This window comes from Gymnodraco acuticeps, unplaced genomic scaffold (assembly GCF_902827175.1).
Source record: "Gymnodraco acuticeps unplaced genomic scaffold, fGymAcu1.1, whole genome shotgun sequence".
Lineage (NCBI taxonomy): Eukaryota > Metazoa > Chordata > Actinopteri > Perciformes > Bathydraconidae > Gymnodraco > Gymnodraco acuticeps.
Genome location: NW_022989877.1, coordinates 1 through 72089, shown reverse-complemented (window position 1 = coordinate 72089; position 72089 = coordinate 1). Strand labels below are relative to the sequence as shown.

Sequence of the window (72089 nt, the reverse complement as noted above, 5' to 3'; positions counted from 1 at the left end):
GAAGCCTCTGGATAGACCTGGTAAGCCCAAACGTGTAGTTCGGGTGAGCTGGGAACGTCTGGAGGAGGCCCAAGTTCAGGAGGCCTTCAACTCACACCTCCGGCGGAGCTTTTCGGGCATTCCTGTGGAGGTTGGGGACATTGAACCAGAGTGGTCGCTGTTCAAAGTCTCTATTACCGAAGCCGCGGCGAGGAGCTGTGGTCTCAAGGTCCTAGGTGCCTCAAGGGGCGGTAACCCTCGAACCTCCTGGTGGACACCGGTGGTCAGGGAAGCCGTCCGACTGAAGAAGGAGGCCTTCAGGGATTTGTTATCCCGGGAGACTCCCGAGGCAGTTGCAAGGTACCGACAGGCCCGAAGGGCAGCAGCCTCATCCGTGGCCGAGGCAAAGCAGCGGGTGTGGGAGAAGACATGGAGAAGGACTTTCGGGCGGCACCAAAGTTGTTCTGGAAAACTGTCCGACACCTCAGGAGGGGGAATCAGGGAACCATCCAAGCTGTGTACAGTAAGGATGGGACGTTGTTGACCTCAACTGATGAGTAGTATTAGGGCGTTGGAAGGAACACTTTGAGGAACTCCTGAACCCGACAACTCCGCCCTCTATGTTAGAGGCAGAGCTGGAGTATGACGGGGGATCAACACCAATCTCCCGGGGGGAGGTCACTGAGGTCGTCAAACAACTCTACAGTGGCAAAGCCCCGGGGGTGGATGAGATCCGCCCGGAAATGCTGAAGGCTCTGGGTGTTGAGGGACTGTCATGGTTGACACGTATCATCAACGTTGCGTGGAAGTCGGAAACCGTACCGAAGGAGTGGCAGACCGGGGTGGTGGTTCCCCTTTTTAAAAAGGGGGATCAGAGGGTGTGTGCCAATTACAGAGGCATCACACTACTCAGCCTCCCCGGGAAAGTTTACTCTAAGGTACTCGAAAGGAGGGTCAGGCCGATTGTCGAACCTCAGATTGAGGAGGAACAATGCGGATTCCGTCCTGGTCGTGGAACGACGGATCAGCTTTTTACTCTCGCAAGGATCCTGGAGGGGGCCTGGGAGTACGCTTATCCGGTCTACATGTGTTTTGTAGACTTGGAGAAGGCGTATGACCGAGTTCCCAGGGAGTTACTGTGGGAGGTGCTGCGGGAGTATGGGGTGAGGGGGTCTCTACTCAGGGCCATCCAATCTCTGTACTCCCAAAGCGAGAGCTGTGTCCGGGTCCTCGGCAGTAAGTCGGACCCATTTCCGGTGAGTGTTGGCCTCCGCCAGGGCTGCGCTTTGTCACCAATCCTGTTTGTAATATACATGGATCGGATTTCGAGGCGTAGTCATGGGGGAGGGGGTCTGCAGTTCGGTGGACTAAGGATTGCACCACTGCTTTTTGCAGATGATGTGGTTCTAATGGCTTCATCGGTCTGCGACCTTCAGCACTCACTGGATCGGTTCGCAACCGAGTGTGAAGCGGCTGGGATGAGGATCAGCACCTCCAAATCTGAGGCCATGGTTCTCAGCAGGAAACCGATGGACTGTCCACTTCAAGTAGGGAATGAGTCCTTACCCCAAGTGAAGGAGTTCAAGTATCTCGGGGTCTTGTTCTCGAGTGAGGGAACAATGGAGCGTGAGATGGTCGCTTTACCGCACCGTTGTGACGAAAAGGGAGCTGAGCCAGAAGGCAAAGCTCTCTGTCTACCGGGCCATTTTCGTTCCTACCCTCACCTATGGTCATGAAGGATGGGTCATGACCGAAAGAACGAGATCGCGGATACAAGCGGCCGAGATGGGTTTTTCTCCGCAGGGTGGCTGGTGTCTCCCTTAGGGATAAGGTGAGAAGTTCGGTCATCAGAGAGGGACTCGGAGTTGAGCCGCTCCTCCTTCGCGTCGACTTTACAACATCAGGAAGATACGTCCCCAGCTGACTCAGAAAGCGACTCAGGTTCTGGTACAGGCTCTCGTCATCTCACGCCTAGACTACTGCAACTCCCTCCTGGCTGGTCTACCTGCATGTGCCATCCGACCTCTGCAGCTCATCCAGAATGCAGCGGCTCGTCTGGTCTTCAACCTTCCTAAATTCTCCCACACCACTCCGCTCCTCCGCTCCCTTCACTGGCTTCCGGTAACTGCTAGAATCCACTTCAAGACACTGGTACTTGCTTACCATGCTGCGAATGGATCTGGCCCTTCCTACATCCAGGACATGGTTAAACCGTACACCCCAGCGCGTGCACTACGCTCTGCATCAGCCAAACGACTCGTTGCGCCCTTGCTGCGAGGGGGACCCAAGTTCCCATCGGCGAAAACACGTGGGTTTGCTGTCCTGGCTCCAAGATGGTGGAATGAGCTCCCCATTGACATCAGGACGGCAGATAGCTTGCACATCTTCCGGCGCAAACTGAAAACTCATCTCTTTCGACTCCACTTCGAGCGTTAGAACTATTAACGAAGCACTTTTATACTAATAAAGGACTGGCTTACCTAAAGCCAGTGGAGTAGCACTTGAAATGTTTGGCTCTATGAAACCTGATGTACTTATATGATTCTGTTTTCTTCAAGGTTGTGTCTTCCTGGTCGAATGTACTTATTGTAAGTCGCTTTGGATAAAAGCGTCAGCTAAATGCAATGTAATGTAATGTAATGTAATGGATGTAGGCAGGTGAGACAGGTGGGATGGAGGCAGGTGAGACAGGTGGGATGGAGACAGGTGAGACAGGTGGGATGGAGACAGGTTGGACAGGTGTGATGGAGGCAGGTGAGACAGGTGGGATGGGCTTTGGATAAAAGCGTCAGCTAAATGCAATGTAATGTAATGTAATGAAAGGAGCCAGTTGAGGTGGTTCGGGCACCTAGTTAGGATGCCACCTGGGCGCCTCCCTAGGGAGGTGTTCCAGGCACGTCCAGCTGGGAAGAGACCAAGGGGTAGACCTAGGACCAGGTGGAGGGATTATATCTCTTCGCTGGCCTGGGAGCGCCTTGGGATCCCCCAGTCAAAGCTGGTTGATGTCGCCAGGGAAAAGAAAGTTTGGGGCTCTCTGCTGGAACTGCTACCCCCGCGACCCGACCACGGATAAGCGGGAGAAGATGGATGGATGGATGGATGGAAGTAGTTTCTTAGTGAATGTCCTGTACTGGTCTTAAAATCTCATAACATCAGCTTTTAATGTTCCTCTTGGATGTTCTTCTTGACCCTCAGAGAAGGAGAAAATGTCCTGTCTTTCAGGCATGTCCTTTCCTAACAAAAATGACAGGAAACATAAAACATATTATTGCAGAACAAGTGTGTTATTTATGAAAGTGGTGTGTTTGTGTATTTAGGGGCTGTAGATATAATTATTTTGTAATTGTAATGTTTTTTTTTTTATTTCAACAATGAGCTACAAAGACAATCAGATTATGAATGAACAGTATGAAGTTCATCAACATTGAAATATATGTTATTATCAAAATAATATTGAACTGTTATCAAAACGTAGTGCAACTGTAGAAGCTTGCTCTGTTGTCTCACTGAAAGAATAACTTTTACCACGTTTTTTCAGACAATATTGAGAGATAAATAGTAGCAGTTCTCACTATGTGTTAAATATCTTTGCCTTCAATACATTAAATTAGAAAGCTGACAAAGTCATATTGCTTGTTAACAATAACATCTAAATGTAACTTTTTGCATGGATAAAACCCTCAACTTAACTGATGTGTAGGTGATCTAGCATTTAGTATTGTTTAATGGAATATATATCAGTGTATTCAAGTCAATACTTCATTCATTTAAACCAATATCTTTCTTGATTCTTTGTACAGTATGAAAAAAAGAGTCTTTGTACCTGTGCTGAAGTTCACTGCTGTGAGGAGTCCAGTTCTGTCTCTCACTCTCTGGTCCAGCCTGTCTGCATCACCTGGACACCTTAAACAAACAGATATATATATATATATATATATATATATATATATATATATATATATATATATATATGTAAAGTACCATGTGTACAAACCAGTGCTGGAATTGGGCCGGTACTCACCGGTACGCAGTACCGGCACTTCTGGTTCTGACCCATGGAGTACCGGCACTTCTTTCTCAGTACCGGCATGCTGGCGGTACTCCGGTACTCCGGTACTCATGCACCGTGCCAGTACTCAACACTCTCCCGCCGTTCTTATTATACATCCATATATATATATACAGCCGCCCGGTACTCAGTAGATGCGTCATGAGGTGCCGAACGGACATTCTCATCGCTCTAACCGCTGGAGTTTCACAGCGGCTGTCAGCTGTTTACTCCTGTCATTCAAACAGAACGTGCTGGAGAGGGGGCGGGGCTTATCTTCTCCATGTAAATACTGTGGTGGAAACGACTATGTCAAAATTAACCTATTTGACCGTGATTTAATAGTAATACACGTTTCAAAAATAATAATAATAATAATGCCGAAGTAACAACATACTGAAAACTGTTAGTAAAACCATGTTTTAATGCTTTACAATTTACATACCTATGCACGTGTGTTGTGTTTATGCAGTGCAACTCCCACCCAGTGGGTGGCTATGTAGAGTGATAGAACAGAGCAGGCACGCCCCCGAGAGAAGGAAAGCAAGTCACGTCACAAATTAGCATTTCTAAAATGTTAGCGTGGATTAATAAAAGTGCAAAAAGACAGCGGTTGTCGCCGGAAGAAACTTCAAATACAGAGAATGCTGTGCCTGTGTTGGAAATTGTGTCTGATGGGGAGCTTTCTTTGGTTGATCCTCCTGCTCCAAGTTCTAGTGCATTAGCATTAGCACTAGCTCCGCCGCCTCCTCCAGAGCCTCTAACGTTAGCTGTTGCTGGCTCAACTGCCACCACCAACACCGGGCAAAGCGATGCACCTGACTGCTGGACAACGGACCAGGTGCAATATTTTTGCAAGACCAATGCATGGCTCCTTCTTAAAGATAAGAAGCTAGGATGTCGGATATGCAGAGATGTCAAATCTTTGGGAATACACACTGGACAAGGACTGAAACTGTCAACTGAATGGGGTGAGTGTGCAGTGTCTCATTTCGGTGTTGACAAGGGCAAACAACAAGCTAGCCTGAGAAAAAAAATCAAAGAACATAAAGAATCACAAGCCCATGTAAAAGCTGCTGACATCCTTACATCTGCTTCACGTGAAACTATTCAACATCAAGTGCAGTCTATGCATACATCTGAATTAGACACCACTATCAGAGTTTTTCGAACGGCATATAAAATTGGCAAACATAGCCGGCCATTTACAGACATGCCAATTGATTTGAATGTACAGAAACTGAATGGGCTGAACGTGGGGCAGGGTTTTGCACTCCAATAAAACCTGTGGCGAAATCATCGACCACATAGCTCATGAGCTGAAGAAAAAAATGGCAAAAGACATTACAGAAAACCAAAGAAAACTCTGTGTTTTGGTCGATGAATCTACCACTATTAGTGGTAAAACGGTGCTTGTTGTGTGTCTACGCTCAGCATTAGCTGATGCTGAGCCCGAAACGTTTTTTTGGGAGCTGATCGAGTTGGATGGAACAATGGCTGATGACATCACAAAGGCGTTAATGGAGTGTCTTGGAAGAGATTTTAACGAGGACTTTTTAGGTCAGTGTTTCGTTTCTTTTGCATGTGATGGGGCTTCAGTCATGCTAGGGAAGAGAACAGGCGTTGCTACCCAGTTGTGTAGTAAATTCCCAAGCCTGTTTGTGTGGCACTGCTCCAATCATCGTCTAGAGCTGGCAGTTGGGGATGTGGTCAAGGAGGTCTCAGGGCTCAATCATTTCCAGATCTTTTTTGACAAACTCTATTCCTTGTTCCATGCCTCCCCCAAAAATCAGAGGCAGTTAGCGCAGTGTGCGCAAGCAGTCGGACAGCGTCTCCTGGTGATAGGGCGTGTTTTGTCCATCCGCTGGGTGGCTTCAAGTGAAAGGAGCGTCAGAGCAGTCTGGGAAAACTACCGAGTGCTTCATGATCACTTCACAAATGCTGCAAACGACACGAGCAGGGATTCCAGAGACAGAGCAAAGTACAAGGGCCTGGATGATGTGCTCACATCTGCAACGTTTGTCAGCAATCTGGGACTGATGTACGATGCGCTCACAGAGCTCAGCGACCTCTCTCGGCAACTCCAAAAAAGAGAGATGACACTGCCTACAGCAGATAGGCTCTTAACTCGAGAAATACGAGTTTTGAATCCATGGTCACCATGCCTGGCCCACACATGACTACAGTTCATACAGCTCTAGCTGAGAAGTCCTTCAAGGGTGTTGCCCTGCGTGAGAATGGCAGGCTTGTACAGATTCATGCAGGTCAGTTTTTCCGCAGTATGGAGACACAGAATGACTTCCACAACCTCCTCTCATGTCAGCACAAGAGAAATCCCATTACATGGCCGGGAGGCCCGGGACAATCAGCTAATCCAGGACATGAAAGTTATCCATCCTGGAAGTTGGCCTGAAGAGGAGTTAGACGTACAGTATGGGGACGTAGAGGTGCTACGTTTGTGCGAAGTGCTGAAAGTGGACAGAAGAGAGACTGTTCAGGGCTTTCGCGAATACAAGGAAACCAGGGCATCCCGTATACCTGCTGCCATGGAGCCTCTACTGAAAGAAGTCCGAACCATCGCTGTCTCCACTAGTGAGTGTGAGCGGGCATTCAGCTGCATGAACGATATCCTTACTGCAAAAAGGAATGCTCTCTCTGTCAGCCGACTGTCCAGCCTGGTTTTCATTAAATGTAATGGACCATCACTAGGACAGTTCAATCCGGAACAGTATGTGAGGTCCTGGCTGGCAAAGGGAAGGAGAAGTGCTGATGAAAGAGCCTGTCCAGCTCCAGCCCCTGATACTGATGTCCCCATGGCCTTCTGGAGCCTTTTCTAACAATGTGAAGTATATTGCAAAGCAGCTCACCCAGTGAGAAGACTTTTGGCATAATGTGCCGATTTGTACAGATCCTGGAGATAGAAGGACTTCAGACCAACCAGGGAGTTATCTGATCAGCTTGGTGTTCAATGTAACTCTTTACCATGGCTCAGACTTTGTTACTTGCAGTTACAGTTTCTCATTTTAGATTGTGCAAATTTTGCATTTGTTTTTACATGTTCTTTGTTCATGCTCTTTATCATTTTTCTGAGTTGGAAAGTTAGATTGCATCATAGTTTACTTTATACATATTTGTATTCTTCAGTGGTGAAGTATATTGCAAAGCAGCTCAGCCATGTGAGAAGACTTTTGGCACTTTTTCGTTTTCGTTTTCTGAGTTGGAAAGTTAGATTGCATTCAAAATGTACAGAAATACTTAATTTTGTTAAAGCTTTTTATAAAAAATGCTTCTGACCAGAGCTTTGTTTCCTTGTCATTAATGTTGAACACCACCAGAGGGGCTCTCATCTGAAAGGTCTCTGCTTCATGTGTCTTCAGCAGAAGATCTAGACTTTGATTGCTATATTTTCAGTTAATATTGACCTTACTGAGCTTTAGCCATATCCGCTGCCTATCATAAAAAATGTTAAGTACAGTGAACCTTTCTAAAATATACAGTAGTAAAGAGACAAACCCACCAGCATTATAGTAGCCAAATTCTTGTTTGTGGGCTGTATATATAAAATTGACTTGAAAAAGTTGCTGATTTTAGAGTACTGGCACCTTTTTCATTCCAATTCAAGCACTGGGTATTTGCGGTCTACAATGACAGAGAAGAGACTGTCAGTTTGGCTGTACTCAGCATTGAACCAAAACGCACTACAGCTGTTGATCTTAATACGTTTGTGAGGCGTTTTGCTGAACAAAATAGTAATCGCCGCATTCAGCTGTAATAGACATGCCAACTTGATGCTCTGCTCACGGATGACTCGATGAGAATAACAAACTGTTAAGATGATGACCTTGTATGCGTGTATATATTTGTTTTTCTTTGAGGGGGTCTGCCACCAAAAAACAGTTTTAAGTCCTGAGAAAGTAAAATAAGACGGTGTGTAAAACTACACTGCCCAGCCAACAGAAAGTAACCACTTTGATTTAACTAGGCCAGTAGGTAAGGACCTTCCACTGGATAATAACTGCAGCGATGTTTTAGCTGAATACACGTTTTTTAACCCTAACTGATGCAGTTAGTCACTTCTTTAATGTTTGTTCTTTCTGATGTAAAGTCAAGGTTGTAACTGTATATCAATAATGATATAATTACTTGTTTTTCAAATTTGAAGGAGGGTGAGCAAGCATCTTGATGAACATTCATCATTAACTCCTCCAAAAAATATAGTTTATTCAATAATAAATGAATATGTGAATTATAACAGTTCTTCACTATATCTGTAAAGCGTCTTTGAGCACCTGTAAAAACACTAACAATTAAATCTATTATTATTATTATTATTATTTATTAACAGTGATTGACAGCTGATAGGAATAATATGATTGTTAATAGTATCATATTCATTCAGACAAACATCAATGAGACAGTTAATTAATGTACTTATTGCAGCAGTCTGCATAGATTTGGTACCCCTACTGGTCTAAGAGTGAAACAAACTCATTCAGTTATTGTTCAGTTAAAATTCATTAAATTACGTCTGCCACCTTGTAAGGCTTTACTGATGTGCCACAATAATATCACCTATGTGATTGAGTTAAAATATTAATATTGTGGCTTTCCAAGTTAACATTGATTGTAGGGGTGTAACGGTTCACAAACATTTCGGTTCGGTACATACCTCAGTTTTTAGGTCACGGTTCGGTTCGGTACGTTTTCGGTATAGCAGAAAAAATTATCACAAAACATTAAATATTTTTTTTAAATTATTATTAAACTGTGACTAATGTATTCAAATAAATACAAAATATAGTAAAATAAACATTAAGGTGCAGCATTTCGATGAACTGAAATAATCTGTATTTGAACTGTACTAGTACCTAAGCAGCCAGCTTGACATTAGGACTTGCTTGTCATTGTATTTTCATGTTGTTTAAAGAAAGATTAACTTGTCCACATTGCTTGCTGAAAGGGCAGATCTGCTGGCAATAACAATGTCTCCTGCTGTGGATAACACCCTCTCTAGGGACAGTGGCAGCAGATACAGCCAGGTAGCGCTTTGCTAACATGGCAACATAAGGATATGTGGCGTTTGTAATAGCTTTGGCTCGATCTGAACTCTTTGCGAGTGGTGGAGGCTTAAATGCTAGTGGGAGTTGGGTTTGCACTTCAGTCTTTTTTCTTTTGGTACCGGTGATATTCACATTCGGGTGATGCCTTTTCAAATGAGTGTGATGTATTGCCAGCCGCGTAACCAATGTTAGTTGAACAATGCCGACAAACAGCTTTGGTTCGGTCCACCTGTCTTTGTCCTTCATCCTTGTACGTAACTGCGAAATCAAAATGTTCCCAAACCGGAGACTTCAATGATGCTGGAGGATTTTCAGCTCAACTTTATCTGCGTTCGCCATTTCGACAGTTCCTCAAATTACTGACTACATTTGAACGCATCCCTGTGACCAGCTCTCATAGTATGCCTCTCGTCCAATGAAATGACTTGGTCGCTCTATGATATAGATTACTTCCAGAAAGTTGTTCATGTTCTCAATTGTTTACGTTTAACGCTATATTCGTTCGGTACACACGTGTACCGAACCGAAGGGCCCGTACCGAATAATTTCAGTACGGGTACGTGTACCGTTACACCCCTAATTGATTGATATGATTGCGATTTAAATCAGCATATACTTCTGTCAGGGGATGCCACCCCTCAAAATCTCCTGCCACCCTCTTGCCACCCCATGAATATTTGTCTAGATCCGCCCCTGGGTGCAGATGAGAGGGAACTGTCCAGAATGACACCAAGATGTTGTGTTTGAGTTCTTGATAAGCCATTAAAACAGTAAAATACGTGTCTCCTGTTCACCAAAACATACCCATCTGTTATGGAAAAAGAAAGTGTTCTAAAAGTAATCTGAATACGTTAAAGTAGACCCGATTCCAACGTTTAAGACACGTAACTGTAACTGTATTCTGATTACTTTCAGAGCATGTATTCAGTATTTAGTAACTGATTACAGAACACTCAATACCCCCCCGGTCTACAACTTCAAAATTCGATAGTGTCTATTGGATACATTTTGGCCATTGGACAAATGTAGTTGGTGATCCCTGGTATACATGAACAACTGCAGTAAATATAAAAAGAATAGACACTGTGTCAGGTGTGATCCATGTGGGGGGATGGGCACATAAGAGCGGGACATTTGTCAAATTGTTCTGTGTGTGTGTTTGTGAGTGCCAGGTGTGATTCACATGGGGGGATTGGGCACATAAGGGGGCATGCCCGGCGCCGTGGGAGGGCCAGGGAGGGCCAGACCCTCCCATTTGACATTCCTGCCCTCCCCCAATAAACACGTTTTTTATTATTAATAAAAATTAAAAAAAATATATATTTTATTTTTTTAATTATAAATAAACTGTGAACTTTTATGCTACGATGTATGTGATGTCAGAAAAAAAAAAAAATCGCAGGCTACGTCAAATAAATGCATTTGTGTGATTTGTGATTCGTCCCCATTTAGACCAATCACAGCGTCACACTCTGCCGCCTATTCTGGATTTGTTTATTGTGCATTCTGTAGACTCCCATTTCTGTTTGCATTACAAAATGGACATCAGAAATTGGCTCCGAAGGTCTAAGGATTTATTAAAACGAAATAGCGATGAAAGAACTGCAGCCGATGCAGCTGCTGGCGACCCTGCTCCTGCCGTTGCAGCAGCACGCCTTAATGTCACAAGCTTGACCTCGGCAAACCCCGGGGCTGAGTTAGCGATGATCTTGGGGTTAATAAACCCAAGCAGGTGAAACTGAATCGTTATCCAGGGAGATTGTTTTCAGGAAAGAAGCGCACTTTTGCCGCTGCATGGTACACAACAGACCATGGCTTGAATATTCGTTAAAAGCAGACGCAGCCTTTTGTTTCCCCTGTAGACAGTTTAAAGTGAATACGTCTTCATCTGATGCGGCTTTTACTGTCAGAGGTTTTTGCGACTGGAAACACGCATTACAGACTGATAAAGGACTGCTAAGGCATGCCGCATCAAAAGAACACATTTCATGTGAGAGTGTGTGGAGAGAGAGACAGATACGCAAGGAAACAAATAAGGAAATGAGTACTTTGGTGCATATCAGCTGGCACGGAGCCGTTATTACGTGTCAGCTGTCGTTTATATTATAGCTTTTTTAGCTGTCAACCTTGCTCGTGATTTACCAGTGTTTGTGCTGCCACGCACACAATGTTTCAAAGTGGTTGCTATGTTGCCCTTTATTTGTGTAGGTTTGCGATAAGTGTGCGTCTTTACGCAATGCTGTTGGCCTTGCTGTTTGATATATATTGTGCCGCAGGCCCGCAGCACGTGACGGTTTTGTGTGCCCTCCCATGAAAATCATAGGCCCTCCCTTTAGATTTGTTCTGGCGCCGGGTCTGTAAGGGGGGGAACACATCTAGAGTGTGTGTGTGTGTGTGTGTGTGTGTGTGTTTTATCTGATCCGGATGGTTACTAATTCATTTTCTTTATGGCGGTCAAGATGACCGGGAACACCATGGGTGTTACAAAGTTGACTAAATCATCCAAAAACTCAATGAAAGTGGTGATCAGCAATTGTATATGTTCAAATGTCTACTGTGAAGGATATCATAAAGCCTTAATGCAATCGAATGTAAAACAAAAAAGTTATGATTGATGAAAGTAGTAAATCGGTCAGATTTGACCCGAAGACAACAGGAGGGTTAAATACATTACAATCAGGTAACCATTTTGAATATGAATACATAATCTATCACTGTCAATCCAGATGTTGCACACTGTATAGTAAATATAAATGTATACATGTGTAACAATTGACATACTTCCTATCTCTTGTTTAACTTGATCTGTCCATATTTCTTTTCCTCCGTATGATGACAATAGTTTATGTATATTCTGAGCAATCAAACAGGAACAAAAGGAAGTCCAATTCCTTATATTTGTTCACATAATTTGCTAACAATATGTTTTATAAATGTCTAGCAGAAGGGGCTTGAACTCACATTGTATTGTGCAACACTGTTTTCAAAATAACCATAAACCTTAAATCTGACACTTTTAACATTTGTTCTAGCTCAAACCTTTAAGAGAACATGAACTTTGACATTACCTGCCCACTGCCCAAATGTCCTCACATCCACTCGCCAAAACTCTGACAAAACAAACTGTCTGAATCCACAGCAACATCTCCAGGACAGTTTCAGCAGGTAGAAAACAGAAGTAAATCCTCCAACGATGGTCAGCACGTCAGAGAGCGACATTTTGAAGCAGAGCAACAGGATTCCCTTTGAAGGGCAACATGTTAAAAGGTGGTTTTATTTGATGATTTTATTGTAGAGGAAATGAGAACACCCTGTACTCCTCGAACTCTGCTCCACCCCCACTGTGTGCTGCGCTCAGACACTGTGGGATCATGCTTTAAAGGTCACTTATTATGCAAAATCCACTTTTTCATGTCTCTTCTACATCAACATGTATCCCCTCTGTGGAAAGAGATTCTGGAAGTTTCAGGAACAAAGATTCTCTCTCTTTTTGTCCTGATCCATATATTTAAAAACCTGTCTGAAAATGAGCTGATTTTGAGATGATGAGATTTTGGCCACTTTATGATGTCATAACGATTTTTTGGGTTGTGTAACTATTAGCCAATCACCAACCAAGCTAACCCCCCACCTTATCACCTGAATCTCCTCCTAGAGCACCATTGTGTTCTTTTTAACCAGATATCTCTCAGAGGGGCGTGGGGAGTGGCTCCTTAGCTTCATCTAAAGTAACAGACAGAGAATCAGCACTTTTGGAACGGGGGGATTATGGGATGCTGCAATGATCTGTTTGGTGTTTGGAGCCAAACACTTCAGAGACATGTTCTGTATATATCAGAGCAGAGACCTATAATATATTGATGAAAAACATTATAGTAGGGGACATTTAAATCATCTAATTTGGCAATGTTGCCATTCTGATATAATTAGAAGAAAAAAATGTCAGTTTAGGTCAGAAGTGGGAGAAGTACTCAGATATTGTACTTAAATAAAAGTACCAGAGTAAAAGTCCTGCATTCAAAATGTTACTCAAGTACAGTACAGATTTATTATCATTACTTAATTTAGTATTCAGATGTGCCATATCATTATTACCTTTTAATGTTTTCTCCTTTTTCCAGATGCATAACATTAAGTTAATGGGGATGTTTTAACCCTCCTGTTGTCTTCGGGTCAAATCTGACCGATTTGCTACTTTCATCAATCATAACTTTTTTTGTTTTAGATTCGATTGCATTAAGGCTTCATGATATCCTTCACAGTAGACATTTGAACATATACAATTACTGATCACCACTTTCATTGCATTTTGGATGATTTAGTCAACTTTGTAACACCCATGGTGTTCCCGGTCCCCACACCTGGAATCACACCTGGCACACTAAACCCTCCTCATCAACACTCTGATGCGCAGTCAGATCCGCTGATTGGTTCACTGATGATATAGGCGCCCAATCCAGAGCCTCTGGCTAGACCCGCCCAAAGGGAGGCTCGTCCTCTCTAGCCCCATTTCAGTCCCAAAGCCAGGGCTATTATCTGTATTTTAACAGACTTATCTTTTAAATTGAGGTGTATTTATTGTTCTCTTCAAAGTTTATTTTTCACTGAAATTGTAGGGAGGATGGTCCTCCCTTTCCGTTCTCTGGGTTTTTGGCATTTATTTGAGTGTTTGCACATTTGAGAGGCTTGAGGGACAACTGGAATCCTTTTTCCTTTTCTTTATTTCAACTTTTCAAGGACACATTAGGATTATTTCAGGTTGAAAACCTTTAAAAAATATGGACAAAATAAATCAATTACAGCATTTTGCTTTGCAATTTAATATGTTATAACCTAAATTAATCAGTAACCAAGTATTTTACTCAAATTCAATGTATTTAATAGTTAAATAAGTACTTTAATTGACCTGGTTCCCCCCAATTTGCCATATGTGACCCGCTCTATCGAAATCAGTCGAAAGTCGCAACGGCTCATTTCAAAATAAACGTGGATTTGCGTAAACAACTAGTTTTTCGGGGTTCGGGTGTTTTGTTTGATTTTAAATAAACAAAGTCTTGGCTTTCAGAATATGACATTTTTATTTCCAAAATCACACGATAAATACATGTTTGAAGCTTGTAAAGGGAAGATGACAGCTCTCCCTCGCCACTCTGCTCTTCCACAGCGCCGCTTCCCCTCCCTCCGCTGACATTATGAATGTAAGCGGATATTTCGGGACAGAATTTATTTTACCGGACAAATTTGAAACTTACCGGTCATGTTTCAATAATAATAATAAGAATGGTGTAGCAACGTTTCCGTTAGCAGGTAATCACCGGACTATGACCGGATATGCTGATGTTTAAAACTCAGTTAATGGGGCTCATTTTTATATTGCTTCAGTTTATAATCGTTACAGATCGAAAAGTTCAGATTCATTTTTCAATAAATGATTCCACAAACAACAAACAACATAATTATTACATTCAAACAAACTACTTGTAGATGAAGTACATTATTCAAAAGTTTACATTAACTTTGAATAATAACACGGGAGAAACGAATGCTCTCTTTTCCCCTCTCTCTCCCTCTCTCTCCTGACAGCCCGTCAGTTTCTCAAGCAGCTCGCTAAACAGTGGGCGGGGCTTCAGGTCTCTGTCAGACTCAGCAGCTGATCTGATCTCTCACTCGGGTCCGGTTATACTTCACTCGCGTTTATGTCCATATCGATCAGATCCAGCTCTCCTGATCGGCCTTTATAGAGAGCACCGATCAAACTATTAAGAGTGAATATCGGCCGATAATGACCGGCGGCCGATCAATCAGTGGCTTTTATGTTGTAAAAAAAAAAAAAATCTCAAAATAATATTTTATTAGTGATTCTCAAAATTACGGGCCAAATATTATTGCTGGCGGGCCAACAATGGCCCGCGGGCTGCCTGTTGCCGACCCATGCAATACATGTTCAGTGTCTATTCTTTGTATATTTAGTTGTTCATGTATACCAGTAGTCTGATACAATATGTACAGTTTGAAAGGGTGTTAAATGAAATTTGGTGATGATTAATGGTTTTTGCGTTAATGTAATAGGAGTTCAAACAGCACCGGTCAAATTTTACCGCGAACACCAAAGTAAGGGGGGGGGGGGGGGGGGGGGGGGGGGTGGAAACGAACACCACAGGAGGGTTAAAAGATGAGTGTCTATCTCATGCACTGAGAAAACTGAAACGTGACTTTAATTATTTGTTTCAACAAGTTTCACATAACTGTTTTAGGTTAGTTGAAAGCAATAATATTACGTTTAAATAAAATCATATTAGGTTTAACTTAATATTGTTGCTTTTAACTAACCTATTACAGTTATATATTTAATTCACGTCAACGTTGATTGTATTTTGTTAATCTGTTTAATCTTATTTTTCTATACTTGCTTGTAAACCGCTTTGAGCACCAGGAAAGCGTTATATAAATAACATGTATTATTTATTTCAGGCAGCAGATCGACCACCAGAGGGCGCTGCAACTCAACAACCCACAGCTGGAGTAGGATGTGAAACAGTGGTCAACTATTTGGATATCTGCTCATGTGAGTTAATGAGCAAATGTAATTATGCATTAGTTAGACATGATCAAAATATATAATACAGGTAAAAGTCCTGTTTTCAAAATTACACCCAAGTAAAAATAATTATAATATCCTGCTTTATATTTTGTCACTGTAGATTTGTAATTCAACATGTATATGTTCTACTTTTGTATGTATTGCTATTTTATTGCTATTTAGATGTTGACATTTTTAAATGTGTATTTCTTGTCTTTTAATTGTATTGTACAATGCCATGTTTTGTATGCTGCTGCAACACAAACTTGGGATCAATAAAGTACTTCTTATCTTATCTTAAATCTTAAATACAAAAGTAAGCAGAATATACTTAAAAAAGTAAAAGCACTAATTTCGCAGAATCCTATATTTTATTTATTACATTGATGCATTAAGGAATGAATCACATTTCTTTGTTTATTTGAATTATTTAAAAGTGCTGGGTAGCTCAATCTATAATAATATATCATAACGTTTTAGTTGATCATCTACATCTGTGCATAATGTGAAAAGTACCTGAGTTTCCTATTGAAGTACTCAAGCTAATTCCTCCACTGTTCTGGGTAATTATTGGGTCAAATGTACAGATACATCTCTGTCGCTGATCTTTTTAATGCTCTGGTTATTTATTCCTATAGTCTCCTCTTTACAAACCTTACTTTTTGGGGGGGTTTGGGGGAACACATATAAAACAAATACACATCCTATATCTTCATCCTGCAAAAAAGAGCCATACGAGTTATACATAAAACTACGTATGGATAATCAACAAATACATTATTTATTCAACTAAAAACACCTCAGAGAAGACCTGGTTGACTATAAAACTATTCAAATGATGTTCAAAGCCGTAAATCAACAATTACCTCATAATATCCAGGGACTTTTCACACGGAGAGAAAACATACACATGTTGAGAGGAAACTGCATTTTCAAAAAACCACCCGTACGAACAAATTCAAAACTTCATTGCATCTCATCAAAAGGTCTGTGGAATAACTGTAATTATGCACTGAAATATTGTGCAAGTTTATCTAAACTGAAACTATTATTTAGAAGCCAAATCCTGAATGGTTATGAGCAGGACCTTTAAAATCATATTTGTTCTTTCAGTCAGACAACTCACGTGTTTCTTTAACATGTGTATTAGAAGCAGCATATAGTTGAGTTTGGCGTCTAGGCTCGGGCCTCATCACTCCACAGATATACATAGCACGATGAGTGATGATTAAATAAATAACCCCCGAGCCTACAGGTGGAAGCTGGGGTGGAAGCTGGGGTGAAGCCGGGGGGAAGCTGGAGTGGAAGCTGGGGTGGAAGCTGGGTGGAAGCTGGGGTGAAGCTGGGGTGGGAAGCTGGGGTGGAAGCTGGGTGGAAGCTGGGGTGGAAGCTGGGGTGGGGGGGGGAGAATGGGTGGAAGAGGGGGTGGAGAGGGGTGGAAGCTGGGGTGGTATTGTGGTGGAAGCTGGGGTGGAAGCTGGGGTGGAAGCTGGGTGGAGCTGGGGTGGAGCTGGGTGGAAACTGGGGGGTGGTGGTGGAAGCTGGGGTGGAAGCTGGGGTGGTGGTGGGGTGGAAGCTGGGGTGGAAACTGGGGGTGGAAGCTGGGGTGGAAGCTGGGGTGGAAGCTGTGGGTGGAAGCTGGGGTGGAAGCTGGGGTGGAAGCTGGGGTGGAAGCTGGGGTGGAAACTGGGGTGGAAGCTGGGGTGGAAGCTGGGGTGGAAGTGGGGTGGAAACTGAGGTGGAAGCTGGGGTGGAAGTGGGGTGGTGGGTGGGTGGAAGCTGGGGGAAGCTGGGGTGGAAGCTGGGGTGGAAGCTGGGGTGGAAGGGGTGGAAACTGGGGTGGAAGCTGGGGTGGAAGCTGGGGTGGAAGCTGGGGTGGAAGCTGGGTGGAAGCTGGGGTGGAAGCTGGGGGTGGAAACTGGGGTGGAAGCTGGGGTGGAAGCTGGGGTGAGGAAGCTGGGGTGGAAGCTGGGGTGGAAAACTGGGGGTGGAAGCTGGGGTGGAAGCTGGGGTGGAAAGCTGGGGTGGTGGTGGGGTGGAAGCTGGGGTGGAAGCTGGGGTGGAAGCTGGGGTGGAAGCTGGGGTGGAAGCTGGGGTGGAAACTGGGGTGGAAGCTGGGGTGGAAGCTGGGTGGAAACTGGGGTGGAAGCTGGGGTGGAAGCTGGGGTGGAAGCTGGGTTGGAAACTGGGTGGAAGCTGGGGTGGAAAGCTGGGGTGGTGGTGGGGTGGAAGCTGGGGTGGAAGCTGGGGTGGAAGCTGCTGCAGCAATAGCAGCAGCAAGCAAGAGAGAGATCTGTCAGGTTAAATAGAGCGGCATATTAAGGAGACTCTGTTTGGTTGGTTGTAGAGTGGCAAGGGGCGTTATGTATGAATGCAGCAAGTGCTCGAGTTGACTGCCTGAACTAGCTCACAGGCTTTGTCCCATTTCTTGTAATTGTAAAAGTTATTTCTTTTTGATTGTTTTGAAAAAAACACAACAAAAAAAACAAGACAAACATGACGCTGATGACGATTACCTAATATTTTATTTATAAGGAAAATGTACGCTAGAGGGGGTAGGACCAGAAAAGTTTTTATAAGCTTCTTCTTGCCCCTGTTGAACATGACAGAGACTATTTGAGATTTTTTTTTAAATATGTTTTGTACTGTTATAATTATTATTATAAGTAAAAAAAAAATATTATTATTATTGTTGTATGTTTTGTTTCTGACATGTTCAATACATTTAGTTTTTTATTTGCAGTTCATGGAGCCATCACAAACTCAGAGACCTTCTCCAGCGCGCGGCCAATAACAGTGACAGGTTGTCCATTACCTAACACAGATTGTAGGTAACAACACTCTTGAATTGTTTCACGAAAGATTCCCTGCTTTCTCAGCTCTAAACCTTTGATCCTGGCAAAGCTGAGGGATGTCACTTTGCGGCTAAATTAATTCACATGATCAATTAATATCAATATAGGGGTCAAATAGGAGGCAAATGTCTCTAAGCTTCTTTAACGCTTCTCCCACAGGTTTTTTTCCTCTGTATTTGATGAATTACTAACTTTGACAAATGGATTCTCCGGACAAAGCAGAGGACTCCAAGAGAGACAGATGTACTGATAAATCGTCAAAATTCACAACAGCTTAGTCAGGCGTGTCAGTGCAGAGCTCAATTAAACAAAAATATTAAAATCATATATTCAGTGTTTATAACGCACAGAAAACTTGACTTTTATAAAGAAGTTTATTTCCTTTTTTTCATTGTTGCTTTTTACATATATTTATATAAACCTGACTATAATATAACTTCACAACAAATCAACCAGACACAAGAACATTTTCTCCCCACAATCACTGGAATGAACTCTTTAAACACATTTCAATTAGGTAACAACTTTGAATATGAAAACATAATCTGTCACTGTCAATCCAAATGTTGCACACTGTATCTACCGTACATATACATGTACACATGTGTAACACTTGACATACTTAGTCCTGTCTATCGTTTCACTTTATCTTTCCATATTTAACAGATTCACATGATCAATTAAAGGTCCCCTATTATACTGTTTTCTCAGATAAAACATGTCTCTGAAGTGTTTGGCTCCAAACACTAACCAGATCATTGCAGCATTACCCATAATCCCATCTGTTTCAGCCCTGTTTCCAAAGTGCTGATTCTCTGTCTGTTACGATGAAAATAAGGAGCCCCTCCCCACGCCCCTCTGAGAGACATTTGGTTACAAAGAACACAATGGTGCTCTAGGAGGAGATTCAGGTGATAAGGTGTGTGTGGGAGGGGGGGGGGTTACCTTGGTTGCTGATTGGCTAATGGTTACACAAGCCAAAAAAATGTTATGACATCATAAAGTGGCCAAAATCTGATCAGCTCATTTTCAGACAGGTTTTTATAGAAATGGATCAGGACAAAAAGAGAGAGAATCTTTGTTCCTGAAACTTTCAGAGTCTCTTTCCACAGAGGGGACACATGTTGATGTAGAAGAGACATGAAGAAGAGGGGACACATGTTGATGTAGAAGAGACATGAAGAAGAGGGGACACATGTTGATGTAGAAGAGACATGAAGAAGAGGGGACACATGTTGATGTAGAAGAGACATGAATAAGAGGGGACACATGTTGATGTAGAAGAGACATGAAAAAGTGGATTTTGCATAATAGGTGACCTTTAAGTAATAAATCGTCAAATTTCACGACAGCTTTGAGAGTCAGGAATGTGATTTTAGTGGTTTGTTTAAAAACAGACACTGATAACGACTTTATTTTGCCTACAGGACTGTGATTGTTGGTTCTCAGTATCGTACAGTGCTACCTGTGCATTATGCCGAGCTGATTCTTTACCTCAACCGTGTGTCTGACCTTGCTTTTAAGTGATCTCTGTCAGTGCCGTCAGCCCCGTCACTAAGAGGCTTGCAGGCAGCGGATCAGTTTAGCACAGCCTCACCTGACTAATCTGATTACTTCAACAAGGCTGCTATCAATGTGCAAGACAGGACCAAAAAAAGACTAGCGCATCATACATACGTAAGGGACCATGTTCATGCACAGAACATTTAGCTGAGGTCCCTGAAGCTGCGCTAAATCTGTGTGCTGTCTCCTTAATGAGCTTTTTTGAATGTACATGTTCCTTTAATGGACAGTCCCCCTCCCCCCAAAGCCTTTCTTTCCAGCTGTAGTGATCTGTACATGGGTAAAAAAAAGCAACAGCACACTTTCAGTAGCTTACCACAAGATATATTCAGCCCTCAGCTCCAGCTCAGATACATAAGACCTTTATTAGCATTGCTAGTATGTAACACTGACTTCTGATCAGCCTCAGGGAGGGAGACGACACATGTGTCAGCAGGAGCATGAAGAAATGTGGCTATTAAAGATCAATATAACAATGTACTACTATTGTACATTTACTGAATGAAGTACCATAGGTATAAACATGAGATTTTTGATGTAGATTAAATGATCATACATGTAATGTAAGTACACCTTAATTATGTGGGTTTATAGAATATTAATTGGCAGAAATATTGCTTATTTTGTGTAGAAATATTTCACAATTCCAGCTTATAAAATGTACTGATTTTATTACAATTACTTTCTTTCTGCTATGAGTACTTTTATTCCCAGTACATTTTCTTGACTGAAATACTTTTACTTGAGTTCCCTTCTCAGTCCAGTACTTTTACTTGTAATTCAGTATTTTTAGTAGTACTTTTACTCTGAATACTTCTTCCACCACTGCAATTTACCATGAAAATGTTCTGGTACTTTATCTGGTGTTACAAGCCAATCTTTAATTCCTAAACACTGGGTTTTAGCCGTGCTTAATTCCAGTTAGCATTTTTAGCTAGAGCAGAGCAAAGAGCATCAGCGAAAGTCCCAGAAGGATTTGAGCTGCAGCTGAAGGGTTACAGAGGGCAGCAGATGCAGCGGCTTAATCACTGCAGCAGTTTCAGGCCTCAGGTGTTCACATGCACTTCTATAACTTAAGGTAGCCATCAGACATAAGTATTCATCATTAATATTACAATATTAATATATTATTTTATTTGTTTCGTTGGTACTTTGTGGACATACAAAGAATACAACTAGGGATATTTCAGAGGTGGAAGAAGTAGTCAGATATGTGTCTTAAGTAATGTAGCAAAAACCCATTAAAAAAATACTCAAGTAAAAGTAATGTATTCAAAATCGTACCTAAGTAAAAGTACAAAAAGATACTTAAAGTACCAAAATTAAAAGAACTCGCATCAATTTCTGAATCATATTAAATTACTGGATTATGATTATTGATGCATTAATACGTTCATCACAATGAAGCTAATTTTACAAACATTATGTACTGCTGCTGGATATTTTAACTCATAATTGTATGTCAATGTTTAGTTTATTTATATGTTGTATTAGCTTATAATCTGAATTCATACAATACAATAAAAATACTCTGGTAAAGCGCAAGTACCTTAAAGTTACATTATCTTATGTGTTTCAGTTGCACTAAATCTTACCCTTTTTAAGGTTATTTGAAATGTGCTATGTGTGCAGTAATGTAATAGTGTCCTTGTTCTGGCACAACAAATCCCATAAATCCTCACACCAGCAAATCATGATTAATCACTATCATTTCCCTTCCCTCCTAATAAATAAGAGAATAAATCAGTGCCTATTTTGACTGTTAAAATAGCTCATTAATTATTCAGTCTAAATAGTCGTTTGGTTTTAAGTCATGTAGAAATGTTCTTGGTTACAAAAGCCCCACACACTGTCTAAGCAGCACACTGAACACACCTCTACTTTCACCTTCTTTTCTTCCCCTCCTGCCCTCCCCCACACACTGTCTTCCCACACTTCTGTGGATTAAAAGCTAAAGAGGGCTGAGAAGTCAAGGCTTGGCAGTTCTTTCCCACTCTTACCTGTTACTTATTCACAGCTCTTTGCCAGTGTTTTACCAATCCAGACGCTGGTAACATAATCCCTGATTCTGAGGTGTGGGGTGTGTCCCAGTCCAAATCAGGAGCTCAATCGACTGCTGGAAATGAAGACATTTTTCATTTTCAATATGTCTCTAAGGGCCTTGGAATCAAGAGGTGATAATTAGATGGTTTTTTTTATTTTAACTTCTCATGCGATTTGGATTACCTGATGATATTTTTTCCCAGTGAAAGGACAAGTACTTCTGTATACTTAATCCAGCTGGAGTTTGGATGGTACTATTCAGCGACAGGCTGCAACATCGACATGGCTCCTGCAGGATGTAGAGAAATTGCTCCAGGTCAGATCTTTCTCTTAATAAATCTGTCTAATTGATTGTCTTTATATCGATGTAACCCTATTTAAAGTAATATATAGCTTTGTTAATGTACATTTTCATACAGTATCCTTTTAGCCATGTACCAATCTGCAGCAGAGCTACTCCAGCAAGGATAGGACTGTTGAAATGCTGGATTGTCCAATCCTTTAATACATTTTGATTGACTCTAACAAAGACACTCCATATGGGTAATTCAAAAAGACTTTAGGACATGGCTAGCATAAAAGTAAGCACTCCTCTTAGCCTATTAGGAACTGATAAGCCAATGTCAGTATTAGCACTTGAGAAGGCTTGTTGGCTGCGTATTAACTCAAAGGCAAATAATCAAACAGGCTCCTTTCGTGACGTTCAAGAGTGTTTCTTCATCCATTGAAACCCACATGTGGTTTACATGTTGATTAAGGAAAGAGATGTAAGGTTTGAGATCATTTTGAAACATTGGAACTATAACACAGTTTGTCCACCAGAGGGCACTGACAAATCCATCTTTTAGCTGTAAAATATCCGGCTTAGGCCACAGGTCGTATACTCCGAAGCAGGCAAAGTAGTTTAGTTTTCACTCCTTTCTTGTCCCGTTTAGAGGACGCTCTAAAGCTACCAGTTTTAGCATAGTGTCACAACAAAGCAGGGGTACGTGAATGTTGCCTTCAAAGCCTACGCGTACACCCTCTGATGACAATATCTACGTAACTTGGAAACTTCTGTAAAAGTTTTAACAGTGTTTTGTATCTTTGTCATAATTTGTTCTCAATTTAGTTTTGAATCCATACATATACTGTATGAAATAAGTGGACGCAGTTCCCGTGACTTCACATTTTCGAGGATGGCAAAAGCGCCATTTATGTTTTCTGAAACCAGTAGGGACAAGAGACACAAACAAGACATTTTTACACATCTACACATTTTACAATTTACTTTCATGCATAAAAAACACAAAAGAGTTTAATTTCTTAGTCGAAAAAACCAAACGACCCTGTGGTAGTGACCTGTCAATCACAAGGTAGCCCCGCCCTAATGCATGCAATGCTTTATTTTGTGTTTTCATCTTTACGGGACCATAATCTACTAAATGAATATCCTGCTGTGTTGAAGAAGATTTCAAACTAGCAAATGAAACCATGAACTAATAAGTCAAATGTTTATCGGGATAATTATCCAGTGAGAAGTAGGAACATTTTCTTATAGACTTCTATACAAGCAGTACAAAAGTGCAGATGCCCCCTGCTGGTCAAATAGTGCAGGTTTGCAGATTTTTTTGCAGGGTATTTTTTATGCTGTGTCATGTGATTTGGTAAAAAAAAACATACCATGACTTCTTTGAAAATCAACATCAGCCTTATAAAACCTATGATCAGTGGAGCTAAATTATAAACAGAGGACACGAGATAGCACGAGATAGCACGAGATAGCTAACATTCTTTTGCAATTTTTTCAGAATGTTTAGCTGTGGACTAAAATGTTTTAGTTGTCTCTGTAAACCACATTTATATTGGTGTAACCGTTTTATTTATTTTAAGCTCAACTTTATACTTCACAAGCTACGCTCTGATATGTAGCCTGAGCTGCGACTACATTTCTCCTCAACTCTGGCAGTTTGGACTTTTGCTGTCAATGTTAACATGTTCTACAAGAAGTAAACGCTTGGTTTGTCTTTTAGTTAAAAGCAGGATTTAAAATTAGGTTTTTAAAGCATACTCGGCTGGGTAACATTAGATCAGGAAAATGTCAATTTGTTGCTGACAGTAAATTGAAGAGACTCAGTTAATGTTGAAGGATTAGACTGTCTTTTCTAATTCAACTTGTAACACCAGTGTAAACTCCACTAAAATATGGTTTAATCCTGAGATATATTTTTAGCAGCTTGTAAGAAAAATGCTTGTTTCCAGAATCTCAAATCATTAAGACATGCCTGTTGAAAGGGAAAATAGCAACTAAGCTAACTATAGCAACCTAACCAGATTTAGCTCCACGTTAACAGGCACTTGATATCTTAAACTCCCTGTGCCCCGGCAGAGCTTATCAGCTTGTAACAGGCAAGCTGATGCTGATAAGATTCAACATCAATTTCTGTTTAAGGTTACAGCTCAACAAGATGCAAGTTGAGGTCAGGTTTCACATCTGTACCCTGACCTTTTAATTTGGGGTGTCTTTGCTCGTTTCACAAAGTAAAAACTGATCATGCTGAATAGAGGAAACTAATATTTTCCTAATTCTATTCCTTCTTCTTTTTTTATAGTGGCAGTGATGGCTCAGGGTCATCTCGTCGCCTGTACCAAGGCCTACTGAGTGCCGGGAGACAGTCCTATTCACCAAGACACAGTCCCTGTCACACACATCACCAACAACTCTCTCTAAAGCATCAGAATAGCTGTGTGAGGAAAATGGCAAGTCACAGAGACCCTCGCTTTCTGCACAACCTGTCCTACCACCCACGATGGCAGCACGACTCTATAAAACTGAAGAGAAAAAGACACGCTCGAACAGTAGCTTTGAACATTTGCAGTAGAAATAGTCTGTTTAAATCAATAGCAGCTTCATCATCTAAACCACAGTTGCCATCAGATCCTGTGCAACGCTCCAGGAGCTGGTTCAGGAGCAGGCTTTTTCTGCCCTTACTCATGCTCACATTTCTGCCCTGTCAAGCCTGGGCGACCACTTTCAAGGTGGCCCTGGTTGGACCCTGGACGTGTGACCTGCTGTACTCCAAGTCTCTCCCAGACCTGGCCGCCAGCCTCGCTACCGCCCGCATCAACAAGGACCCCTACCTCAACAAAGGCTACTGGTACGACTACACGCTGGTCAACGAGGACTGCAAGTCTTCCCGTGCTATGGCTCGCTTTGCGGAGCTGGACGGTCATGGTGCTGCTTTCCTCGGTCCAGCGAACCCAGGCTACTGCTCCTCCGCTGCTATGTACACCAGAGAGTGGGATCTTGGGATTCTCTCCTGGGCTTGCCTGAAACCCAACATGAATAAACTGGGCATGTATTCCACCTTCCAGCGGCCGCTTCCTCTGTCGTCCCGCGTGCTTTTCAACGTGTTGCGGTTCTTCAGTTGGGCCCATGTGGCTGTGATCTCAGAGGAGACAGATTTATGGGAAGCAACCGGACAGGAGCTGGCCTCTTCTTTGAGGGCTCTTGGTCTGCCTGTAAACCCTGTGGTCACCATGTTCTCCGACAAGGACGGGCCGCGGAAGGCGCTGACAAAAGTGCGGGAAACAAACCGGGTCAGAGGTGAGTGTTGGAGGACCTTTTTTGTATGTCTAATTTACGATAAGATAAGATAAGAAGTACTTTATTGATCCAAAGTTAGGAAATGTTTGTGTTGCAGCAGCATAAAAAGACATGGCATTGTACAATCCAATTAAAAGACAAGAAATAAACATTTGAAAATGTCAAGATTCAAGGCTTTTATTGTCATATGTACATAGCTACAGTGTAGTTAGGTCACAGGTTCTCAACATCTCAATAGCAATAAAATAGCAAAAAAATTCGAATTACACATTTACAGTGACAAAATATAAAGCAGGATATTATATATACCTAAATATGTGAGTAATGGAATATTAAATATTAGATTGGATGTAAATATGAAATGTACAGTGTGATTTAGAGTCCAAGAAGCTATGGAGCAGATAGTTCTCTTCCAGCCAGTGGTGATTTGTTATATAGAGTTAAAGATAAAGTATAAGAACATATTAACCATCATGTATTTTAATTTCTTACATATAAATAACGTATGTAATCCTTCCTCTCCACAGTTATCATTATGTGCATGCCTTCTGTCCTGATTGGAGGCCAAGCCCAGTACCAGCTTCTGACCACAGCGTTGGACATGCGTATGATCGACCGCGGTTACGTCTTCATCCCCTACGACACCCTCCTCTACTCACTTCCCTACAAGGGGACTCCCTACTATATGCTGGGCAACGACACCAAGCTGCGGAAAGCCTATGACGCGGTCCTCACCATCACCATGGACTCTGGAAAACGCAACTTCTACGAGGCCTTCAAAGACGCTCAGGACAGCCATGAAATCCGCAGCAGCTCCAAACCAGAGCAGGTGAGACCTCTATTGTAGATTTAACGATACGATACGATAATACTTTAATGGTCAGATCAAGTCTGAAATTTGACTTGCATCACAGCAGCTCCATGTGTGACATCAACATATACACATATCAAGACGCAATACATGAAAAACAAGCAACACACATTTAACATAACAGCACAATCACTGAGAGAAAACATGCTCAAAGACCCTTCAGCGTGCATTTGATCTGGATTCAGCTAGAAACAGAAGATGATGACACAACTGGAAGATGACTCAAAGCAAATGCACTTACCATATCCAACCTCAGAGCACATTACAACAACTGTGAACACACACACACACACACACACACACACACACACACACACACACACACACACACAGTCACACAGACAAACACACACACCGGCACACAGACACACACACACACAGAGACACACCGACACACACACCGACACACACACCACACACACCGACACACACCGACACACACACAGACAAACAAACACACACACCGACACACACACAGTCACACAGACAAACACACACATCGACACACACACACACAGACACACAGACCGACACACACACAGACAAACACACACACCGACACACACACACACACACCGACACACACACCGACACACACTCACCGACACACACACAGTCACACAGACAAACACACACATCGACACACACACACCGACACACAGACCGACACACACACAGACAAACACACACACCGACACACACCGACAACACACACACACACACCGACACACACACACACACACACACACACACACACACACACACACACACACTCAAAGACTGCAAGCACTACTATTTAGAAATACTTATGGCTATTTTACTAATATATATTTAGACTGTAAGTGTAAATATGCACATTGACACTGAATGTTATCTCGTTGCACTGTCATCGCTACTACCTCTTCTTTTAACACTCTTATTTATTTATTGTGTCTATCTTTTACTGCAGTGAGAGTTGCCCAAGGAATTTCGTTGTACTTTGTATGATGACAATAAAGATATATTCCTTATCCTCTGTCGACCCGGTAGGTTTCTCCATTCTTTGGCACCATCTACAACATGATGTACTTCACAGCAATGGTCGCTGAGCAGGCCCGCGCCAATGGAGGCCGCTGGGTCACCGGTCAGATCCTCGGTGAAACCAAAGGTGGCTTTGAATTTGAAGGTTTCAATCAGCTTCTGGAGGCCAACAGTGACGGTGAAGGCATGCAAGCTCGCTATGTAGTGCTGGACTACAGTGGCATTGGCAACTCTCTCTACTCAACTCATATTATGGAAGCTGGCAATACATACAGTGGGGTCGGGAGTTTGAAATACCTCGGCCGTTCGATCCATTTTGCAGGAAGCACGCCCTACACTGACTCCAGCTGCTGGTTCAGCTCATACTTTGCCTGTACTGGAGGTGAGTACAGTAGAAGTAGTGTCACCACACAAGAACGTTTGGAATAATTCAGCATATTCAGACTCTCTTTCTGTTTGTCTTCTCTTCCCAAAGGCATGGATACAGCCACTACGTTCTTTTTTCTCCTCGTGTTTGTTCCAGTAGTTGGATGTGGAGTTCACTTATTCCTTCATTTAAAGTAAGTACAGAAGAATATCAAGAAGTCATACCTCATCCGGTGAGATCTTTCTAAATATTCTTCGTTATTTTTGGGTTTATGCAGAAAAAATGGTAGGATTGGGTTCAGTGTTGGAGGTGGTGGTGCTGGCAGTGGATCAACGAAGGTTATCCTGACTCTGGACGACCTGATCTTCATCAACACTCAAATCAGCAAACGGGTCAGTTCTGAGCTGAATCTCTGACAATAACAACTGTGTTCTGCATCCTTCGCCTTGCAAGGATTAGAAGTATCAACGTTGTATCTACTCTAAGATGACCAGTCCTTTCTTAACTGTGTGTGTGTGAGCAGAAGATCAATGATGAAAGTATCCTGAAAAGCCAGCTCGATATGAAAACGCCTCAACACTCGGTTTCCGGTCGGAGCTACATGGCAACTTCTGCAGACATGTCCAATGTTGCTGTGTTCGAGGTGAGGCGAGCCCAACACATGTAATACATTCCTGTTATATAATATTGCTGCTTTATGCCTTTGGATGTTCTTGGTTTCACAAACACTGTGGTTTTGTAGGGTGACTGGGTTTGGTTGAAGAAATCGGCCAATGGAGCTGTATCGAGTGTCAACGGAAACACTGAGCATATCTTTATAAAGGTAAGTGAATGTGTGTGTTATTAGTACATCTCCAAGGATTAGGGATATAATATTGGTTTGGATTGCTTGTTTGTGTGTATGAAGTATTATGGAAAACTAATGGCCTGATTTTCAATAAACGTTGTGTAATAATAATAATAATAATAATAATAATTTCAATTTATATAGCGCCTTTCACGAAACCCAAGGACGCTTTACAATGGGAAGTAACACAACAAAAAGTAATAATAATCATATAGATACATAGGCTGAAGAAAACAAAACAGGAACAGGTTGTTGAGTACTGTATATTAGTTGAGGCCAAAGGCCTGAGTGAACAGGTGTTTTTTGAAGGTGTCCAGAATGTCTGCATTCCTGATTGCAGAGGGGAGAGAATTCCAGAGGGTGGGGGCTGCGACACTGAAGGCTCTGTTGCCAAATGTTTTCAGCTTGGAGCGCTGGATGGAGAGCAGCCCTTTTTCAGACGACCGCAGGTGACGAGAGGGGGTGTAGGGCTGAAGGAGGTCAGAGATGTATGGAGGGGCTAGGGAGTGGAGAGATTTGTAAGTTAGCAGGAGGAGTTTGTACTGGATGCGTTACTTGACCGGGAGCCAGTGAAGGTGGATGAGGGTAGGGGTGATGTGTTGCCAGGGCTTAGTGTGGGTGAGGAGCCTGGCTGCAGAGTTCTGGAAGTACTGGAGCCTGTCCAGGGCTTTGCTGGTGATCCCCGAACAGAACTCCATTGCAGTAGTCCAGAAGAGAGGAGATGAAGGTATGAATTAATGTTTCTGCAACGGGGTCTGGGAGAGAGGGCCGGAGTCTGGAGATGTTTCGTAGGTGAAAGAAAGCGGTTTTGACAGTAGACCTGATGTGGGAGTTGAAGGTGAGGCTAGAGTCCAGAGTGACGCCCAGGCTGCGAACCTCAGGGGAAGGGTGGATGGAGCCGCCATCGATGGTGAGGAGCAGATCTCCAACCTTCCGGAGCAGTGTTTTTGGGGCCACAACCATGAGCTCTGTTTTGTTATTGTTGAGTTTATGTAGATTTTTTTACATCCAGGCTTGGATGTCGCGGAGGCAGTTGACAAGTGACAGTGGGGGTAGCTGGGATGATGGATTGGTACTGATGTAGAGTTGGGTGTCGTCGGCATAGGAGTGGAAGTTGAGACCATGTCGGCGGATGATTTCACCGAGGGGGAGTATGTAGATGTTGAATAGAAGGGGGCCGAGCACCGAACCTTGAGGCACACCTTGGTTGACAGGGGCTGGGGGAGAGCTGGATTTTCCGAAGGTCACAAACTGTTGCCTGTTGGAGAGGTAGGAATGGAACCAGGAGAGGGCTGTACCAGAGAGGCCAAGGTAGACGGATAGGCGGTTGAGTAGGATAGTGTGGGAGACTGTGTCGAATGCGGCGGAGATGTCCAGGAGGATAAGGATGCTGACGAGGCCTGAATCGGCGGCTATGAGGAGGTCATTGGTTATTTTAATAAGGGCCGTCTCTGTGCTGTGGTTGGATCTGAAGCCTGATTGGAAGGCTTCGTAGAGCTCATGGTCGGACATATGATGGTGTAGTTGGTGAAGCATGGGCCAAGGAAGAACTTAAAGGGGACCTATCATACAAAATGCACTTTGTGATGTCTTTTATACATAAATATGTGTCCCTGGTGTGTCGGGGAACTCACGCAGCGTCAGAAAATAAAACCCTCTCTCTTTTCCTCCGTACCCAAATCTTTTAAAAACGGGTGTACAACGAACTGACGTCAAATCGGCAGCGGACCCACAGAAAGTTGCTATCAGAAACAATGCCTGACGTGTTTTGGACGTCTTTGTTTACATTAGCAAGCCTCGCTAACACTCAGAGCTAACCTGTACTGAAGAGCACGTGTTTAAAAAGCAGGAAATAAAAAAAGAACTCACCTTGTGATAAACCTGCAAGAGAAAAAGCATTTGAGCTCCATACTGTTTCACAAATAATCCTTGACGTGGTTTAAACAGGATGGTGTTTTATCTCAGCAGAATTTTACTTTCTCTCCGGTAGAAAATCTGATCAGGCATTAGCTCCGCCTCCTCTTCTTCTTTTTTTTCAGGCTAAGGACCCAAAATCCGCGTTTCTCTAACAGGGCTTCAAAAGAGGGGTTTGAGCAGTATGAGAGATGGCTACAATGGGTGAACTGTTTGGTATTTTGAAAAAAAAACTTCACAGACATTTTTTACATAGGTATGGCCCTACAATATATTTTCAAATATAGCATGATAGGTCCACTTTAAAGCATCTTAGACCAGATAATCAATGGTTGATATCTGCAATCTGCGAGTAGCCTGACTTCAAATGTTGCCAGAAAACACCAAATAAAGCGGGCTTGGTCTCTAAATGGATATTCCTCTTGTAACGTAAAGTTACTTGATGTTTCCTTTGTCTTCCAGCTCAGAGACATGAGGCACGAGAACCTCAATCTGTTCCTGGGACTGTTCTTCGACTCTGGGATCTTTGCTATTGTGACCGAGCATTGCTCCAGGGGCAGCTTGGAGGATCTGATCAACAACGAGGAAGTGCGTCTCGACTGGATGTTCAAGTCCTCCCTGTTAATGGATCTGATTCGGGTAAGAGAGACACAATGACCAACATGTGTTTCCTTTCCCATCTTGTCACATTTCCTCACCCTTCACATCTTTTATCAGGCGATGAAGTACCTCCACAATCGGGGCGTCATCCACGGACGACTCAAATCCCGAAACTGTCTGGTAGACGGTCGCTTCGTATTGAAGGTGACAGATTATGGCTACAATGAAATTGTGATTACCCAAGGCTTAGAAACTGAAGAGGAAAATAATGAGGGTGAGTTCATGTGAATCCACAAATGAATTTACTATATTTGCAAATAGTCTTTCTTTATTCATCTTTGCATATTTTTGCTCGTTAAAGATCTGCTTTGGACGGCTCCTGAGCTGCTGAGAAGTCCCATTCTGAGGAAAAGGGGAACTTTCCCAGGAGATGTCTACAGCTTCTCCATCATTGGGCAGGAGGTCATCTGTCGCTCCTCACCCTTCTGCATGCTAGACATGCCACCCAAGGGTGAGTGAAATGTAACCCTAAAGGCCGGTTACTTAACCTCTTTAGCCCCACGTACCCGCCGAAGGGGCCGAAACCACAACATCTGCAAGCAGCAGTGTCTGAGGGCTTCTTAAAATGTAATAAACTATGAATGTTTCATATCCATGTGACGGGAAGAAACTCAGCTAACTGATGATTTTTTTTTTTTTAGCAAAAATCAACACAAGGCTAACGCTGTGCCTCTGAATTAGCCCTGTGCGAACAAATCTTATGGCCGTTAGCACAGAACTCTAGTTATACCGATCGATATACTTATTGGATCTGCACAAACAAGCTTAGATACGTAACATCTTGAGAGTCCACAGATTATAGAAATATAAGGATCATCACATCACTGACAGGGGAAGCAAATACAGACAACACACAATGTAGCTTTAGGTAGCAAAACACGGAGATATGCTCACTTTAGCTGTTATTCTGATCAAAAGTCGTGTTCAATGGCATTAAAACGAGAAAAAACGCGGCTGAAGGTTAATCCATAGGTTAATCCAATGTGTCTGTCACTTTGAAAAAATTATTGATAATCCATAATTACATTTTATGCAAAAATCTGAGAATAAAAATTAGCTGCTAATGGTAGCCACCAGAGTGTGTTGCAGATCCGCTTTTGGCTGCGCATCACTCTTACTCCTTATTTGCTAACCTGTGTGTGTATATGGAACTTTCCCTCGATTCCATTGGCTCTAGCGGTTAAAAAGAGATGTCAATCATCAAAATCAAACAATGGGTTCCAGAGAAACGGCAAAAACGCCCATTTCCACCCAAATGGCCCCAGAGGTGGAGTTTTTTTTGCTAAACCGCTCTAAAAAGGTAAAATATCAGGGTACTTATTATATATTGTACTTTTGGATTCCTAAAGCTTTTAGTCTACCTACCATCATCCAAGGTAGTTTTCACTATAAGTAAAAAATAATTTTTGGACGGACACTATAATTTACAGTTTTTTACCATGTTCAATCTGAATTTACTTTAAAATAAAAAACATCTATATTGATTCTGACTTGTCTACATCCAACTCACAGGTTTATCATTGCTTTGAGAAAAAAGATTATTAATTTTCCCCTTTTAGAAGTGTAGTTATGGTCATTTGTTCTGGAAATGTCATTTTCGAGCCTGAGACCTGAAAAACAGGCTTGGGGCCTAACAGGTTAAAGGGAAACAGTGAAAAGTAAAAAGTGTCGGGGCTGGGTGCACAAAGATTGATCATATTTCCAATCATTGTCTTGTCTGTGTGTGTTGACAGAGATTATCAGCAAGCTCAAAGAGCCTCCTCCATTGTGTCGGCCTGTCCTCTCATTGGACACAGCCCCGTTGGATGTGATACAGATTTTGAAACAGTCCTGGAGTGAAGAGCCAGAGAAAAGGCCGACCTTTGAGGAGATCTTCAAACACGTAAACCCCTAAAAACACAAGTTGTTGTACATCTATTTTCCGTTCTGATGAAACTGGCAGATGACGTTCCTGTTTCCTCCTTTTTCACCTGACAGTTCAAGAACTTCACCAAGGGAAAGAAGACCAACATCATCGACTCGATGCTGCGGATGTTGGAGCAGTACTCCTCCAACCTGGAGGATCTGATCAGAGAGAGGACGGAGGAGCTGGAGGTGGAGCGGCAGAAGACCGACAAGCTGGTGGCTCAGATGTTGCCCAAGTGAGTGTGCAACAACTTGGATTAGCTCAATGTGGAGGGAATTCTTAAGAGAAACTGATAAGTGATTCATGGACAAAGTTTGTCTTTTGTTATATTTAATAAAGTATTAAATAAAGTCAATATACAAGTGATATCGATCTCAAATGCAGGAACAGAGCAACTTCATCCTCAGAGGACAGAGAAGTTCAGCACCCAGAACACAGCTTACAGTCCCACTATATACCCCACTGGTCCCATCATTAAAGCATAAAACCCCCTTGTCCTTAACTATTTCCAAATCCCCCTTTCACTCTTCGGTTTGCCCTCCTGAAATGTCAATCCTACACATATGTCTCTGTTAAACACATACAAGACTAAAAGGCAATCAGGGTATAAGACTATATGTTTCAAATGATTGTATGATAATTTCACACAACACACAACATGACAGATGTATTGAAACTGTGATGTCATAGTGGAGCCATTTAGAGCCTCAGCACAAATACAATATTATATGTTATTATATGTCCTTTTACTTCCTTAGGGAGGTCAAAGACAGCCTCCTCAAAGCTGGCAGGGGTTCAGATCTGTGTTTAACAGCAGGGGGGCTCCAACTTCATTTACTGTTGTGCTTTTCTGCAAGGATTAAGTTAATGATTCTCAGGAACCGTGGAGACCAAAGCAGATACATCAAGACCACAGAGAAAACCATGGTGCTGTCAGCTTTTGAGGAAAAACCTCAATAAATGAATTCCTCATCTTTCTTTTGTCATATCTCAAACATGTGGCTTTATTTATGCTGCATTCAGAAACTGAGGGAATATTTGGTTATATGATATGGAGGGGATGGTGTTTGTCCAAATAAAACACTATCATTAAAACCTTTTATAAGAGGTTTCATGTCATCAAGTCCTGCATATAGACTCTTATTGCACTATTTCACTTTTTTAAACTATTTTCTGCTTGTATTTACTATTTACTTGCACTATATTTGTCTGTTTATCTGTTTTTTGTGTTGCACTCTCGGAGAAGCCAGTGACACAAGATTGTAATCGACATAACTACACTGTAGCTATGTTCGTTTGACAAAGAACCTTGAACCTTGCTGGGAGATGTCACTTAAATGTGTCCATCTGTTTCTATGAGAGGGTATCTTTTGTATACTTTTTGATTCATTTTATAATTTTTAGCTCGACTGATGACATTTTTTGTGTTATTAATAGAATTGTCTTTCCCTAAAAGTCACAAAGGGAAGCCTCGACATACTCAACTATGCTCATAGTTTAGAATTTAGCATAACAGAATGTATCTTAATAGATTAATAAAAACAAATGCATTTGAAAAGAGAAAGGTGGTTCTCCGGTTGTACACTGCCAGTCCGCCCGTTAGAAAATAATGATTAATCAGCGGTTGCGAGGACCTGCAGATCATGTTTATTTTGAGATAAGAACGGGACAGTGGTTCCAATGTCAGTTAGTGCTGGAGAATGAAATCCTACAGATGACTTTGAGCCGTCTTGTGAGAAGACTTCAGCCTCTCAGCATTTTGAAATGTTTATTTCTTGTCTTTTAATTGTATTGAACAATGCCATGTCTTTGTATGCTGCTGCAACACAAACATTTCCCAACTTGGGATCAATAAAGTACTTCTTATCTTATCTTCATCATCCTCTTCCTCCCTCAGGTCTGTGGCCCAGGCGCTGAAGACGGGCAAGCCGGTGAAACCCGAGCACTTCGCCCAGGTCACGCTGTTCTTCAGCGACATCGTGGGCTTCACCACCATCTCCGCTCTGAGCGACCCCATCGAGGTGGTCGACCTTCTCAACGACCTCTACTCACTGTTTGATGCCATCATTGGACTGCACGACGTCTACAAGGTGAGCGCTGGGGGGTCTTGCAAAGAGTAACTATCTTTTCTGGATGATTTTAATACATTGAATTTATAGCCAGCTATTTCAACCTTAAAAGGCACAGTGGCTACAAGGACTTTTATTGCACATTTTCACTTCAACTTGAGTTTATATTAATAATATATTTATTTTCTTCTAATATGGTGCAAGTGTCACAAAACCTAATTTTCTCCGGAGAGCTTTACAGATAGCATATTTGGTTTTGGTCGTATCTTTTAAATATTATTTTCTGCATTTAAAAAGGTGTGACACACGGCACAGGTCTTCTGTAGGATATTATCATTTAGCTTTGGTAGATTTATTCATTTTTATTTGTTAATTTTTAGACAGAACTTCATTCAAGGATTATTTTCACAAATAGATATATTTCATGTCAAAATATCCACAAGAATTTGAGCTACAGTGTAGGAGTCTCTTTATTGTTAAAAGTTGCTGAAATCCTTCATCTATTGCTCCTTAATCAGATTTGAATTTATTCTAGGAAAACATTTAATCCAACAAGTAGTTATTTATCAAGATAGTTAATTTAACGTTTGGGGCTGGTGTGTTCCCTACAGCCAATAATTGTATAATTTCTAGATACGTATCTCAAGGAACAGGAGCTTGTGGTTTCAAGTGTTTTAATTGCATGAGAATTACAATCCCTTACAGAACCACAGATTTTTTTTGGACCATAAATTATGAAATCCTACTTTTTTCTAGCGTAGTGTTGTAGTGTCATCCTGTTCCTGTGGTCCTTTCAGTTGTTCCAAAAGACACAATGGGTTATCTTCTGAAGTGAAGTTCATAGAGAGGATACTTCATGCAGACATATGACTAAAAATAAAATATAGTCAAACACATGTCTCTCCAACTTTGCGGTGCTAAACCAGTAAGAGAAAACCCTCTCATTCTGAGTGTGACCGGCGGTGAACTCTGGTTTGTTCTGTTTTTATAGGTGGAAACTATCGGAGACCAATACTTGGTTGCGTCAGGAGTTCCCAACAGGAACGGGAACCGTCACGCGGCTGAGATGGCCAACATGTCTCTGGACATCCTGCACTGCATCGGGAGCTTTAGGATGAGGCACATGCCCGAGCTGAAGGTCAGGATCCGGGTCGGCCTGCACTCAGGTGAGCAGTCGGTTCATCCCTTCTGTGCTCTGGTGATTATTATAGGTGTCATTTGTCAAGATTCAAGGTGTTAGAAAAATATCACTCGTCGTCACCGGCTTGAGCTTCAATCTCAGGATCCATGTATTTGTGATCCTCTCCAGAAGTCATCACATACAGAGCATCAAGTAGTTCCTGAACAGTGTCCTTCACATGCTGATATCCAAGAGAGGGAGTTACAGTCACAAGATGGAGGAATAGAAAGCAGTCTTCAATGTTTACTTCAGATTAGCTCCACGTCAGAAATGAGCATGCTTGTCATATGTCTCTCTCCATAGAGGCTGAATCATCATGTTAATCACATAGCTATTATGCCTAAAACAGTCCTGATGCTCTTCTAGGTAATCACACATCATGTCATGTACTCAGCTACAGTTGGGATACCTTTGTTATCATGTGTACTCTGATATTGGAAGAGGACATTCAGTATTTTCCCAACACAAGGCTTTATTGTCATTTGTACAGTAGCTACAGTGTAGATATGGCAATGGAGAACTTACGTCACAGGCTCCTCCAACAGTGCAACATGAATATATCCAACTCCAATCCAATCAAACTCGATTTATATAGCACTTTAAAACCTTCAGACCAAAGTGCTGTACAGAGAGATAAGCTCACAAAACTCAAAATAAATACATTTATATTAGTGCTGTCAAAATTATCGCGTTAACGGCGGTAATTAATTATTTGAATTAATTGCGTTAAAATATTTAACGCATTTAACGCATGTGCAGAATGGCCCGCCCCATACGTGCCACCAGTGGCAGCGCCAGGGTATGGCTGGGGTAGGCTACACCCATACCAAGAAATGGCTTAGCCCCACCATGAAAAATGATGTTAAAGGAAGCAAAATAAAGTCTGCCAACTCGCGCGGAGTAAATTGCACAGACAGCAGTTAGTAAGATTGATTTCAGTAGCCACGGTTTTGAAAACTTTTGTCACGTAGTGATCGTCTTCTCAATAGAACATCTTTGATAACGGCGTGGTGTTGTTGCAGGAAGTCCCGACGGAGAATACTTTTGCTGTAGTACGGGGTGCACATAACTGGTACGCAGGTTATGTGCGTAATCTCTCTGAAATGCGTACCGTCACTTGTGTCACAAAGCGCATTTGCGTACCGACGTACTTGTGAAGCTTTTCCAGAAGGCGGTTGGATCACCGGACGACAGAGTCGGTCTCCGTGTGCACTGCACAGACAGGGCTGCTGTTAACGTCGGTCTGTACAACGGAATTGTGCCAAAACTACGCCAACCGGCTGCGGAGGGAGACTCCCCCCCTTCACTGGAGAACTGCGCTAAAACAGCTGATCACAACGTGCACACTCTGTGGTCACGAAGTACTCCACTAGCGCGCCCCCCCCCCGTCGACTTGCCGTACTCCCCCGTTGATAGAAATCAACACGTAATGAATTAAGACCCCACGGTTTGGTGATTGATAGGTGTGTGGGTTGTCTTTCATTTTGACACACATAACAATGTTATAATAAACATAGATACTGTGTGTTAAATGGATATATCCGCCTTCTTTCATTTATCTTTCCATTCCCACAACAATATAAATAAATGGCATATTTTGGACATAGTTCGAATGGTGATTAATCATGATTAATTATGTTTTAAGCTGTGATTAATCTGATTAAAAATGTTAATCGTTTGACAGCCCTAATTTATATATATATAGGACATATAACAAATAAAACAGATACAATAGTGCAAGAGAATGTTTTGAGATGAGCAAGTAAATACAAATAAAATAGAAATAGTGCAAGAGGACTCTATATAGAAGTAAATCGAATATGATATATTAGATACATAGTTTTCAAGATGCAAACAGATGAACACACTGGGGACATGAAATGACTGAATGTATCCCTTTTATCTTTTAAAAATGTAATTTGTATAAAAAAAGCTCTGCAAAATAACACATTGGATAAATGAAGTCAGATCATTCAAAAACATATGTTTTGCTTATTTAATATTTGCAAGACATATTTTGTATTACTGGCTCCTTTAACATGTTATCCTGATTACTGCAAAAGGCCTTTATGACTTTCTTTACTGATAGACATGTGTCAGTCTAACTTCTTATCTAAAGACAAAACCTTTGTTTAGATGACTTGTTTCAATGGTAACTATAAAGATGCATCGGGGAAATGATCTTGGGTTTCAAAACATCAGCAAAACTAGAATTCATTATTTTTTAAGTCGATCATTTAATGAGGCATTCTTGTCAGCAAAAGGCCATGGGATCCACATGTTCTTCACATTTCTGGAACCAGGAAATGTACGAACAAACGACTTTCAGAAAGGTTTATATGCACAATAAGAAAACATAAAATGCAATGTAAACATAGAATGTATTAATGTGCATTATCCAAATATTAAATAACCAATATTAATGCAGGTACTGATCAATATGACATGTTGTATGTCTTCTTGTTTTTTCATACATTGCCTAAAATGTTGATGACCATATCAAAATGATTCACATGCATGTCTAATATAGCGTGAAATAACTCCAGACTCCACCCCAGAGTGTTTGAAAGTGAATTTGTTAAAGAGAAATGCAGGAGCCCAAGCTGCTAAAGGAAAGGAGGTATTTTTACCTCCTTTATCCTTCGTCTGGAACTTATTCCAGGAACAGTGACACAATATCCACTTAGAGCGCTGTCATCCAATTAACACACTGCATGCTTTGGATTTCTAACTCCTTCCTACGAGTTTCCTTCTATTGCTTCTCCCTTTCGAAGAATTGGCCTTTCTGTCCTGAGCATACATATTAAGAGGAAATCAAATGCAGCCAAAGTAAAAGAAAACATGAAAATACAAGAACTACAATAACATAGGAAAAGAAACGTAACAAATACTACAGCACATGTTTTCAATATAATATAACACTTTTTGGAAGGATGTGCACAAATATTGATAGAAGAATGTGGAGAAGTTCACAGTAAAGAGCCACAATTTGACACGTAAAATATTGAGCCTACGAGAAGCGTCAGATAAACGTGTGTGTGTATTTATGTGTGTGTGTGTTTGCAGGCCCAGTGGTGGCTGGAGTGGTGGGTCTCACGATGCCTCGGTACTGCCTGTTTGGAGACACTGTCAACACAGCATCTCGAATGGAGTCCACAAGTTTGCGTGAGTATCTCAAACATCCTCATACAGTATTGATCAGACAGATCTCCTTCTTTTAAAACATGTTTTTGTTAATTGACAGTGTTTGAGAGGACAGGTGTAGTTCTTCTGTGTGTGTGTGTGTGCATGCTGCCTTAAGCTGAACAGGGCTTTAAGAGAGCAGTCCTCGCTAATCCTTTAAGAGTATCAGCAGAATTAGAGGGCAATTTGAGTTAGATTTGATTAGAGGGCAGTTTGCCCCTGCTACCCTCTGCATGGTATATTAATTAAGTATGACCCTAAGTGGAAACGGCTAAGTACACTTTACTTATGGTTAAAAATACCCACATCTGATAGCGCTCCCAGAACATTATAGAGTAATAAATGAAAGTAATCACCTTTAAACTAATCAGTGGAAGTCTAGCTTGCTATATCTTAAATGCAGAGCTCGAAAGTGTTCATTCATGTACTGAATTAAAATAAGTTGATTATGCAGATGTAATCCTACCCTTCTGTTTTTCAGAGGAAAATCTTTTGTTACTCTTTTTACACCTCTACAACAGCTACATTTAGCTAATTTTAAACTATTTTAAAAACAGAGGATCAGGTTTAAAATGCTTTGTAACAAGGCTGAAAAAAGGGCTTTTATTTCCAAAGCTCGTGGAAAGTTTACTGTTCACCCACACAAGACTTGATGCATTGTTGAAGATTAAACTCATCAACAATTTTCAAAGAAATACAGTTAGCCCAACCTTAAACATCTACAGCAGATAATTGGTTCAAATGTAAACGAATCCATGAATGCAGCAGTGATATAAGCAGAGCAGGGTTTCCGTTAGCCGGTAATTACCGGTTTTTAGCTGGTAACATTTATTAAAAACCGGTAAATTCAAAACCTGCCGGTCAAAATGTCTGGTAATAATTAGGGAGGCTCCGATAGATCGGCCGCCGATCATTATCGGACGATATTCACTCTTAATAGTTTGATCGGTGCTCTCTATAAAGGACGATCAGGAGAGCTGGATCTGATCGATATGGACATAAACGCGAGTGAAGTATAACCGGACACGAGAGAGAGATCAGATCAGCTGCTGAGTCAGACAGAGACACGCAGCTCTGCATGATCACCTGAAGCCCCGCCTCTGTTTAGCTGCATGAGAAACTGACGGGCTGTCAGGAGAGAGAGGGAGGGAGAGGGGAAAAGAGAGCATCCGTTTCTCCCGTGTTATTATTCAAAGTTGATGTAAACTTTTGAATAATGTACTTCATCTACTACAAGTAGTTTGTTTGAATGTAATAATTATGTTGTTTGTTGTTTGTGGAATCATTTATTGGAAAATTAATCTGAATTGTTCGATCTGTTACGATTATAAACTGAAGCAATATAAAAACGAGCCCCATTAACTGAGTTTTAAACATCAGCATATCCGCTCATAGTCCGGTAATTACCTGCTAACGGAAACTCTGCAACACAACTCTTATTATTATTAGTGAAATATGACCGGTAAGTTTCAAATTTGTCCGATAAAATTAATTCTGCCCGGACATTTGACCGGCGAGAAAAAATCCTAGCGGAAACCCTGAAGCAGAGGTGGGAGAAGTACTCAGATCTTGTACTTGAGTAAAAGTAGAAGTACTCAGATCTTGTACTTGAGTAAAAGTAAAAGTACCAGAGTGTAGGAATACTCTGTTGCAGTAAAAGTCCTGCATTCACAATGTTTCTCAAGTAAAAGTAGAAAAGTATTCTCATCAAAATATAGTGAAAGTAGCGACAGTAAAAGTAGTCATTGTGCAGATTGGTCCATTTCAGAATAATATATATGATATGTTTGATAATGATTGATCATTAAAGTGTTCTCAAAGCTGGTAAAGGAGCAGCTAGTTTGAATGACTTTGTATACTGCAGGGTAGCTTGTGAATTTACTCCAGGTGGAACTAAAGTCTGATTCAACACTTGATTAGATTTAACATCATTCATCCACATCTGTAAAGTAACTAAAGGTATTAAAAAAAAGTACGTAAATCTACACCTCTGGATATAAGAACCTTTCTGCTTCTCTTCGCTGTGTTTGTTAGCCATCAGTGTGTAGACTGCTGCCACCAAGTGGCGTAATGATAAACAGAAAGTCGGCCTTTCTAAATCTCTTACAATTAGTTCAAACCTTAGAAAGTGTCAAAGCAAATATAGATTTCACATTTACAATTATCCACATTTTTCTCTTTTCTTTTATAGCTTTCAGAATCCATGTCAACAGAACCACAGTCGATCTCCTGAACACCTTGGATATGGGATACAAAATCGTCAGCAGAGGCATGACAGAATTAAAGGTAAAAAGAATAAAAACGTTTTAAAGGTCACCTATTATGCAAAATCCACTTGTTCATGTCTCTTCTACATCAACATGTGTTCCCTCTGTGGAAAGAGATTCTGAAAGTTTCAGGAACAAAGATTCTCTCTTTTTGTCCTGATCCATTTCTATAAAAACCTGTCTGAAAATGAGCTGATCAGATTTTGGCCACCTTATGATGTCATAACGATTTTTTGGCTTGTGTAAGCATTAACCAATTACCAACCAAGGTACCCCCCCCCCCCCCACCCACACCTTATCACCTGAATCTCCTCCTAGAGCACCATTGTGTTCTTTGTAACCAAATATCTCTCAGAGTGGCGTGGGGAGGGGCTACTTATTTTCATCTAAAGTAACAGACAGAGAATCAGCACTTTAGAAACAGGGCTGAAACAGAGGGGATTATGGGATGCTGCAATGATCTGTTTGGTGTTTCAGCCAAACACTTCAGAGCAGAGGTCGTGTTAACTGAATATTTTCCGTCCATGATGGATTTTCTTTAACAATGACGGAAAAATCTGAAAGCAGTCCGTCATTTTGACAGATTAGAACAAACTCGGAACAGCGCCAAAGTTTCCCCGCAGCGAGGCTCTGGTGTTATACCGTTTCCAAACCTAACTTTGCTGTACAAATCATTGAAATGTCTGTGAGTTTTGGCTTTACGCTGTGCGTGCTCCCGCGAGGTGCAGTGGACACCCACCCCCGTTGACAGTTCACGAGCGTGCTCTTCCCCCCCCTTTCATCAGAGTTGTGTAAAGGCCGACGGGTAATAATGGATTTTGACGGAAATGTTACGATCCTGTCCGTCAAAATGACGGGCAGCGAAAAAGTCTAGCGCGGACTGGGACTAAAAATCAGCTCGGGACTCTCTACCGGCCCACTTCAGTACCGGCCTATCGGGATTCGTCCCGAACGTCCCTATGGCCAGTCCACCACTGCTGAGACCTATAATATATTGATGAAAAACAGTATAATAGGGGACCTTTAATATATTCACAGAACACATGCAATGCACCCACTATAAGACCTGCATCCTGATAATGAATATTATCTTTAGGGAAAAGGGATTGAGAACACATATTGGCTGGTGGGGAAGGAGGACTTCGACAAGCCTCTGCCTATTCCTCCAGACCTTCCAGGGTAAGACAATGTTTTTATACTCCTCTATATTTTTATAATCTTGATTTCCTAGATTTGTAGCATAACTAAACAACTGTGACATAATAATATGGAGCTCCGAGACATAAAAAGCTGCATTTCCTTTTACAGGGGGATCAATAATGCTATCGCTTTAGAGGAAATTCCTGAGGACAGAAAACAAAAATTCCTGGATCGACAGAAGAAGATGACCTAGGCTGGTCTTTTCTTTCTTTTTTTACAAATGTCCCAGAATGAAAAGTTACATTTTGTAATTCAGCATTGGTTTTCAGTTTAGCAATACGCAGAGACGTGTGAAGGAAAAAGAAGACCCTGCAACAACCACAGTCTACAAAAATCCTGTCCATTAACTTGAGAATTCACACGTTTCTTTCAGGAAATCATTTCTGTGCTAAAATCATCTACTGTAGAAGTGGCAGCTGTCCAAATGATGTCAGTTCAACACACACAATAAGCATGCCGAGGATGAATTGCAGATCCATGAAGTGTTGGTTTAGACCTCAGTTAAGGGATTTGTGATTGATGTGTTCACAAAAGTAATCACTGTGTAAAATCCTGGTGTACTTCATGCACTGCAACTGTACTGTTTGTACTAGTATTTGTGCTTTGTAGAGATAATGGAGATATGCCATCCTAAACACACCATCTATTCATCTCTGATATAAAAGAGCACTCACTTTAGAAGCATTAGCCTTTTAAATAAACTACATTAAAACATGTTCACAGGGATTTGAGCAATGGTAGGTCAGTGAGAGAATAGGGCAGGTTTTACATTTGCTTTTATGTATTATCACTGTGGTCATTTACACATTTGATAAATGGGAGCAACATCATTCAATTTTGTTTTATTACTGGCTTCTTCAACAAGCCTATTTGATCGATTAGACTGATATATATGTTTCATTTTAAGCATGTCTAACAAAACTTAAATCACTTGTTTCAATGCTCAATGTAAAGACGCATCAGGGAAATAATCCTGGGGCAGCAAAGCTAGGGATAACTTTGAAAGAATCCAACATTTAATGACGCATTATTGTCAACAAAATGCCACGGGATCCACATCATATTCAAAACATTGATGTACGATGTGCACCACTATGTTTATTATCTTTATGATACTATATACATACAGTATGTATTGCTTTTTAATGATGTTTGTATTGCTTTAACCATTATGCTGACCAAATAATAGAAGACATACATGCAAACAGATCCAGACCACTGCTCACTAATGCATTTCACAATAACTTCATACATGTAGCATATTACTGAAACATGCTGCCTGCATTCCTGACTATACTGTACCGCTGTGTGTGTGTGTGTGTGTGTGTGCGTGTGTGTGTGTGTGTGTGTGTGTGTGTGTGTGTGGGTAACGTGGTCTGAGTGGGACAGACCTGATTTCTGTGACACTGATATGCAGAGAGTCAATGGGCGGAAATTATTATCTGCAATAATGTGCTTCAGCAGATTGAGCCTTCTCATGTGTATCGCTTTGGGAAAATGTACGGCCATCATTATTTTCTATCTGGATTCTCAGGGACCCCAAGCTGTATCCGAACGTCCTCTGAGAACAAATGTCCACAAAGTCGCTCCCATGCCCAACCCCGGGGGATTTTAAAGATCATATGGGGGGTGCAGGCGTACAATAAGTGGGAGGACAGAGTCTTCTGAGTCATTCCTCTTTGGCTCAGGGATGTGTATATACTGTAAATTTGTACATAGTTAGTTTGTCTTTGTGTCCTGCAGGGTTAGGGACTTTTTAGTGGAGTTTCTTTGGTTCCCTAAACCCCTGACACAAAGGGAGATATGAGCAGAACATAAAGGTTTAATCACAGTGCAATGAAATTGTATGCTACTGCATTGTTAACTCACTCTGTGTTGGCTTGCTAATTGTCTGCCGCAGCACTGATATTAAAGCAACAATAGGCCGGCAATGTTAGAATGAGATTTATCTCCGACTACAGTTTCAGTCCGTGGCATTGTTCATCCTTGGAAACTTACTTTTTGACTACTTTTAACATAGACAAAATAAAAAATCAGAAGACTTGATTATCAGGCTTCTTGTGGTGAAGTATTTCACACCATTGAATGTTTAGCGCTGGCTCTTCAGGAATAATCTAACTTTTGCCGAAGATGATTCAGAGTCCAGATAAGGAACATATCCAAATGTTTCTCTGACGGTATCCAAATAACTAACTAAGTTATTCTATATCAATTTGCCAAATAGACTGATCTCATCCAAGTTGAACGGACTGTATTGTTCATTTTGAAAGTGTTCTCAATGTGTTTCTGTAAATAAAATATGATTTTAGTGAAGCTTGAGACTATGTGTTTGTGTCATTGCCAGTCCTTGTGTGTTGAGGCTGTTTTCCCAAATGGTGCACTGGCAGCATAATAAATGATGATTCAAACCAACTGCCCCAATAAATCACGCGTTTAATAGGCAAGTAAATCACTATTTAAATGTTAGTACTACAAATGATACTACAAAAAAAATGATAGTATAGTATGTTAAATAAAAATGCAAAAGGTCTATATTGTGAACATATCTTATAAAAGTCATTGTATAGCATGTTTTTTTAAATATAAAGAGTATACTCTGTTGAAAAAGTAATGAGTAAATGTGTAAAAATGAACATGAGTCATAGTATAGCATATTGAAAAACATGAAAAAAGTTGCTGTATAGGTATAGTAGCCTATGTCATTATGTATTTACATAGTATAGTACAGTATGTACAACTCTTAATGTTGACCTCAAATTGCACCACATTGGTTCCTTTAATTTTGAAATGCATCATTGAATATTATAATACAATTGTATTTTTGCTGTAATATTAGATTCCTAAAACATGACATATGGGGAGTTGTTATATAATCATAATGCCCATACACTGATCTACAACATATGCACTAATATGTAGAACCCTGACCTCTCACACAGTATGTTCTGCAGTTGTTCCTCCGGTCATTGGGGTTACAAAATAAGCTGAATTTAACTCAGAAATGGTCCAATATTACACGCAATCCCACGCAGTGTTCCCCGGCTGAACACCGTGTTCCTCAGCCAGCTGCAGACCTGAAGCCCCCCTGGTTCCTGACTGACTGGCACCGGGTGGAGGTGCCAGTCGAGCAGAAGTGAAGTCAGCCAGCGTGAGCAAAATGGAGACCGGAAACACATCAGGTAGTATTTCACAATAAAAGCATATTAGGTTGTGGTCACAAAAAACACAAAATAAGAAAATATGTAGGCTACTTTATTAATCCCAATTTGGGAATTGTTGTTGTTGCAGTAGCATAAAACAAAACAACCATTGCACATAATAACAAATTAAATGAGTAAACGAACAATTCTAAAATAGAAACATCTCAACATGGAAATATAATATCATACAACTGAATTTCCCCACCGGGACTAATAAAGGTCCATCTTATCTTATCTTAAATAGAAATAAACCAACATTAGAGAGTAAGATATATACAGATGATAAAAACTGTCTGACAAATAAAAACACTATTGAAGGGCCAATTTTCTGTTAACACATTATAAACATCACAAGAGGTGATTTATTGAAACATGAAGCTACGGCCCTGTTAGGGTTTTCAGAATAAGATCAGTTAATGCAAGAACATTTACAGGACTGTGACAGCTAAAGAGAAATCAACATTTAAAGTAATTTTTATTATTATTAAGTTATTTTTATTAAAATATATTATTTATTCATTTAGTAACCATTAAAGTGACAACAAGTAGGTTTCACCGCAGGGTCGCTGTACTCGCTGACTTAGTTACCTCCTGCATCATGAGGTAATATTGAGTGCCTGAAAATACAGCATTGGAAAAGGACATGGGTAGGCCTTATTCAATTCGGTCATGCTTTTATTTTTGAAACATCTCCACCGGAGGTTCTGCTGCATCGCCCCCAGCTCGACGGTGGGGGTGAGCTGACTGTGGGCAGCATCAGACAGGTGGAGGAGTCCCCACAGCTGAACTGCGGTGAGACTCTGGGCGGCACCGGGCTGCAGGACGAGCCGCGCGGACGCTGTGCTCGCGGTGCGCGGATCTCCTGCAGCAAATACTGGATCCTCAGTATGATCCCAGATCCAGAACATGCTTTGGCTGTTTTTCCCATCCTGAGCCTTCTCACACACGCTGGACACATCAATGTGGACGCGGGGAGGACGAGGGATGTAGTTGCAATGGATTAACGAGGGGTACACATGGGCACCGATTTTTTTCCACAGATTATTGGCTTCTAATATTTTCCACCCTGTCTTGGCCATGGAGAACCAAGCAGCCGAGCCGCAGAACTATGAAGATGTACAGAAAAGCGGATATCTCCGCAAGCATAAATCAATGCACCGGCGGTTCTTCGTGCTGAGGGCGGCCTCGGAGCATGGTCCTGCTCGACTTGAGTATTATGAGAACGAGAAGAAATTCCGCAGTAAATCACCTGTGCCCAAGAAAGTCCTGAACCTGGACACCTGCTTCAACATCAACAAGCGAGCAGATTCGAAGAACAAGCACATGATAGTCCTTTACACCCGCAGTGAGAGCTTTTCCGTGGCTGCAGACAGCGAGGAGGTCCAAGATGACTGGTACCAGGCAATGCTGGACCTCCAATGCAACTGTAAGATATGAGAAGTGTGATTTCTGCTGTCTGTTTCTGCATCAGGCCTATCCTGCCGTAGGCTGTTTGTTCTCCACACTATTTTTGCTCGGCCATTCCTGGTTGTTAATTGCATATCACTGGCTCGAATTGTTTTTTTATTATCATTATTTCTGCAGCTCTAGTTTCTAGCCATTTCATTTAAATAGATCGGTTGTGTGCTATTCTGATGGTGCGTTTTAAACCAAGAGGCAGGTGGATCCCACTGATCGGGGTAAACCAACACGCTATGGGCGGCATGTGTTGTGTTTGCGCTGCACAATTCCAATCAGCGTTGCTTTAATACATTCAGAACCTGCGGATCCTTTTCTGTCAGTAATATGTAACATGATGCATGAAACAGCAACTGTATGTGATAATATGTACACGATCAGCGTTTCGGACTGAAATGCAGCCCGTTTTATACGACGGTGTATTTTTTTTTGCATGGCGCAGTGGGCATATAGCAACCATCCAAAGGATGCATCATATAGTAGTAGCCTATCGTGGTGCACTCCGCTGGATCCCGTGTTTTTGTTTTTCTGCACAGCTCTGACTGCGTAACCTACATTTGTTACACGGAGCTGCTGGTAGGGAGGAGAAGGCATCGTCAGTGCGCTCTCACTGGAAAATGTGTTTCTGTTGGTTAACCCTCGTGTTTACGTTGTTATTATCCTTATGCTGGCGCTCAACATTACTACCTCCCTCCCTCCCTGTTATCCGTTGCATTTCAGTTAAATGAGGCTGATGGGCTTGCCCAGTTTTAATTTTCTCACGTTGTGGAAGTCTGAATGAATGCACGTTAGATGGAAGCCCCCCATTTTGTTGAGATTATGTCGAGTGTAAAATATTGTTCCTAACGTAATTCAATTGTAATGCATGCATGTACATGATGTGCATAGCGTCGCACATAAAATGATTGGAAAACATTTACATATCAGGTTATAGTAGTTCCAGGGATAAACTTACAATTACAAAACAACAATTATTATAGAGCAGTAGCTTATATACTGTGATGAAAAAACTGCAGCACTGTTGCTTGCGGATATAAAAGAGATAGGCTACTTATATTAAGCAATTTATTAATAGTAGATATTACTTGGTGTCAATACACTGGTTTGTGATTATGTGATGTGTTTTGTGTTAAAGGGGACCTATCATGCAAAATGCACTTTTTTTATGTCTTAATAGCCTACATAAATATGTGTCCCCGGTGTGTCAAGGAACTCACGCAGCGTCAGAAAAATAAAACCCCCTCTCTTTTCCTCCGTACCCAAATCTTTTAAAAACGGGGGTACAACGAGCGGATACAGATTTTCTGCCGATATGACGTCAAATCGGCGGCGGACCCAAAGAAAGTTGCTATCAGAAACAATGCCTGATGTGTTTTGGACGTAATCTCGTCTTTGTTTACATTAGCAAGCCTCGCTAACACTCAGAGCTAACCTGTACTGTAGAGCAGGGGTTCCCAACCCCCGGGCCGGGGAGGTGTTACTGCCGGACCGCGAAATAGCTGTGAGTTTATTGTAATATTTGCAGAATTATAAATATATAAAAATATTTAATCATAATATTTTTTTCAAAAAGTGTTTAATTTTCACACCTATAGGCCTACCAGTCATATTATTTCATCCAGGGATTCGGCGGCTCAGCCTATAAGGTCTCAGCCTCTCGTTCGCACGAGAAAGTTACCGGTGCGCCAAGTAGGAAGAGGAGCGCACAGGAGACAACCGTTTGATTGCAGACTGTTATGTTTATGTGAGGAAATGGCAGTGCATACATTATTTGAGATATATTTCAAACTCGGACTTCATTTTAAGGACATTTCGGCCAGGGGTGTAGAGCTATTTGTTTAAGCACCGGATTGACAAAACAGGAGAGTAAACCAATCTGCCTTGATCTATGAATTCATGTCCGGGACCTCACAGTATGTGCTGCCCACAGCTGTTTTATAGAAGGAAAACCTCCTTCACTGAGAAGTGCAGCACCAGTGCGTAAAGAGTGTTTACCTTCATCAGAACAGTCTAAGAGTGACTGCAGCGTGCTACGTGTTAACCACACACACCTCTACACACATCTCTACACACATCTCTACACACATCGAACTGCCCGATTACTCCCCCTTTTATTAGTTTTATGAAGGAGATGTCCAGTCACCAAGGCGCATGATGTGTGTGTGTATGTGCTCTGCTCAGCTCAGCTCTGTGTGCTCGGAGTGTTTGTGTCTGTCCGACACCGGCATTTGTTTTAGAATTACCATGAACAGTAATTTACACACATCTGGCTAACTCCATAGGTATATACGGGTGTTCTCAAAATAAATTAGTTTAATCTTAATCTCGATGTAGGCTACTAAATGCTGTCGGAGTGCACCGGAACGAACGACACTATCATAATATCTTCTGAAAACAAATGCCAGTGTCACACACACACACACACACACACACACACACACACACACACACACACACACACACACACACACACACACACCCTGGCGACCGGACATCTCCTTCATAATGCGCCTTCTCCTTGTTCAGCATTCACTTGATTATCCGTAAATCATACAAACAAAACAAAACGTTGATTTATCTGTTTTCCTGTTTTGCTTTAAAAACTGAATAACGTCGGTTTTTTGGTTTTTCCGTTTTTTCCGAAAAACAAAAAAACTACCGGTTCTTTTTTAAACGCTGTTAATATGTTTTGGATGCATATTGTTACATACAATTAGCCTCTGTTGCTACCTGCTGGTGGTGAGTAAATATTAAAATCAGTTAAAATTGACAACCGGTCTGCGATTTTTTTTTAATGTATCTGCCGGTCCTTGGCAAAATAAAGGTTGGGAACCCCTGCTGTAGAGCACATGTGTTTAAAAAGCAGGAAATAAAAAAAGGAACTCACCTTGTGATAAACCTGCAAGAGAAAATGCATTTGAGCTCCATACTGTTTCAGAAATAATCCATGATGTGGTTTAGAACAGGATGGCAGAATTTAACTTTATCTCCGGTAGAATTCTGATCAGGCATTAGCTCCGTCTCCTCTTTTTTTTAAAGCTAAGGACCCAAAATCCGTGTTTCTCTTAACGGCCCGTCTACACTACAGGCATCAAAAAATCTTGAAGCTGGGCGTGTCTGAGGCTTGGCGATTTCTCGCGCCCAAGGCGACCAACAACCAATCCGGAATCTCCCACCCGCCCCCGGCATACAAAGCAATAGCAATGTTAAAACGAAGTAAACTGGATATAAAATCCCCAAACAGGCGAAAACCTACCAGTTTCACCCACTGCCTCTGCCACCTCCCTCCATGCCTCGCTCCTCCGGTTTGTATCCCGGTAGATGAACAGAGACTGATCATACAGCACCGGGTGATTCACTACCGCTATAATGAATTTTCCCTCCATTTTTTTGAATATGAGGAAATGACCTGCGTAGTCTCTCCCAGCATACCCGCGGTTTGATTGGCTAGCGCTTGTACTGTCAGATTTGCATACGCGGGATTTGATTGGCTGATGCCAAGCATCGAGCCTCAAAAGTTGAACATTGTTCAACTTTTGATGCCGATAGATGCTCGTGATGCTTGCAAAGCCATGCCATGCTCCCCACAATGCAGTTCGGCGAAGTTTAAAAATCTTCTACGTCACCCCATTTAAATGAATGGGCGAAGCGTTGAAAGCATTTTTCGATGCCTGTAGTGTAGACGGGCTGTAACAGGGCTGCAAAAGAGGGGTGTGAGCAGTATGAGGCATGGCTACAATGGGGGATCTGTTTGGTATTTTTAGCAAAAAACTTCACAGACATGTTTTGTATAGGTATGGCCCTACAATATATTTTTCCAATATAGCATAATATGTCCACTTTAAATTATGATATGTATGATATGTTTAGTCATCAATTGCCATTATTGTTAATTTATTTATGTATGCTTTACTTTTTTCCTAGGTAAAACTCCTGAAGACTATGGCAGTAGTGGAGAGTGTAGCTCTCCGTCTCCTATTCCAACATTCAAGGAAGTCTGGCAGGTCAAGGTTTGGCCTAAAGGTCTTGGACACGCCAGGAACTTAGTGGGCATTTACCGACTGTGCCTAACTGACAAGACAGTCAACTTTGTCAAAATCAACTCCGATGTGGCATCTGTGGTGTTGCAGCTGATGAATGTCCGCAGATGTGGCCATTCAGAGAATTTCTTCTTCATTGAAGTTGGCCGCTCAGCGATTACTGGCCCTGGAGAGTTCTGGATGCAGGTGGATGACTCTGTGGTGGCTCAGCACATGCACGAGACCCTGCTGGAGGCCATGAAGGCCCTGAGTGAGGAGTTCCGTCAACGCAGCAAATCTCAGTCTGTGGGCACGTCGTGTGGAGGCGGTACGGCTTCAAACCCCATCAGTGTCCCGAGTCGTCGGCATCATCCAAATCTGCCACCAAGCCAGGTGGGCTTCTCCAGAAGAGCTCGCACAGAGACCCCTGGAACAGGAGGCAGCAGCACTAGCACTTCTCCTACATCTCGCCATGGATTCCCCAGGGCGCGGACTGCCAGCATCGGGGCCCGGTCGGAGGAGGGCGGAGCGAGTGCAAAAGGGACATGGGCCAGCTCTAGCCCGAGTCTAAATGGCTCGTGCTCAACTACGCCAACACTGAGGCCCAAACCCACCAGGGCTCCAACTCCTGCTAAGATTACCCTCAGCCTTGCACGCTACACGCCTAACCCCGCTCCCTCTCCTGTCCCCAGCCTGTCCTCCAGCTCTGGTCACGGCTCAGAGTGTGGCCTAGTGGGGGCGGCAGTGGGCGGCATGACGATCTGCTCCTACCCTCGTGTTTCTCAGAGAGTTTCTGTTTCAGGTTCACCAAGCGACTATGGCTCCTCAGATGAATATGGCTCCAGTCCCGGGGAACATTCTCTTCTTGTACCCAGTATGCCTGGACATCACGCACCTGAAGGCTCCTCCAGTTATATAGTGATGGGACAGCGAGAGGGCCTCCTTGGCTCCCATCATCGCTCAAAAGGCAGACGGATACTACGGCGCTCATCCAGCAGAGAATGTGAGGCAGAGCGCAGACTACTGAGCAAAAGAGCTTCCCTGCCTCTGGCGGCCCATGAACGACTGAAACCCCATAGAAAAGATGAAGATGATGAAGACGATGATGACTATGCCATCATGTCGCAGAGTGCTAACCGAGGGAAATCTGAGCTCCATGGCTCTGGGGGTTTGGCAGTTGGGGGTGGGCAGCTGGCTGCAGTGGGAAAAAGTAGGAAGAGGATCGACAAAAGCAGGAAAGAAGGCGGAGCGGGCGTGGATACTGGCTATATGTCAATGTTGCCTGGAATCACTTCTCCACCTGCTTCACTCACTCTCTCGATGTCCGACGCCAGTGCTAAAACGGGAGCAGATGATGATTATATGGCCATGACCCCCAACAACAGTGTGTCCCCCCCTCAGCACATCCGTCAGCCCAGCACAGAGGGATACATGGTCATGTCTCCCAATAGCAGCAGCTCCACAGACCTGCCCGGGCTCGGCATGTGGGACAGCAGCGCCAGCATAGAGAGCCGGGCTGCCAGCGACTACATGAACATCTCACCTGTCTGCAGCCGATCCGCCTGCAACACACCGCCTCCCCATCTCGAACAACACCAACTGCAACCAAAAATGTTCAATTCCTACTTCTCCCTGCCAAGAGCTTATCAGCATACTCTCTATTCTCGCTTCGAGGAGGACTTAAACAAAGGGGAAGAAAAAAAGGACAGCAGTGGGAATGATGGTGATGCAAGTGGAGGGGGAGTGGGATACAGCAAGAGAAACAAAACTACAGCGGGCTCTGCAGGAGGCTGTCAACTATCCATGTCTTCCTCTTCTTTCTCCTCCAGCTCAGCCAGCAGTGAGAGCCTTGAAGACAAGTCCTTATCGGCAGGCAGAGGGTTAAGTTTAGTAAGAACTGGAAAGGATGAGCGCCACCATCAAAAACGAGGATCTAGTAGTAAGAGCCCAAAGCAACAAAGGAGGGGTCGTCCCCTTAGTGTATCTTCAGACATTACTAAAGCAAACACCTTGCCCAGGGTGAAGGAGAATCTGCTGCCATCGGCTTCTCAAAACGTTGGTGATTATGTCAGCATTGTGTACAAGGACAACAATAAGTATGGCACAGGCCAACGCTCTGAACGTGGGCAACCTGTGATCCATGGAACCATCCGTCGTATGAATCAACCTCTCCTCTGCCACGATAACCCCGCTGTCCTCCCTCGCAGCTTCTCTGCTCCATTGTCCACATCTGCAGAATACGTCAGCATGGATTTAAGGAAGTCCCTGGCGCCCCTGACTCCTGTCCGATCCACGTTCAGCACCCCCCAGAGCCCACCAGCTGTTGCCCCCAAGACCCGGTATGAACACAGCACGTCCTCTCCGCTGGCAGCAGAGGGCAGTGCCGGGTACAGAACAAAAGTAAAGATGGCCACCATGCCAACAGACGCCCCTACTCCGAACAAAGGTTCAGATCCGAGCATTTCAGCAAGGCCTGCCATCCACTCCGGTCAACCTTTGTCGATGGATGAGGAGAGAGGCTTGGGTTTTTCCCCAGTCAAGTCTTTCAAGTCCCCTGATCGGAGCGGCAGATCGATCCGCGGTGATCAACAGGGACGGCAGAGCCACCGCTCAGAGACTTTTAACTCTCCTCCCTCACTACCACGCCACCCACCCTCCTCTACCTCCATCTTCCCGGAGGGAGGCCAGGCAGCGAGCCATCGGCACGGTTTGGATTGCTCACCGTGGGAGAACCGGCAGGCAGGTGGTTTATCAGACACTCCTCCACAACAAGCCTCCACCTCGTCTGCTGAACCAGGCCTTAACTATATTGACCTTGACCTGGCCATTACGGACAGCCCTCAAGCCGGAGTGGAGTGTTCCTCGGCCGCCTACAGCATCGGAGGAAGCAGCACTGCTGGCTCCAGCCTCAACACTTACGCCAGTATTGATTTCTATAAGTCAGAAGAACGGAGAGCACACTCCAGCAGTAGAAAGGATGGACAAGGTAAGAGCTACTTTGACCACAAACCCATCTTAACCCAAAGGGAACTAGTTATGTAATGGACAACTGAGATTTGCTTTCAGAAATTGTTGAGATATTCTACCGTTTCATGCATTCTTACGTAGACATGATCTATTATAGTTTGAGATATCCTGTGTGAGGTAGCAGCGCCTCTAGTGGCCACTTTGTTTATCGCTCTTGTAGATGATCAGGTTATCGGTGTCAGTTCTGGCCCCAAAGATACATGGTCATATCAATTAATGCAGATAGTTGTTCAAAACAATGAGAAATTGTTCCTGATTGTATAGTGTATAATATGCGTAGGAAAACATCCACTGCCTACAACCAAACATAATCACATATTTTTATATTTCTCCAACTATTTTATAATTGATTGATTATTTTGGGGTGTCATTTATCAATGACAAAAAAAGCAAAGCGAATCTCTGGTTTATGCTTTTTTAAATCTGATTTGCAGCTGTGCTTTGTCAGATTTGTTTTCATTGCAGAACAAGTTGATGACTCACAATTTCCAGTCAAAATTATGCTTTTATCATTCGAGGTGAATGTCATTGCAGAGGAAATTATACGGACAGAAAATCTGAAAAAAACATCTACATTCTATATTTCAATGAGAAATAATTGTTTTGTTTCTTAGATATTAAATATCTCTTGGTTACTGACTGTCGGCCCCGAAAAAATAAAATTCCTTATCATCTCAACTTTAAAACAGCGGACATTTCCCCTAGTTTCTGTCATGTTATAGATGCAACAATTTACAGTTGCATTAGTAAAATATTCATTTGATCAATAAAAATGTTTTTTAACAGCCTTAATGGTGATGATTAACATTTCCCGACAAGTGAAAGAAAAACAAAACTACCAAATTCCTTGTAATGTTTGTCCGGCTGCATGTAAGATTTTTATGAGAGGTGCATAATCCACAGACCAAAGTGAAGTGTGGGTCTTAGTCACTGCTACTTCTTCCTCTCCTGATGGTACCTCTGCTTGGAGCTGCAGAACACTGTGTCTCCGGGCTGTCTGTAGACTCTCTTATTATCACAAGTGGGTGTTCTGAGAGCAAAGCCAATTGATTTGTCTGCTAGTAATGAGCCATTTCACATAAATGGAGGTAGAGGGGAGTTTGTGTTTGTGCGTGGGCGTGATATCGGCTGCAGGAATGCACATGGTTTCCCTCACAAGAAACGGATGACAAATATGTTATGGTTATTGTAAAATACATTTTTGATGAATTTGGGGAGTTTATTTAAGATTTGTTTTACCTTAACCTGGCCTCAAGAGACTATATATATTTTCAACATTACAAATATTAATATAATTTATTTGTAAAAATACATACTTTAATTCATAATAATAATAATTTATTCAAATATAAATGATTTGGACAAAATGAGTAATATTCATATAAATAATAATAATAATACATTTAAATATAAATTATTAAGAGACCGTACGTGAAATATTGCAAATATTATTATTATTCGGACAAAATAATAATAATAATAAAAATAATAATAATGAAATATATATATATACTGTATATAATATTAACAACAATAATAATAATAATACACTTTATGTATAAAGCACCTTTCAGTGTGCTTTACAAAAAACACGCAGACATGAACTAACCTTAAAAACAAAGGAAGTGAAACAGTTAAATGATGAACAACTCTTATTGATTTTTAGGAGCTTCTGCAGCTATAGGATTGATGTATCTAATGCTATTGAATCTCTGTGTGTGTAGAGAGTGTTGGACATGTATAATCATAATCATTCCCTAATTATTTAAATTGAGGAAAGTGTTTAAGATGCGTAGCAAAGAAAAGAAAGCTCTAGTGTTAATATTCTGTAAACTACTCGTTCATGTAATTTTCACACTGCATTAAATGATTGAATGTGCCTCCCCAGAGCACTTTCATTAACTGCTGCCATCTTCTTATAATTAAACTCAATATATGTGCTGTATGTGGAGGTTGTGCGGCATATCACATCTCAAATGAACAGGCTCCTCAAATGTCCAATCAACACTCATATAATCCTGCTAATATCCCATTACTCCATCTGTTTTAATTATGTTTTAATTAGACACTCAGAAAAAATGTGTTTTATTAAAACTAAATTATATTAAGATGTTTATTTGTGCCCTGTGTTTTAATTGCTACATTGGCACATCTGCATTACGACAAAGTGTTCATATGAACGTTTGCTGTGAAGGAAAGAGTCTGAACCAATCTTGCTCCAATCTTCCTGGTGTTTTTAAATGCTTAATTTTCTTTATAAGATGCACTTAGAGCAATATGAGGAGTTATTAGTGAACACTGCAGTCTCACATGTTCTATCAAATCAAGTTTTATTTATAAAGCACATTTTAAAAACGATTTTTGGTCGAGCCAAATGTAATAAAATCACACTGCAATAACATGAGAACAAAAAATAGAAAAGACAATAATTTACAACAGAAATATATAAAGACAAAACACAGAGAAATGTCAGGTGTCATGCTCAGCTCTGACTCGAAGGCCAGAGAGAAGAAGTGTGTCTTCAGTGAAGATTTAAAAACCCTAGCACTGATGGGCTTCATGAAATCCCAGTCAATGTGAACCAATGTAAATTTAATTTAATAAACTATTTCTGCCCTACAGACCAAAGAAGTGAAAGTGACGAGTAAAATAAAGACATTTTTGAAGATGAGAGATGGAAACATGTCACGGTACTGTAGAGACACTAAATACAAATATGAACCTGGAAATTAGCATAATATGTCTTCTTTGAATTCTGTTTACTGTGGATTAATATTTAAACTATGATGATGGGTATTACATTTAAAAACACAAATTGTTGTCACATATACCTGCAGCGATAAATGAATGAACTGATTAGAAGATGGACAGAAACAGAAACCCTAATCATGGTTAAAGTCATTATTAATGCAAACAAGATCAAATTAAACTGAATATGTTTAGTGTTTCAAGCCATTTGAAGACATCAGCTTGGTCTTGGAATAAGATGGACATTTGTTCTCTATTTGTGACCTTTTGTAGGCAATGGCATGTAGTCGATAAATTAAAGAGGAGATTAATCAATAATATTTTAATACCTCCTTGCTTTTGATTCTTCTCTTTCAGACTGTTGATCTCCGACACTCGCTCAGTGATGGGACGGTCGGCGACGTGTTGCCAAAACAGAACCGTACTCTGGAGTCTGAAACTCATCTCACCCCGTCTGCTGTTTCGTTAACCAAAGTGTACCATTACACACACCAGACACACACACACACCACACACACACACACAACGACACACACACACAGATACACACCGACACACACACACCGACACACACACACACACACACACACACACACACACACAGATACACACACACAACGACACACACACACACAGATACACACCGACACCGACACCGACCGACACACAAACACACCGACCGACACACACACACCGACACACACATACACACAGACACACACACACACACACCAACACACAGACACTTACACACCGACACACACGCACCGACCAACACACAGACACACACACACTGACACACTACACACACACACACACACCCACACCCCACCACACACACACACACACACACACACACACACACACACACACACTAGCAGGGTAATGGAAAGGTTTTGTTTTGGCCTTGTTTTGAACTAAAATGACATTTGATCATCATTTAACTTAACATAAAAAAGGATGACAATTTAATATGTGGGACTTCTCAGGTGGCCATTATGGCAAAAACAACAACAACAACAAACCATCTGTACATCTTATTTTAAATCACATGGTAATCGGTGCATGAGCTCTATTGCATTTTCTTAAGGCTCACAATGGCAGCTGAATACAGTAAATCATGTATTGGGTCCCACATTTGTAATCCTCAAGGTTTATGTTTTTGTATATTATCCTTTTGTCCGTATATTATAATAATAAGTTCAATGATCACCAGGTGTCATTTTGACTTGAATGAAATGCAGCTTGGCAGAGGTATCATACACTCATACACGTTGTAAACATATTTGATTTAGTACAGTATATACAGTTGCCCAAAAATGCCTCTACACTTCCTGACCTCATTTTGTGCTACTAGCAGACCTCAACAGTATTCTGAAGTAAAGAGTACAGTTACAGGAAATTGGCAATGATATTAAGTTTTTCAATTGTATTTAAGGCCTGACATTTATGCTTTCTTTAAAAAAAAGCACAATTCCTCAATATTGTATTGGAAGTATTGTGATGTAACTACTGTGGTATTTAGAAAAAAGTCCACAGGGCGAGACTACATCTGGGATTAGAAAAAGTTTAAATATGCTCCACTGCTCTGTAAAAAGAAAAAACTTCTCTAACAATGTTCAAACAGTCCCTAACTACAGCATAAGACAAACTACTACATAGGGTAGCACTTCCCGATCAAATAAGGATTTAAATGAATGCATTTTGAACCATGTGTATAGCACAAAAAAGGTCAAATTGTAAATACTTATTTGGGCAACTGAGCTTTATTAAAACTGTATATTATACTATAGTGTATACTACGGTATACAAGTAGAACGACAGAAACTATAGTGCATACTGTAGTCTGTTTCCTCATTTGCAAACTGAACTCTAATATAAAGTGACACATTACAATGGTATATAAAATATACAGTATACATATAATGATTAATACTATATAGCCTAGATATCTATATACTCTTTTATAAAGTGCCTCATTTTTGATTGTAGCTGTTTTTACACAGGTAATCTTAAAATGGGTTAGAAGAAGAAAAAACGAAGTGTTTCTCTCCTGAGTTGTGAATATGTTGAAGACAGAACTGGCACTCATGTTGCTATCAGTCAGCCATAATCAAATTGCCTTACTGTGTTTATCAGAAACATAAAAGAAATCTTGTTTTTAATTTTGTTGCAGTGCCTAACACTTCAGCCACAATGTAAGCACTCTTTTCTTTGGTTTCGTCAAGCTGATGTTTGGCCCAAAAAAAAAAAAAATGTCACTGTAATTTCACATCCTGGGATGCGTCCACTTCCGGCCCAACTTTGTATTATTCTTATTTTCTCCACTTCCAACCAGCCACCGGTGTAAAAGCTGACGGCCTTTTGCAGATGGGATCCTCCATCTGAAGCTGGTTCTTAGTGCGCATTGTGCTTGCAGAGAAAAATTGTACATGAGGATTCATTGTACAGATTTTAATGTCAAATCATATTTTTTAATGACGTTCCCTGTTTGTACACCAAGAAGAAATGACAGTTGCAAGTGTCTTGTATATAAAATAAGTTGCCCACTGTTAAAAAAAGGTCAGTATTTGACAGTAAATCTAACATTTCCTCTTATTTTAAACCCCAAAACAATCATGAAAAGATATTCTTCGAGTGCTAACCAGTATTAATAGGCTAGCTCTTTATTATTTGGATTATCTGAATGTGGATTCAGTTCCCAGAAGGTGTGACCACTCTTTTTTCTCTCAACACATTGAATGAGACATCCCTGCTCTCTGCTGTTCATTACTTGTTCATGTACTCCATTGATTCTGCTGCTGTCAAACAAATTGCCAAAAAAAAAGTCTGACAACAATTCAAGAAATTCTACTTTAACGATAAGTAGATGATGTAAAGACACCTCACTTTTTCACTTGGACAGCCACTGTGCCAAAAAAGTGTTTTTTCTTAAGGTAGCGTTACTTTTGAAAGGTTGCGTACTGTATCCAGAGCCACTGGCGGAGAGTTTGTGACGTTACTGATACTTAAATGAAATGAAGACGTGTTGGTCTACAGCAAAACAGCCAGTCCAGGGCTCTGGATGTTTGTATACAGGGTAGAAACTACGAAGGCTTTCTTGATGCATTTTTGACGCTGGTAGATTTTCCCACACTTAGATTTTTTATTTCACAAACCAAATAAGTTGACAAATGCTTAACATGCCGATACACATGAAAAGTAATGTGAGTGTTTTAATCCTGGAGGTATCATTGTTTGTCTGTCATTACTGCGGTCATTAATGAAATCAATGCATTCAGAGACATTTGAACCAGCTTCTGAAAAAGTCTTCCATACATTTCTTTAGTATTCAAATTGCAGATGTGAGCAACACCTGGCACACATTTCCTTCGCGAAAGACTGGTGCCAAAGTTTTATAGAGATCTCTGAGCTTCTGTGACGCAAAGCTAATTAGATTTTTTTTACCAATTTGTCACGCACGTATAAATCACTGTTTTGAACCCTACCAGGTAGATTGAGCACAGCCCACTACTGCCAAACAGTTTGTGCTCAACACAGGAAACTATATTGCCAAACAACTCAACTACATGGACTGGTTTTATAACTTGTGTTTCTCTTTTGTTACAGTGATCTTTTATAATCTCTTTGTTATTCCCTCAGTGTAACTCTTCTAATTGGGGATTAGCGAGATTCTCTGACTGTACCTCATAATCTCAATTTCGGGCAGACGTAACAGTTGGTAGTAAAGCCCCTCGAGAGTCTGAGACGGATATTACTGACGTCTAACAGGAAGGAAAGGCATGAATAAAAACTGGAGTCGAGTAAATATCATTTGATAGTATGTTGTGCTCAAAAGCAGTGTTTCCATTCTCATGACATACGGCTTGAAATTCCTCTCATGTATGAGTCATTCAAATTCTGCGAGTGTTTTGAATGAAATGCGGAAACCTTTTTGTGTTGAAAAGAGCTCTAACTCTAACTGTGGGAAATGATACTGTATGTACAATCAGGATATCGAGTATAATTACAATGGGAAAAGAGCATTGTATGTATTTTAAAGCTGTTGATACTACTTTGATAATGATGTAAAATGCAAAAAGACTGAACGTAAACGATGTAAAGTATACTGTGTATAGAGGAGTTTGCTCCAGGGGAGGGATGGGCATGGGGTTTATTCTGTTCATGGCGAAATTGTTTAGAACAGAATATTGATGATTCTTGTCTGTGATGTAGACAACGTCAATGTTTTTTGATAAAGGAAAAAGTGAGATGAAAATGGAAAATTGTGAGTTTTTGTATAATGTCTGTTGATCTGAAACGCCTACATGGACGAGGTGCGGCAACTTTTAGTTGAGTGAGTCTAGGGCAGGGTTGTCTAAACCTTTCTCCCTGAGGGTCGCATGCAGAAATATATACGAAGGGATGGGCCCCCTATTAGAGGTGAGGTATATTGCCTCAATAAGTAAAGTCAGGGGCGTCCAAACTACGGCCTGTTGTCCATTTTGAAATGGCCCTAATTATTCAGTTTAATGTAATACGGCCAAACATGAAGCTTATGTTGTGCTTCTTATATACAGTATGTCAAAAATATGACACAGTGTTCATGTGTTAATAAGCATAGTTTTTCTAATAAATTCAGTCAATCGTAGTTGATAAAAAAGTCCCAACCACTTATTTACATATAAGCTTGAAAGACACCCCTGAGTTAAGTTATAAGTTGTCAAAATCAATCAAATGTAGGAAAATGATGCTTGATACTTGAATATGCTTTATTAAAAAAAGCAGCCTACATCACAGCTCTCCATAGGGTTTCATTTATTTTATTACAAACAGTGTTGGCTGCTCATCCCATACAACAGAAGCCTCAGATTGCTTTTCATAAGGGGGAAATAGGAAGGGTAGATGTCAAGCTTACTATGCTAAATAAGTTATCGGGCCGTATTTCAGACACCCCTGGTCTAGACTGTCGTAAGCCATAAGCCTGTGGACAGAGGGGGGCACATGTATTTAATCCCTGGCTACTTACTATGATATTTAATTGAATAACAACAATGTGACTTTAAGGACTTTTTGGTGTTTGAATAGCATATTTCTCCCTTGAATCTGCAATCTACAGGTGGAGAGAAATCCTTGCGATTAGAATCAGAATATACTTTTAGTCGGACACCTCACGTGCTTCTTGATATGTTTATTAGAACCAGCAGATAGTTTGATTTTGGCGTCCAGGCTCGGGCCTCATCGCTCCACAGATTTACATAGAATATTGAGTGATTAGATAACTATCCCCCCCGAGCCTACAGGTGTATATATGGGAGGCGTGTGGCGCAGTGGGTTAGTGCGTTGGTGTTCGGATCAGGGGAGCACACTGCAGTTATCATAGTCGTTGTGTCCCTGGGCAAGACACTTCACCCCAAATTGCTCCTGTGGGGATTGTCCACAGTATGTAAGTCGCTTTGGATAACAGCGTCCAACAAGTAACAAGTAACATGTAATGTAATGTATACAATACAATATGTGTCAAGTGTAAATGTATCCTTGGTGCTCAAGTTGACTGCCTGAACTAGCTCGCAGGCTTCACCCCATTTATTAATTCCAGCTGTAATTAAGTGTTGTGACAGTTTCACAACATTAGAATAAAGTAAATAGTTGTATAAACATGTGAAGTTGAAGTAAAAATGTGCTTAGAAAAAGTATATGGCACGGGAATGAGGCTCTTTAATTAAATAAATTATACATAACACTTTTAGTATACAGTTAAAAGTTGAATTTAAAAAAGATATCATATATTCAACCACTGTCTCTGGTGCGTTTGCAACGTTATAAAAAATCTAATTAATTATTAGTTGTTCAACCTATTTCAAACTAAAAAAAGGTCGGATAAAGAAAATACCATTCTTGTGGGAAGAGTTTCAAAAAGACTAAATTAGATTAGATTTGTTATCTAAATAAGATTTTAATGTCCCAGCTGCATGTAAACAAGGCATTGCACTTTACTCTAAAAATTAGAAAATAACAACAAAACAGAAAAGCTATACTGTACATATTGACAGTAAAATATGAATCTCTCTATTGTAATCTCTATCAAATGTACAATATATATGACGTTGTGTACAAACACGACTTTTCTCCTTTCAATGCTGAGTCATACTGAGTGAACAACACATGTTGGTTGGTTCCATTAAAAATCCATTAAGACTACCAAAGTGTTTAAAGTCAACACTGTGGGAGTTAAACAGCCGCAGTATGAGGGAAAGGGTTTTCATTGATTAGCTGTATTGACCTTTGTTAGCCACATCCTTCACCTTATACCAGTGTTTCTCAAACTTTTTAATACCAAGGACCACTTAACCAATAAAAAAACACTCGCGGACCACCTAACTCCACAAATATCCAAAAACACATCGTTTTTTACAAATCGCCTGAAAATGGTACAAACAAGTGGCCACATGTGTGATGAAGGTGTTTATCTGGGCTATTTCATGCAATCGAAAGTGAAACTTAAGTTCGCTCCATTGCGGAGATATTCCCGCGAGAGTGCGGAAAACTTACATTTATTTATTTATTTCAAATGTGAAATGTTACCAATATACTCACGGACCACCAGTGGTCCGCGGACCACACTTTGAGAAGCACTGCCGCAACTCTTGTTTTACTGCATTCGACAGATCTCACTCGGAAGTTTTAAAACTGAGAATACATTTCTTATTTTATTGAGTACATTTTTTGAAATCTTTTTAACCCAAAAAGTGAATCTGCACAAATATAATGTGGGCGACCAAAGACTTCATTATTTAAGATTGTTGTAGCGCAAAAGCAGAGGTGGGAAGTAACTTTACTCAAGTACTGTACTGACTGTATTACACTTTTGAGATACTTGTACTTAATTTGAGTATTTCCATTTTCTGCCACTTTGTACTTCTACTCCACTACCACTCAGAGGTAAATGTTGTACTATTACTCCTCTACATGTATTTCATACCTTTAGTTACTTTACAGATGTGGATGAATGATGTTAAATCTAATCAAGTGTTGAATCAGACTTTAGTTCCACCTGGAGTAAATCCACCAGCTACCCTGCAGTATACAAAGTAATTCAAACTAGCTGCACCTTTACCAGCTTTGAGAACACTTTCATGATCAATCATTATAAAACATATCATATATATTATTCTGGAATGGACCAATCTGCACAATGAATACTTTTACTTAAAGTATATTTTGATGCCAATACTTTTCTACTTTTACTTGAGTAACATTTTGATTGCAGGGATTTTACTTGTAACGTAGTATTCCTACATTCTGGTACTTCTACTTTTACTCAAGTACAAGATCTGAGTACTTCTCCTAAAAAACCACCAGAGGGTGTATCACTTTCTGAAGACAGTTTTAGTTTGAAAAACTAATTGTGAACCGGAAGCTTTACCTTTCACGAGTCATAGATCCAATATTGACATCTCACTCAGTGTCTATATCTGTACATTATTTGTAGGTTATTTTAGGCCTACATGACAGAGGTGGTAAAAGTACTGGTTTCTTGTACTGAAGAAGAAGAAGAAGAAGAAGAAGAAGAAGAAGAAGAAGAAGAAGAAGAAGAAAGACAGAAGAAGAAGAAGAAGAAGAAGAAGAAGAAGAAGAAGAAGAAGAAGAAGAAGAAGAAGAAGAAGAAGAAGAAGAAGAAGAAGAAGAAGAAGAAGAAGAAGAAGAAGAAGAAGAAGAAGAAGAAGAAGAAGAAGAAGAACTCAGATCTGGTACTTAGGTAGAAGTACCAGAGTGTAGGAATACTCTGATATAAGTAAAAGTCCTGCATTCAAAATGTTACTCAAGTAAAAGTTCAAAAGTATTAGCATCAAAATATACTTAAAGTACCAAAAGTAAAAGTAGTGATTGTGCAGATTGGTCCATTTCAGAATAATATATATGATATGTTTTATAATGATTGATCATGAAAGTGTTCTCAAAGCTGGTAAAGGTGCAGCTAGTCTGAATGACTTTGTATACTGCAGGGTAGCTTGTGAATTTACTCCAGGTGGAACTAAAGTCTGATTAAGAGTTGATTATATTTCACACCATTAATCCAAATCTGTAAAGTAAGGTATTAAATAAATGTAGTTGAGTAAAAGTACACCATTTACCTCTGAATTGTAGTGGAGTAGAAGTACAAAGTAGCATACAATGGAAATACTCAAGTAAAGTAAAAGTAAATGTACTTAGTTACTTCCCACTCTAGGTTTAAATAACATTAATAGAAATTGACTTTCAGGGCAGAATAACTAGATTTCTATTATATTTTATTTACTTGCACTATTTTATCTGTTTTATTGTGTTGCACTGTGGGAGGAGCCTGTGACCTAAGATTTCCATTGTCATAACCACACTGTATCATATATATATATATATATGATATAAGCACACATGACAATAAAAGCCTTGAATCCTTGAAAACTGAGCTTCTGGTATCTGGGATTTCTTGCGGAGTGGGACCTCTTTATCCCCGGTAACAACCTCTAGCTTCTCTTCCTCTCCAGCACCGTGACCGATGGCCGGGCCACTCACCGTTCACACCGAATGACCACCCCGGTGCAGATGTTACACACGAGATAACAGCGAGACAAACTGCGGGTGTTTGGATGCGTTGGCTCGGGTTAGCATGTGGTCTGCCGGTGAGGATGTTAGCTCGGGTCAGCAGCCCCTCCCCGGGTTGACACCGTGTGATGAGGGCAGACTCTCACGGTAAACGGACCAGAAACACGTTCATGCTCCAGTTGTACTTTCTTGCCCTTCTGTAAGGTTTGTATTCTCACATTATTTCCACCTTTGGAGAGTAACCATCTGTTGAACAGCACCGAGTTACTTTCCCCCGGTAAATTATCAAGAATGTCATCACATATTATCAGCACGTGGTACATTTGTAATAGAAACGGTGTTTACTCTTTGTCTCTAAAGTATAAATGTGTCTTATAGTTGTGTTGCTATCTGACATTATATTTAATTTCTTTATCGTTACAATAAATAGCCTTTTGTCTCCCACTGGTGGTAACCTTGTGTTAGGCATTGTTATGTTAAGTGGGGCCAACATGTTACATCAGCAAGAGCACCACAAGTCCCACAAGAATAAATCATATGCCATTTTAGTTTAGTAGAGGTGGGAAGTAACGAAGTACATTTACTCAAGTACTGTACATTTACTGTACTGTACTTTTACTGTACATTTACTGTACAGTAAATGTACAGTAATGTTACTGTACTGTACTGTACATACTGTAACATTTTGAGTGACTTTTACTTTACTTGAGTATTTCCATTGTATGCTACTTTGTACTTCTACTCCACTACATTAATTGAATACCTTTAGTTACTTTAGAGATCTGGATGAATGATGTGAAATATAATCCGTTTTTAAATCAGACTTTAGTTCCACCTGGAGTAAATCCACCAGCTACCCTGCAGTATACAAAGTAATTCAAACTAGCTGCACCTTTACCAGCTTTGAGAACACTTTCATGATCAATCATTATAAAACACATAATTTATATTATTCTGAAATGTACCAATCTGCACAATGACTACTTTTACTTTTGGTATATTTTGATGCTAATAGCTTTCTGTTTTTTACTTGAGTAACATTTTGAATGCAGGACTTTAACTTGTAACGATATTCCTACACTCTGATACTTCTAATTTTAAATCTCAAGTACAAGATCTGAGTACTTCTCCACCTCTGATTGTCACGTAGGAGGGCAGGTTTTATTGTAGTGAACTTGATAACCTTGCTGTTGTTGCTGTGTTGTCTGCCCTGATAACTGTGTGGAAACATGCCCATATTCTCTGTGTAATGGAAGTGTTTTAAGAAAACAAATGACTGGTTATGTTCCTTTTTATGCTTACAGTAATTGCAGTGCTTTAATATGACGTAGCAGGGATTGGAGCCTCAAGAACATGCATTTGTTTTTTTTAACCAGGTAGCTGAGAGAAAGAGAAACCTCTTCTGAAAACCACTCGGACGCCATGGCCCCTCACCCGGCGGTCCAGGCCGCCATTGACCTCTCTGCAGGAGCCATAGGTACAGTAACTGCTAAACTCTTCTCTAAAACAGAGCAAGCCAACACTATTGAATCTCTTTAAAGTAAACCAGGCGGCCTTTCCACTGCTTATCCAAACAAGCCTTGTCTGACGCAGCAGGAGCTTCTGATGACTCCGGTGTTTTTCCGCCTCATTTCTCCACATTGACTCTTTGACCCATTCAGTTGATTGCAACACATTTTGTCAAGCCCTGTCTCTCTAAAGACAGGAACATAGAAAAACAAACACAAATAGTAGTAAAAAAGGTAAGGAAAAAAAAGATGTTAAAAAGACAAGACCAAGTGAAAAGAATAAAGAAGAACAAATAAGAACAAATTAAAAAGAAAAAATCATAAAATAAAGGAAAGAAAAAAAGGGGGGGAAGAAAATAAATAATAGTTAAAAAACCAACTGAGTACAACTGGCCTAAAACAGAACCACTTCACTAAAATACAGAAGTTTAAACTAGCTTTGTTTTTTCTTACATACATGTGATTAGTTAACACAGAGACACTTCGTCACTGTGCTAGTGTGACATTAATATTCCGTTTCTTCATGTTCTTTCTCTTTTCCCACTGTCTTCCTCTCAGGGGGGGCTGCATGTGTGTTCAGTGGGCAGCCTCTCGACACAGCAAAGGTCAAGATGCAGACCTTTCCTAATCTGTACCGGGGTTTCATCCACTGCATCACGTCCACCTACAAACAGGTGGGTCTGCGGGGTCTCTACCAAGGCACCTCCCCCGCTCTGATGGCCAACATCGCAGAGAACTCCGTGCTCTTCATGAGCTACGGATTCTGCCAGCAGGTCATCCGCCTCTCAGCTGGTCTGCCCAATGAGACTGTGCTCAGGTTAACTATGCTGTCCTTTTTGTTATTGCATCGAATCTAATATTTCCCTGAAGGTACATTTGAGATCTCTAACTGTCTTCTGTTTATCCCTTGCTCTCTTCTAGTGATGTGCAGAAAGCTTGTGCTGGCTCAATAGCATCCATTTTCTCCTCGCTAGTCCTCTGCCCCACTGAGCTGGTCAAGTGTCGGCTGCAAGCCATGTATGAAATGGAGTTATCAGGCAAGATTGCAAAGAGCCATAAGTAAGTGATTTTAAAGAGGCCTTATTATGCTTTTTGGGGGTTTACCTTTCCTGTAGTATGGTATTTGTGCATGTCAATGGTCTGCAAAGGGTAAAGTCCCTTCAAGAGGGAGTTTCTCTCCCACACACTGTATTGAAGTCAATGGAGATAGAAAACTTATCTTTCGATCCCGTTTGAATTGTGCCACGAATTACACATATGATGTTTGTCAATCTTAAATAATAATTTCCATGTCAAAAAAGTCACAGTTTTTCGTAAAACTGTTGAAATATAAGACTATGAAAATACGCAACTAGAAAGACTACAAATCCCAGAATCCCGGTCCCGCATGCTGGCTCTTAGGAACCGACTAACTCCCCTTGTGTGTGTGCACAGCTCTCAACATGCCTAGACTTGGAGTGATTTTCACCTCTTTTAATACTTTTCGCCTCATTCTGAAAGAAAGAAGTGAAATGTTTCAACGTGACGGCCGTCTTGGTGTGTGGTGCGAGACGGGAGATGTAGTTCATTGAGCGGTTTCACACAAAAAAAGTGTTACTTCACAGTTTTACGACACATTTTTTTTTTTTTTACTTGGAAAATTATCTTTTAAATTGACAAACATCATATGTGTAATTCGTGGCACAATTCAAACGGGATCGAAAGATAATCTTTCTTTCTTCATTGACTTCAATACATACTTTTTACGAAATAAGTTCCCATGGAGGTCCACCGGAAAGGGAGGGACTTCGCCTCTCTATACATAGGCTAAGGGGCGGGACATCTCTAAGCTGTTGACCAATCACAACAGAGCCGGCTAGCTAACCAATCAGAGCAGACTGGGCTCTGGTTTCAGACAGAGGGTGTGAAAAGAGGTTGCTGCAGCACAGGCAGTATGAGAGAAATAAAGAGCTTTTTGAACATTAAACATGGAGACATGTCACAGTAGAGGAACTAAATAAAGATATGAACCTGAAATGAGTGTGTCCCCTTTAAAGGTTAATAATCATAAAAGAATTTTTTTACAAAACGTTTTGATATATTGGGTTTCTTATGATAATCCAATTCCAATCCACTTTATTTATATAGCACAGTTTAAAAACAGAGGGTTTGCCAAAGTGCTTCACAATGAACATAACATTATAATAAAATATAATATTACACGAATAGATAAAAAGCACACATAAGAAAAGATAATAAAAGCACACATAAGAATAATACAAGGCACAATAAAGGCTATGGACAGACAAGTTAAAAGCATACAAATAGGTAAGACATAAGCTCAGACTGACTGGTAAGCAAGGGAAAAAGAGGTGGGTTTTTAGACGGGGACTTAAAACTTCAAGAGTGGGCGAACAATTTAACCTGAGGGGGCAGGGTCGTTCCAGAGCCTGGGGGCTACCGATGAGAACGCTCGGGTCTCCCCCGGTCTTTTTGTTTTGTTTTTGGGACTACAAGCAGCAGCTGATCAGCCGACCTCAAAGCCCTTGAGGGGGTGTACACCTGTAAGAGGTCGGAGATGTACTCTGGGGCCAGCCCATTAAGAGATTTAAAAACAAACAATACAATCTTAAAATGGACTCTAAAATGGACAGGAAGCCAGTGGAGGGAAGCCAGTGGAGGGAAGCCAGTGGAGGGAAGCCAGTGGAGGGAAGCCAGTGGAGGGAAGCCAGTGGAGCGAAGCCAGAACTGGTGTGATGTGGTCAAACTTGCGGGTTCCTGTAAGCAGCCGCGCCGCAGCGTTTTGTACAAGCTGCAGGCGGGCCAGCAAAGTCTTATTTAGGCCGGCATAAAGTGCATTACAATAATCTAAACGAGTGATGAAACAAAGGCATGAATTACACACGCTCAAAGTTTTTAAACAAGGATAACACCGGTTTTAATTTTGGACAGGAGCCTCAAGTGATAAAAACTGGATTTAACCACAGAGTTTATCTGTTTATCTAAGTTAAAAACGCACTGTCGATTTTGACACCCAGATTTGTGACCATGGGTTTTGCAAGCTGTTGCAGGGAACCCAGGTCAATGGAAGATAAAGATAATTGGGTTTCAGACTTAGCGATATGGAACTTAAGAAATCTAGACCTTTTACCACATTTAATTATGAATTCATTATTGTAAAACCAGAACTGCTCAAAAACTGTTCATCCCAATATTTTGTTTATAAAGTCATGCATGAGAATGTTTTAATCTGCTTATATTTTTGTTGTCAGTGTGTGTTTGTGCATTGACGCTCCTCTGCTACTGTCTGCAGCAACAGTGTGGTCGTTGGTGAGATCCATCATGAGGGGCTGAGGGGCCCGCGGGGCTTCTTCCAGGGTCTGACCCCCACCATCGCCAGAGAGGTGCCCGGGTACTTCTGCTTCTTCGGGGCCTACGAGCTCTGCCGCACGACCTTTGCAGACTACATGAAGTGTGAAAAAGACGACATAGGTACAGGAACACGAAATACTTACCTTGATTATTATTTGATTTAGTCTTAATTTACATTATTTAATTCATATTCTGTTCTTGTACATATCCCATATTCTATTGACATGCAGACTTTTTGGCAACTACTTTTTATTTGTATTTTATTATATATGTTGCATTGTTGGGAAGAGGCTCAAGTCTCAGAAGAATTTCATTTCCATTTCTACACTGTAGTTTTGTGCGTATGGCAATAAAACCTATGAATCTTTGAAGAAATTCATAGGTTTTATGTGCTGTCAATCAATATAAACATTTATCACCTTGATGACAATAGTGATACTTGTATTTGGGGGGAGATAAAACATATACACAGGTGGTGTTGTAATGAAGAACATGGCACGACAAACTGGGTTGGATATTTCTGACATTTTTTGGCAATTTCTTAACATGATTTCTGAATTATTGGCATGTCGCTGTCACGGAGAGTCGCAGTGATTCCCCTTTTGTATATTGTGCGCAACACAGGACATATTCTCTCTGCCGCTTCTCTTCAGCACAACACCTTTTCTCTGTTTTCAACACACCTAAGTAATGAGTGCCGCTGTGTCTTTACACCGAGGTAGTGATGGTTCTTTCCTGATGTCCAGGTGGTCTCCAGTCAGTGCATTACATGTTGCTTGTGCCAATGTATCCGCTTTCTTTGCCATTTGAATGCCATATAACTCAGGGTAAACATCGGTGCTGACATAACAGGAGGATGATTAATCACATAAGTTAAAGTGTTAATGTTTACAGCACTAGTTATTAAAGAAAACTGACATTGCGGTTTTTTCCCCCCCTGCGGTATATATTGCAGGTTTTTTAACCTGTTAAACTCCAAAGTCCCGGCGGGTACTTTACTTTTTTTTTTCACGAC

The 72089-nt window shown here is 41.2% G+C and overlaps 3 protein-coding genes across 3 annotated transcripts; all 3 read left to right on the top strand.

Annotated features, from left to right (window-relative positions):
* Nucleotides 1–24864: 24864 nt before the first annotated feature.
* Nucleotides 24865–43391, top strand: gucy2d (guanylate cyclase 2D, retinal). Its single transcript, XM_034198347.1, has 18 exons — nt 24865–25714; nt 26242–26543; nt 27615–27987; nt 28081–28165; nt 28250–28364; nt 28496–28615; nt 28715–28795; nt 31196–31372; nt 31451–31607; nt 31695–31844; nt 33127–33275; nt 33371–33534; nt 35197–35389; nt 36360–36534; nt 39615–39713; nt 41923–42017; nt 43095–43177; nt 43307–43391. Exons 1-18 carry the CDS (start codon nt 24865–24867, stop codon nt 43389–43391), a joined length of 3453 nt encoding a protein of 1150 aa, XP_034054238.1.
* A 3628-nt stretch (nt 43392–47019) lies between these two features.
* Nucleotides 47020–58204, top strand: si:ch211-284e13.4 (insulin receptor substrate 1-B). Its single transcript, XM_034198051.1, has 3 exons — nt 47020–47824; nt 51781–54861; nt 58008–58204. Exons 1-3 carry the CDS (start codon nt 47476–47478, stop codon nt 58013–58015), a joined length of 3438 nt encoding a protein of 1145 aa, XP_034053942.1. The 5' UTR covers nt 47020–47475; the 3' UTR covers nt 58016–58204.
* Nucleotides 58205–65804: 7600 nt separating this feature from the next.
* LOC117534135 (mitochondrial ornithine transporter 1-like) lies at nt 65805–71194 on the top strand (the record flags this gene model as incomplete). The annotated part of the gene is given in 7 exon segments (XM_034198243.1): nt 65805–66419; nt 67592–67692; nt 68282–68540; nt 68645–68782; nt 69647–69651; nt 71022–71053; nt 71056–71194. Coding segments are annotated over 6 exon segments (628 nt in total), but the record flags the coding sequence as incomplete, so codon positions are not given.
* Nucleotides 71195–72089: the final 895 nt, after the last annotated feature.

What these genes read in the sequence shown, in the direction of transcription:
- si:ch211-284e13.4 (XM_034198051.1), top strand. Translation starts at nt 47,476, where the DNA reads ATGGAGAACCAAGCAGCCGAGCCGCAGAACTATGAAGATGTACAGAAA. An exon ending in GCTGGACCTCCAATGCAACT is followed by an intron (nt 47,825 to 51,780) that starts GTAAGATATGAG and finishes CTTTTTTCCTAG; the next exon opens with GTAAAACTCCTGAAGACTAT.
- gucy2d (XM_034198347.1), top strand. Translation starts at nt 24,865, where the DNA reads ATGGCAAGTCACAGAGACCCTCGCTTTCTGCACAACCTGTCCTACCAC. An exon ending in GCAGCTCCAAACCAGAGCAG is followed by an intron (nt 26,544 to 27,614) that starts GTGAGACCTCTA and finishes TCGACCCGGTAG; the next exon opens with GTTTCTCCATTCTTTGGCAC. An exon ending in CCAATGTTGCTGTGTTCGAG is followed by an intron (nt 28,616 to 28,714) that starts GTGAGGCGAGCC and finishes GTGGTTTTGTAG; the next exon opens with GGTGACTGGGTTTGGTTGAA.